The following is a 71742-nucleotide window of genomic DNA, read 5'->3' on the forward strand; positions in this document are numbered from 1 at the left end:
AGTGGTTTAGATAGCAGCATCTGTTAAGTCAGATTTTATATATAAATTTACCACCCACTTTATTATGAACACCTGTACACCTACACATTCATGCACTTATCTAATCAGCCAATGGAGCAGGCAATGTTAAAATCGTGCAAATATGATTATTAGAAAACAGAGATTAGAAAAAAAATCATCTGGTCTTTTTCCAGTCTTCACTGGTCCAGTTTCCACGCTAGCCTCAGATTCCTGTTCTAGGCAGACAGGAGTGAAATCCAATGTGGTCTTGTACTGTTGTATCTCATCCACCTCCAAGTTTGATGTGTTGTGTGTTCTGAGATGCTTTTCTGTTCACCACGGTTGTAAAGAGTGCTTATTTGAGTTACTATAGACTTCCTGTCAGCTCAGACCAGCTCTGGTCATTCTCCTCTTATCTCTCTCATTAACAAAGCATTTCAGCCTGCAGCCCCTCTGCACACAGGATGAAAATCCCAGATCAGCAGTTTCTGAAATACTCCAACCAGCGCATTTGGCACCAACAACCGTGCCATGGTTAAAGTTACAGAGATCACACTTTTCCTTCATCCAGGTGTCTGATATGAACATTAACTGAAGCTCTTAACCTGTATTTGCATGATTTTATGCATTGTGCTGCTGCCACATGATCGGCTGATTAGATAACTGCATGAATGTGCAGTTGTAAAGGTGTTCTTAATAAAGTGGATGGTGAGTGTACACACACACACATACAATGTCCTCCACTAATAATGGCATCCTTGGTAAATATGAACATAGAAGGCTGTGAAATGTTGTCTTTATTGTTTATCCTTTTGATCTTTTGTACAAAAAAAAATCACAAAAATACTCTGCTCTCATGGATATCAAACAATTGCAAACACAACACAGGTTTATCAAAAAATATATATCTTTGTTAAATATAGGTGTGCAGCAATTATTGGCACCCTTTTAGTCAATACTTTGTGCTACCTCCTTTCGCCAAGATAACAGCTTCTCCTATAATGCCTGATGAGTTTGGAGAATACATGGTTGAACAATTTCCTATTCCTAGGTACTCCGGTTTACTCCCCAGTCCAAAGACATGCATGGTAGGCTGATTGGCATGTCCAAAGTGTCTGTAGTGTATGAATGGGTGTGTGAATGTGTATGTGATTGTGCCCTGTGATGGATTGGCATCCTGTCCAGGGTGTACCCCGCCTTGTGCCCGATGCTCCCTGGGATAGGCTCCAGGTTTCCCCATGACCCTGAAAAGGATAAAGCGGTATAGAAGATGGATAGATGGAGATATATATATATATATATATATATATATATATATATATATATATATATATATATATATATATATTCCCATATATTCCCATTTCGCTACTTTTGTCACAGAACTGCAAACTCTTGTTATAACACATATGTAATATGATGTCATACATCACCAGAAATTCAGCTGTGCCTCCTCACCTCTGTACATCTGGACCTCAGTTTTTAAAAAATAATAAGACAAGGTGATTTGATTGACTAACCACTAACCTCTTGATAATGTATTAGTTCGCCAAGTTACAGTCCACTCTGATGGTCATAAAAATACCAAGAATATATAATGCTGCAACCTTTTTCTGATTGCATCTTTATCATAAAACACAATTAACCCATCAACTACATATCCACTACTCAGAGACAAGAGGCAAGTGAGACCATCAATATTCATTTATAGCTTTGTGTATATGATCTGATAGCTGAGTGACCTCAGGTTGTAGCTCACTACATCCATCATGCATCCCAAATAGACCTCCAGTGCATTAAAGTGGTCATGTGACCATAGGGTCAGATTACTCATGCCTGAGGTCATTTTAGAGCTGCTAATCGTAATAGACATTTACAAGCAAAAGTGTGGATTTGTTAGATAAAATAATTTTGCTAGTCTTCCTTAAAACATAGCTATGTAGAAATAATGCAATTTTATTTGATTTTATTCTTACTTTATTATTCCATGTATATTTTGAAATATATATATATATATATATATATATATATATATATATATATATATATATATATAAATTGTGTATACTTTATAAACATGTGTCTGTATTAATTAGTCAATGAACACAAATGTCCCTTTCTCCTTTCTCTGTTTTCTTATAGCCATCGATTAGACGATGAACTTTCACCCCAGGAGGAAAATTCTACACCAAAATCACCTCATAGCTGTCAGGGGTGATTAGCTCAGCTGATCTGAAAAGACTGGATCATGTTCTGTCGATACCAATTAGCAACTTCAGCATATATTTGTGCTGCAATAAGCCAGCCATTGCAATTAATTGGCCTCTTACTTCATTATGGATGCAACATATGGCAGTCAACATTGTTTTGTTTACCTGGAGCTTCTGTGATTGAGATCCAGGCAGTATTAAGTGCTAGGAAATAATGAGAGGCAATGAGAGGTAATATTGTAAGTGGTGATATATTAGTATCAGATTAATCAAATTCCTCATGAGTGACTTGGTATTTATGTTGCCATCTGTGTTAGAGCAAGAAAAGCAGAGAAAGAATTCAGTTTTATTTGTATAGCGCTTTTAACAATGGACATTGTCACAAAGCAGCTTTACAGAAATATATACATTTTGTATGTAAATTTTAAATTGATCAATTTATCCCTAATGCGCAAGACAGAAGCGACGGTGGCAAGGAAAAACTCCCTGAGATGATATGAGGAAGAAACCTTGAGAGGAACCAGACTCAAATGGGAACCCATCCTCATCTGGGTGACACCGGATAGTGTGATTATAAATAATTCCCTTCAGTAACTGTGTGCTACATGATAAAACAAAAAGTGCAGTTGTGTAATCAGGAAATTCATTATAGTTTTAACATGAAGTATATTTTGTTGAAGTTATGAACTGTTTACTGATGGAGACTTGAGTGCAAAGTCTGTTTGTGCAATTGTTTGTGGCAATTGCAGTCCTAAAACGTCGTACCAAAACTGTTCGTATCAATTGCAGTCCAATGCCATCTTTATGGTTTCTACGTGTGTCTTTAGGCTGTCCATATGGGGCCATCCTCGGCAACAGCGAGTCGTTTCCAAGTGATGAGAACTACAACCAGAAGCAGGGCATGAGGATGGATCAGGCTGGTCCAGAGAGTAGAACAGGTCAGGTTTGTTAAGAGGGTACCTTTAAATGTTCTACAATACAGCATCAGAATATTTCCCTATCAGAAAGGGTTCAGAGTAGAGTAATGCTTAGACACTAAGAACACTTAATTAACACTAAAACACTTAATGAACCCTTAAAAATCCCACAAAATAACCTATTTTTAAGGTGTGTAGTGTGTCATGCCATTAATCTGTCATAGTATTGCGGGGGGGGTGGGGGGGGTCATGGTGGCTTGGTGGTTAGCACATTTGCCTCACACCTCCAGGGATGGGGGTTCAAATCTCCACCCTATGTGTGCAGAGCTTGCTCTCCTCATGCTTAAGGGGTTTGGGGTTTTCTCCAGGCACTGTGGTTTCCTCCCCCAGTCCAAGACATGCAGTGTAGGCTGATTTGGCATTTTGTCTGTAGTTTGTGAATGTGTGTTGGATTGTGCGTTGGGTTGGCACACCATCCAGGGTGTCTCAAAGTTCCCTGGGATAGGCTCCAGTCTCCCCTGTGAACCTGTGTAGTATACTCAGTATGGAAAAGAGATGGAAATAGTATTGCTTTAGTCAACATATGTATCATATTTCATTATTTGTTTTATTTAATCTAAGCCATTATCTAAGTCATTATTATTTATATACTATGCTGAGAGTTTATTTATATACTATGCAGAGAGTGTAAATACCAGTGAAAATACCAGTACTCATCAATCCTCATTAAAGAATATTAGTTGATGACACGAGAAGAAACCTATGTCCCATTTTCCAAAATGAAAATTGTCAGAAAATTACCTTTGTCTGTTACATTATGTTGCCTCTAAAATTCTCAGGAAGTTGTGAAGAATGTCTAGGCATTTAAATATTCTTCACACATGATTTGTGTCTGTAAAGTAGAGTTGAACAAAGAGGAAAAACGTGCCAGTGTCACCTGATGGGCCTAAACAAATTAGTCTGTGGACCACACACACATTTCTTTTATATCCTAAACTTTTGTTCGCATGTCTACCATATACTGTAAAAAAAAAAAAAAAAAAAAATTTCCTAAGAAAAGGTTAGAAGTAAGCCAGCCTGAATCATGTCGCTGTTATGTGCCATTGGCCCTGCCTTGGGCACACGGTCAGATGAAGTCACCAATGAGATTTATTGCGATGGCAAAAGGAAGCAGCACTTCAAAGGCAACCTGAGAGCACAATTCATCATGCTCTATACACTAAATTCTTTAGTTTACTACATTTACCATTTAAAGGGAAAAGACATAAGGGTATTTTTGGCTTGTAAATGTTTTTTTTCTTTTTATGGGTTAGCTAAAATGAGGCAGTTGGTTGTAAAATTGATGTACAAGAATGTACTAAGCACTTGCATTTTTAAGATGATAGAAAGTTGAAGTAAGTTTTTGGGGGTTTTTTTAATCTCTAATATATCCGTTGCTGTATAACCTTGTCCCTGGGGTACGTGCCCCATCCTATAATGGCAACAAAAATCTATAAGCTAGATCGTTAACAAGTCTCTTTTCTTTATTAATTGAAAAATCATTTCATCTCTTTAACTATGGTGTTTAGTTCTGGACAATATAATGATTCTTTTCACGTTTATTAATAGGTACAGTATATTGACAAGCCGCCCTGCGGTACTACTATTGACCACTAGATGTCTGCGGCTCACAGATTGAAAACCACTAAACCTACACTTTTTACATTTAATTCTAGGTGCTTTATCTGTACATTATTTGTACATTTATATATGTATATATGCATGTTATTTGTATACGTGTATGTATGTTGCATATTAGTTGATGAGTATACTGTATATAAGTGTAAAGACCATGTTTTTGGCCTGTATTCAGATATACTGACATTTGTCATTTGTCAAGGAAAATATATATGTTTAAAAAAAAATGTAAATATGGGGGGCAAATGCTTCCACAAGGACAGGAATATATGACAGTTTTGACATTTTTTGCAGGACAGCTTTTGTTTGAAAAAGTCTCAGAGTTTTTTTTGTTTGTTTGTTTTTGGGGTTTTTTTGTTTTTGTTTTTGTTTTTTTGCAAAAGAGCTTCTGTGTGGTTTTCTTTTGATTACTGAGGTCAGGGTCGGTCAATCCATTAGGCACCACCTCACCGAATCCGATTAACAGTACCGAGCCACAATTAATGTTCCTCATGTCTTTCATTGCCTCAGAAAAGTTTGTTTGGTCAAATTGGTTTGTGGGCGCCCCCTAGTGCCGATGTAAATAAGCGGCAGTGTGTGCAAAGTTGTGTAAGTGCAACAGGACACTAATCACAGGTCGGTTTTTTTTTTTTTCTTTTTTATAAAATTGAACAGTACGTCATACTTACCAGTCATCACCGTTGGCGTGTCTGTGTGACTGTGAAGTGTATGTGAGTGTCAGTGATGATAATGATTTAGTTTTTTTACGGCATTATTGAGGATCATGATCATGGCATAATTTTTATGCTAATGCTGCTGACGTATTACCAACAGTAAAAATCAAGATTGTTAGTTGATATGACAAATGAAGCGACAAAAACCACCGGGAGCTCAACCATGTGACAGGAGCATCTCAGTGGTCTGGCTGTGATTGCCATTAACCATGACATTGCTGGTCAAATCTCATATGATGTCATTATTACTGATTTTACAGCAAGGAAGAGCAGGAAGGTAAAGCTCTAAAAGCACACATTACTTGGAACGAATGCAGGTACAGCACAGTGTTTAAATTACAGTAAATTACAGTATATACTAGATTGTTATTGTTGTATTGTTATTTAGGTTTATTGTTTATTTATTTATTTATTTTATTTACAAAATCTTAGCACTCGTTTTGTATTGAGCATATAATAAGGTAATTTTGTGTTTATATTCTTTTTTTGTGGTTATGCCTATCCACAGTTGTTATTTTTATTTTTTATTTATTTTATAATTTTTTTATTGAAGTAAATAAAATATTATTGAGTACAAGAAATGAATGTTGTGTAAAGTCTTTCAGCACCCACTGTCTGCTATTTCTACAAGCCTATAAACATGTTGAATAAAGTGACTCTATTTCTAAGTCCTTTTTAGTCCTTTTAAAATAAAGAAAGAAAAAATAGAAATTAAAATTCATTGTGTGAAAGCCATGTGAAATGTGTATAGCCACTGGACATTTTTGTAGATACACCAATGCCACTTTTTCCCTGTTTGATATGATACTGATATCAGATTCTGGGTTTCAGCTGATTCGATACTGAGCTGATATATCGGCAATACTGACATCCTTACATTGACCAATCTGACTAATCCTCAAAATGGCAACATGCTTTAAGTGTGTGTTCTGTTTTCATGTGCATGATGTATTGTCACAGTTAACACACTGAACAACAAAGCAGAAATAAGTCATACATATACAGATATATATTTTATCGGATTGACAGACCCAAACAAGCACTGATGACATGCACCTCATCCATTTGCCCTGTTGGCACTGAGCATGAAAGATGTCTGAGTGGAGAAGGGGGAAGAGATGAGTGTTCCTATTATTAACTTGAAGTTACAGTGACGTGAGGGAATTACTTTCTTCTCTAGGTCACAGTCTGTGAATTGACTTCTCAAATTAGTGTATTTGTTATATCATGTATGGACAATGAATAATCTCTAGGATCTTCTTTATGATGGATCAGAGTAATGGTTGTAATTGCTTGGGAGGCGGCTGTTCTGGGAAACATGAAATTTCAACATTATCAGAAATTAGCAACTTGTCGCTTCTGATATTACAATTCATGAAGAAAGAAAAAAAATCTTTTGATTTGTACAGTTTGTGCACCAGACTCCAGACTCAATGTTCCAATGTCTAATGTTCCTCGGTTTATGTGCTTATCATGTGTTATTAGGTTTATTGATCATTTAACCCCACTGGCAGGTCCAATATTACACACCTCATTCTCATAATTACCTACCTTTCCTATAGTTTCACTGTATTACTCAATAATTAATACTAGTATGTATATATACACTATAGGGAATTTGGCCTATGTGTTACTTCATTCCTGTGAAACAAGAAGTCATGGTTAAACAATTTCCTGTTCCTAGTCACCCAGGTGTACTAAAAAATATAAATAAATATAATGTAAAATATATATATAAATAAATAAATGGAAATATACTTCAAATATATTTTTCTCATATGAATTCATAGGGGTGCCAATAATAGTTGCACACCTATATTTAACAAAGATGTTTTTGATAAACCTGTGCTGTGTTTGCAACTGTTTGATATCCATAAGAGCAGAATATTTTTGTGAATTTTTTAACAAAAGATCAATATATAAACTTTTGATTTTAATATATTTATATATATATGTGTGTGTGTGTGTGTGTGTGTGTGTGTGTGTGTGCGTGTGTGTGTTTTAATATGTGCATAATAAGCTTTCTTCTTTTGTTTTGTTTTTTTTCTTTACTCCATCACCATGATCATTTTCGATTGCTATGGTGACAAATACCATAGTAACAGAATATGTAGTCAAAGCCATTGATTTCTTCAGATTCACTACAAATTGTCTGTTGTTTCTTCATCGACCATTCATGAATCAGATTTAACTCACTATAAGGGCTTCTGTCAGTATGGAATGTTAATAGTTAAGTCTTTTTACATGTGTTCTGCTAAAAGCTTACAATGATCTGCGTGTATGTTATGTAAAATAAAATGTTGCGTGTGAACATGTCGGAAAGTACTTGTCATTATAACCAAAAATAAATCCCCCAATAATAAGCTGACAACTATCTATCAATTTGAAGCACTGATAAAATCAGCAAACCATTCACAATGTACTTTTTGAAGTCAGTGTACTTTTCCAGACCAGGCATCCAAAACTCAGTCTAGGTCAGTACTTGCTATTGTATGGATGGCATGAAAAATTTAAAATGCAAATACACCAAAGCACACAAAGTCAGACCATAGGTACGAAGCTATAGGTGATGAATGCATTGGTTCAAACATGCTGACATCCTAACAAACACAGCTGCCCCCATGTTAAGCTCTGTTTTGCCTTACAAATAGAGGCCCATGTTCATGGACACTGCTTTTCCACATCACAAAGGGATGTGGTTCCACCACATAATACTGTTTGATCAGCAACCTACAGTCCACTTCTAACTATTCACAGTGCAGCAACATGCTAAGACTCAACAACTTGAAAATATTAAAACATACAGTATGTAAGGTAGTGTGGTCTCATACAAAAGACCTTTATAGTAGGTACTGCAAAAAAAACCACACATAATAAAAGACTAATTGCTGATATTATCTCAGTAATATTTATAGTATAGTTCTAATATTAGAGTACATAAACAGCGGAAATGTTAGTATTAACCTACATAACATTTACTTTGATACTCTGTTACTTACATTTTGAAACAAAGGGTTTAGGAGGTAGAAGTAAATATTCGAATATGAAAACAAATAAGTTTAACAGAAAAACTGTTTAGTCAATCAAAGTAAAAGTCAACTGTATCTGTCATTAATTTAATTAGTGACTATGATAATGCACTTCAGTCCAAACTCTCAATCTGTCAACACTACAGTAACAATAAGTGAACTTTGTGAACGAAAGCACCACAAAATCACCACTAACACTGTTGTTGTTGCTACGGAACTAAAATGCCTGATGCAACAACCACCATATTTGACTTTGTGTTCGATTTTATGTTCGAATAACAATGCCAGCAGAGACAGGTAGTTGACAGGCAGAGTCCCGGCAGAGTTAGCACTAAGCGGCCTAACAAGCCACTTTAAGGCCATGGGTTTCTATACACTCATTCCTGAGCTTAGCAGCAGCAGCTTTGATTCTAACAATAATTGGAGTCTTGTTTCTGTCAAAGTGCTGCCAATAACAGGAGTCAAGGTTAATAAAGGCAAAGCCTCAGGTGTGTCTGTTTCTTTAGCAGATATTTCAGGTAGGAAAGGTTGTGTAATTAGATGCCACTGGCACTTTGGCCAGGCTGTGGACTTAAATGGCTATACTGGGTGCCCTTATCAATCATTGTGCCATAACTTGAAAAAAAAAAAAGGAGACAGAAAAACAGGGCAGTTTTTAAACTTTCAGACACTTCACTTTTAGTCACTTACTGTCAGATCTGAAAATCTGAGTGCACTGCAAAGAGATTTCATCATTAAAAAGGACATTCAGGTGTACAGTGCCCTCCACTAATATTGGCACCCTTGGTAAATATGAGCAAAGAAGGCTGTGAAAAACTGTCTTTATTGTTTAACCTTTTGATCTTTTGTTCAGTAAACTCACAAAAATTCTCTGCTCTCATGGATATCAAACAATTGCAAACAAAACACAAGGTTATCAAAAGCAATATTGTTAAATATTGGTGTGCAACAATTATTGGCACCCTTTTAGTCAATACTTTATGCTACCTCCCTTTGCCAAGGTAACAGCTCTGAGTCTTCTCCTATAATACCTGATGAGGTTGGAGAATACATGGTGAGGGATCTGAGATCATTCCTCCATACAGAATCTCTGCAGAGCCTTCAAATTTCAAGGTCCACACTGGTGGACACTCCTCTTCAGTTCACCCTACAGATTTTCTATGGGTTTCAAGTCAGGGGATCGGGATGGCCAGTTGACTGAAATTATTGCCCTGATGGTGGAAATGGGCATTTTTGTGAAGTTCAACAACCTTTTGCTGCACATCACAGCTATATTTCTTGGTCTTATCCATTATTCTGAATACCAAAACCTCTCTAAGATAGAGGTTTTATCCCATTGGCAAAAACCAGAAAAGAAAGTGTGAATTTAAAATATAAATAAAAAAATAACACATACATACATACATACATACATGTGTGTGTATATGTATGTATGTATGTATGTATGTATGTGTGTGTGTGTGTCTACAATAATGCAATACAATACAATAGACTGACACTTTATATCTTTAAAATGCTTACAGATATTTATGAGAAAGCACACTGGCACTGTTTAATGGGTAGAGCAGCACCCACTAACCTGCATGGTAGTGTTTCCAAGCACCATTACACACAATATACTTTCCATTGCACTGTGATCTGGGATTTGTTTCTGTCATGAGCATCAACACTAGCTTTTGAACGTTAATAGGATCTGCAATCTTTCACATCTGTGGTTTTCTCCATAAAGAAATGCCACAAATCACTATATTGCTTTTGGGCCTTGTAATTGTTGCTTGCATTAGGAGGCACTTGAGTTCCATGAGTTCATAAAGTTCATAAACCTGAAACTCTTCAGAAATTAACCCATTCATTTCTGTTTGTTTGTTTTTCTCAACAAAACATCAGTAAAAGAATGTGCTTCACCTTAATATTTCTAAGCTCAGGCTGCCAATTCAAATGCAGTATGACCTGGTTTATTCAACATGGATTGGACTTTTTGAAGCCAAAACTTGGGACATGAATACTATTTAAAAGCTTCTCTGAAGTGAATTCAGTAACATGACAATAACATGACTTACTGAATTCATTATTTTAAGATAATTTTATTGAATAATGACTTCAAAAATGTAAAATAGTATAAAAATGAATAATTAAAATGATTAATACAACAATGAACACATTAAAGAATACAATGTAGAGTAAAATGGATTGGATAACCGAACTGAAACCTGGGTGAAGGGTTTGTAAAGTAGTAATCTTGTTAAACAGATATTGTTTATTAAATGTATGCAAAAAAGAAGACAGACATGTTATTATAAATAAATTTAAAGAGAGATTCAAAAATTTGTTTTTGCCCTACAACTATCTTTCACTGTTGTTGCATAGTAAATATTAATTTTCCAAAGAGTAAACTTGCTTGTTAGTTGTCTTTTTCTAGCAATAAAGAATGGAAATAGTACTTATTTGTCTTTTAGGCTTTATGCATTACAGTGGGTCCTCATGTTGTAATGTCTGTGTAACCGGACTGTGCAACATCCTGTACGTCATGTTATATGAAATGGAGAAATATTTTGGTAACATGACGTTAATACAAGAATATATTTTATACAGTTCATATAGTTCAGTGCCAATGAAGTGGGACAGATTAAAGTTATCATTTTAAGATAGGGTCCAGGCATTTTTATTGTTTGATCATTAAAATATACTCTTAGGAACTATATTTTAGGTATAATTTCCACAAATAATCTAATCCAATAGTAATTGTTTCTATTGTAAATGTACTTAAATGGAATTCCTTCCAAGCTGAACTCTCTTTCTAGTAAGCTGTGCAGTAGCTGGAGATCTTGTTTCTAACACCACCAGCAAAACTCTCAAGTTCATTGTACAAAGATGGATGAGGGATTTTGCCCTTTGACCACTACAGTGCTGATAAATAGACAGAGGTTATGAACCAAGGGAGAGTTCTGGATTGATAAACATACAAGAAAGTGGGAAAAACAAAAGCCCAGTTCTTGAGTAACCATTAATGTCCATTAGGGTAGGAGCAAAGGTTTTGTCTTATAGGGGGTGTTGCATATGCAAGAAATGTTCAGGGCCCTCTTATTATTAATATCTTGTTGTATAATAAATAAATAAAATTAGTGGTAGTAAATGCAACCTCAAACATGAACGGACACACATGTATAAATTCAACAGTCTGGATCGGCGTTCAGCAACGATTTAGTAAAGGCGTTCAGCAACGATTAAGTAAAGGCGTTCAGCAACGATTAGGCCTACATTAGACCAAAACACAACAGTGCAGAATTACCAACTACAAAACATACAGATAACTTAAAAATCCACTGACCACTCCAACCTGTTATGTTATCCGACCTAAACAATCAGACAGTCTGATTAAGAAAAACAAGCAACTGAACGAACTCATTAAACACGTTCAAACGGTACAGTATTACTGAACCAGGCTATAGGCTACAGAACAAATGCCTTTCAGGCTATTTAAAGCTTGACCTTCCTTGCCTTTAGGTTGGCAAATCTGGCAACTACCTTGTCCCTGTCAAGGTGAATGTCAATGTCCCTTTCAGTGCAGAGGAGTGCTAAATTTGACAGCCGCAACTAACACATGCTTGACCGCAAGTAACTTTTGGTGAGTTTCAGACAGCTAAAAGTCCTCTCTGCCTATTACTGTTCTAAAGGAAAAATTACACATATGTAAACTAAATGCAACACACAATTTAGTAGTCTGCGATGTAATGATTTTTTAAAACAGATTTTGTAATAAAATGTTTTGGAATGGACATATGATCCATGTTTTGTTACTAAAAAAGAAAAATTGACCAAAAAAATCTTCGTTATCAGTAGGGCCCCCCCTAGAAGGTGGGCCCAGGGTTGTTCGCAGCTCCGCCCCAACAACCCCACTCCACCCCACCCCACCAACTCTGCCAATGATGGACATGTAATGTTAAAACTGCCTTTTAATAATGGTTTTATTTCTTGTTTAAATATTGAGAAGCAGTTGGTTTATACAAGTTCTGAGGTATCACTATTCCTTTCCTTAAAGATGTAGACCTATGAATTCTTTTAAATTGGCTAGTGGGGAAAACATAGGGTTGTTGTTGGTTTTGTTTTTTTACATATAAAAATGTATTTTGCTTGTACTGGCTTTACATCAAGGAAAGCTAATTTGAATGTCTAAGCAGAAGTAGAGAAGCTTGTGGGTCTCACACACTTTCTTATACTTCCCTCTGCTGGACAAATGAAGTGTTTGCAAAGAATCCTGACAGGCATTATATGTTGGAATGGGATATCTTTTAAAAATCAACTGTCAATTCATTTAAATGTGTATTTAGTTTATGGTATCAAAATGATATTATCTAATTGTTTTCTGAAAAAGGTTGCTTTGTATATTCTCTCATACATACACATACACACATACACATATATACACACACACACATATATATATATATATATATACACACACACACACACACACACATATACATACATATATATATATATATATATATATATATATATATATATATATATATATATATATATATATATATATATATATATATATATATACACATATATACACACACACACATTTATTTATTTATTTATTTATTTATTTTAAACAGCTGTAAAGTAATCTGACATTCGAACATATCATTGATGTTTTGTGACTACTTTGTGGCTACTCTGCCAAGAGGTTACAACTTGTCCAAAGAGAGACACAGAAATGGTTGCAGGAACACCAAGGTTTTGTTATGACCATCTTATGAGCTGGATTTGAACACCATTAGAAACCTGTAGTCAACTGATTATAGGGTTTTAAAGGACGAATTCACCCATACTGACTTGCATATTAATATTTAGGAACAATATTTTCACTTGTGCAAAAGATTTTCATCAACAAGCTGGTGTGTTTTCTGTTTGGCTTTTCACTGTGGTTTCTTTGCTGTTCCTTCTCATAGAGAGAATTCATCTCTGCCTAAGGACACTAGTCCTTTATTCTGTCCAGTTGTCTCACCTCCTCATCTGTACACTATGTGCAAGCCAATCAGCTTCCAAAGTTTCACGCCATCAACGCCATCAACGCCATCAACGCCATCAACGCCATCAACGCCATCGTACTTGCCATCTCATAGATCAGTGCTTCTCAAACCTGTCCTGTCCTGCACTGCACATTTTGTACGTCTCCCTCATCTAACACACCTGATTCAACTCATCAGCTCATTAGTACAGACTGCAAGACCTGAATTGGGTGTGTCAGATAAGGGAGACATACAAAATGTGCAGTGCTGGGGGTCCTCCAGGATAGGTTTGAGAAACCCTGTCATAGATCACTAGCCAAGTTGAGCATTTGTGCTGTTTTTTTTTTTTTTTTCTGGAAGTTTACTTGCTCCACTACTTCTATGTTGGATTTCTCATTCCTATGGTGTTAAACATTGCTTTAAAAGATGTGAAGCAACTAAGAGTATAGTCAGATTGTAATCACTTATATTTCTCACTGAAAATTTTCCATCCAGCTGTCCTTTTTCTGTACCACTTATCCTATGCAGGGTCACTTGGAGGCTATCCCAGGGAACTCTGGGCACAAGGTGAGAAACACTCCGGACAGGGTGCCAACCCATCGCAGGGCACAATCGCCCACACACTTGGACAACTTGAAAATGCATTTACAACACATGTCTTTGGACTGGGGGAGGAAACCAGAGGCACATGGAGAACATGTAAACTCCAGGCACACAGGGTGGAGGCAGGATTTGAACCCCCAACCCCAGAGGTGCAAGGAAAACGTGCTAACCACTAAGCCACCATGACCCCCACTGAATTTTGTTTTTCTCCAAACGTAACCGCTAGCGTTGCTCACCCTGTGACGTCAGCGCAACACACGACCTCTAGCTTCTCACAGGAATAATGAAAATACATCATCAACCACCAAATTAGCAACACTATGTACACATCACAAAAACAATTCAACATGTACACAGTTTATTTGTTTCAGGGTGGACTTTTCCTTTAAAGGTGGAGTGGAGGTAGCCTATGATGTAAGGTGTAGAAGTCATTACTGTAGTGCACTTGTATAAGTCACGAGCGGTTTGTGACTTGGCCCTGAGCTCAGCCTTGACCAGGTCACGTGGGTCAGCATCTCGCTTGGCCAGGATGAACACAGCCAGAAAATGGCGGATATTGGGGAGTTACGGGTAGGCGAAAGTGTTATGATAGCTGGTCGCTGCTTTGCACTTGTCGGAGTTTAAAAAAAGTTTTTTTTTTGCTAGGCTTTAGATGTTATCGTTTTATTTCTTAACAACACCTCTAAACAGTCGGTTCTTATCGTTTTGTAGTCCAAACAGCGTCGATATGTTTTTCCCCAGTCGTAGGCCAGAGAGTCGACACTCTGAAGCCCGGACCTGTTCTAAACTGCTAGCACTAGCCATCTAGCCTGCTAGCTTCCAGCTGCTTCGCTAGCTATCAAGGTGCTTGGGCTTCAGCTACATGTCTTTTATCAGTCTGCGTTTGGGATGTTAGTGCTCAGTTCTCATTATGCATTGAGCGGGAAGGATGTCAGTTAATGTTAAATAGATTTTAGCATTCTGGAAAAGCTGTAAAAACTTACTCTGTGTACACGAATGTTGTGGTTAATCTGTTGTTATTGTCTGTTAGCATTGTCATTTAGCTCGGTAGCTAACTAACAGTGTTTCTTCAGAGATGTGTAACTATCTCTCGCAAGCTTTATATAGTAATTTATCTAGGGTTTTTTGTTGTTGTTTTTTTTTTAAATGCCTGTTACTCGTGAAGTAAATACGAGACTATAACAAAGACAGACATTGGCTGTAGCTAGCTAACTTGTGCAGTGTCTAGCTAGCAGTGATTATTATTATTATTATTATTATTATTATTATTACTATTATTACTACTACTATTGTTGTTATTATCATCAAGGTTAGCTTGCCTGTTTATACCCCTTATGTTTTCCTTCCTAAATGCAGTTCTATGTCTAATATCACATTAGAAGGAACTTCCTAATGCTTAGACTGGATAAATGTTGAAAGACGTCTTCTGTAATTCACTTAACGTGTTAAAGTTATCTGACAAAAAGATTGCTTTTGGTATTGTTTCAAACCTTTTTTTTTATTATTATTTATTTAAATCTACTACTCACTAATATTTATGTAAATCAGTAAGCTCATTCTGGCTTTTTCTCACTAGCATGCTTCCAGTTAGGTTTTAAAATAATACCCATGTGTGGTGTTTAGTGTTTCAGTGGTTTTTCCATTGGTCTTGGAATTATTCTTAACATTTTAGATGCGAGACATATTGTAAGGATTTTTATTTTATTTTTTTTATGATGAAGGATAAGCAAATGAAGCATGGGTGATGTATATACTGAAGGGCCAATTCAGCCTGTTTACTTGAGAAATTGCTAGAATTGTGTTGGAGAAACACGGGTTAAGCTTGAACCTGGATTTAATTAAAGTTTGTCTCTTATATTTCTAGTTTTCAGTCAGAAAGAATCGTTTTTGCGTACTTGTTTAGGCTGGTAAAGTTAGAATGAATCTAGGTTGCTGTTTTAATCAGAGGTTAAGATTTATTCACTGATTTATGGGCGACATGCTTTGATTTAACATAAAAATTAGAACAATGAATATTTTAATAGCACTAAACTGTAAATTAACCTGTGTTGTACTCGTATAAGCTGATATTGAATGTCCAGTGTCTATTTCGCTGTCCACAGATGTTATAGGAACTGACATTTCCCCCTCTCTTTTTTTTTTTTTTTTTAACCATCTGGCTTTGTTGCATTGATTTGCATGTTCTTTGTGTTTTGTATTCCCAGAATATGATATCAAGTTTCCGCGTCTCGGAGCTCCAGGTACTGCTAGGTTTTGCCGGAAGGAACAAGAGTGGTCGCAAGGATGAACTGCTGCTGAGGGCTTTGCATTTGCTCAAAAGTGACTGTAGCCCTGCCGTGCAGCTCAAAATCAAGGACCTGTATCGCCGGAGATACCCGAGGACACTAGACAGTCTCGCAGAATTGTCTGCTCTAAAGTCCAGCATAAATTTGTATCTACAGTCTGAAGAAAGCCCTACAGTTGGGAGTCTTGACCTTTCTCTTGGTGCTAGTCTGTCAGACTCGGCTCATCAGCAGGTGGTGCCCATTAAATCGTCCGTGTTTCATGACTCAGAGCCCAGGATGAACATGCAGCAGCCGACACAGCTCATGCCTCCCGTCCACCCGGACGTCCAGATGAAGGCCCTTCCATTTTACGACGTGTTGGATGTTTTGATCAAACCGTCGAGTTTAGGTAGTTGAGGTTGGCTTGTTTTATTTTGAGAACTGGGGCAGATTTTGAATAGCTCATTTGCTCTTGCAAATGATTGATTGGATTGCAAATACCTGGATTTCCAACTGGATAAGATGATATAAGTTTAGATTATTTCTTTTATTTTTTTTATACATACACTGCATTCATTACTTATATAAAAGACAGATAGTTTTACATACAGTGGTAAAAAAATAAAGATTATCTCAGGTTAATTCCTGGAGTAATTTAAAAACAAAACACATTTATTGTATGCAAGATGTATTGGATTTCATAAAATGTTCTTTTTCTTATCTTTTGCATGCAGGGGCCAGTACTGTTCAGAGATTTCATCAAGAAAAATACTTTATTTTTGCCTTGACCCCACAACAAGTGCGAGAAGTTTGCATTTCACGGTAAGGACCTGATTTGAATAAATTATTTGTCCTGGTTTGTTATACAGCATGTGTTTCTCATTCTCTTTTATTCAATGTTGAAAGGGATTTTCTTCCTGGTGGCAGAAGAGATTATATGGTTCAAATACAACTCCGGTAAGATGTCGGTTGTAATGTTACTTGGTACTAGTTCTGAATACGTTTGAAAAGTAACAATGGAATAACTTTGTGTTTGTTGTTAGGTTCTGCCTTTCAGAGACTAGCTGCCCTCAAGAGGACAACTATCCCAATAGTCTTTGCATCAAAGTCAATGGGAAGCTCTTTCCTCTCCCAGTGAGTAATTAATTACATGGGTGTGATTTTCCACATACTGTTGGAATGTAGGATATTTTAGTATGCAAATAGTTTTGTACTGTAATGTTTATTGATATGTTATTACTTATTACATGTACAAGTGTTTATAAGATGCTTATTTTGTACCAGGGCTATGCGCCACCTCCTAAGAATGGAGTAGAGCAGAAGAGACCAGGCAGACCCTTGAACATCACTTCTCTCGTCAGATTATCATCTGCAGTCCCCAATCAGATATCGGTCACATGGGCACCTGAAATTGGAAAGGTAAGTTTCCCCTCAGCTTTAGAACTATTCTCATCATGTCACTGACATTCTTCCCGTTCCTCTGACACACCTGCTATTATTTTCCAGACATACTCTATGTCTGTGTATTTGGTACGGCAGCTGACATCACCGTTGTTACTACAGAGATTAAGAATGAAGGGAATCAGAAACCCTGACCACTCAAGAGCACTCAGTGAGATCTGCTTCTCCTATTTGAAATCTTCAGAAGTCTTTGTTTTAAAAAATAAATAAATTCATAATAATAAAAACTAGTTTGGATCTGTCATCATGTATAAACATTGTTCTCTTACAGCTGCATGATTATTGATTAAAAGGATTTATTATTATTCATTACATTATATATTTTCCTTCTCTGTATCAGTAAAAGAAAAGCTCACAGCAGACCCCGACAGTGAAATAGCCACAACCAGCTTGCGAGTCTCACTCATGTGCCCAGTAAGTCCTGAAAACGTATTATTTATAGTATGTTTAATAGTGTCTTGCCACATGTGTTCTTTACCCAGGTCAATTATTTTCTAAATCTATTCCGCTTTCATTCAGCTTGGAAAAATGCGGCTAACGGTGCCCTGTCGAGCAGTGACCTGCTCTCATCTCCAGTGTTTCGACGCTGCATTATACCTGCAGATGAACGAGAAGAAGCCCACCTGGATCTGCCCTGTGTGTGACAAGAAAGCTGCATACGAGAGTCTGATCATAGATGGGTAATTAATTCTCCGTTACGCCTGCTCTAGCGATTTAATGTTTACAGCTCACTTGAGATCGCTTCAGCTTACTATGTGACTTATGCGCTCTTTGTTAGGCTCTTTATGGAAATATTAAATGACTGCACAGATGTGGACGAAATCAAGTTCCAAGAGGACGGGACCTGGTGCCCAATGAGACCAAAGAAGGAGACGTTGAAATTGTCATCTCCATGTTTACCCAAAATTGAGTGTAAGTTCTTTCAGAAATTAGCTTCTAATACACCTGTTTTCACAAGTTTTATGTAGCCAGATGGTTTAAAACACCAGTTCTTCAGTGCTTTTTGTATACTGAGGAAATAGCAATTATACGTAATGTCAGTGGTGTAAAGTCATTTTGGTAATTTAAAGGCAGAAATTTTTGTAAAAAATCTAGTTTCTAGTTAATCTTGTGTTCTGGCTAGCACTGAAAATCGGCAACCAGAAAATTCAGAAACAACATAAAAGTTTATGAAAGCATTTTAAATCTATTTATAGCTGACTCCTATATTAAGTCGAGCAGGATTTCTTTTGCAAGAGTTAATAATCATGATCTTGTCTTTCATTTACTTTTGTGTTTTGTTTTATGGTTGGCTGTTACAGATTTATGCTGTGAGAGGAGAAAGGAAAAAAAAGCAAGTAGGCGAAGAGAAAATAAGAAAAGGGAAAGGCAAGAAACAGTGTTAGCAGTTGGGCCAAATAGTACAAATGAATTGCTAAATAAATCAAGAGCACACAGTATTGTAGTCTGATTTAAACTGCCATGTGTGCTCTTGCATAATCTTTGATCACCAGGTTAACCTGTACCTATATTTATTCTCCAGGCACTACCCCTGTCCGTCCCAGCGCTGTTGTTCCTCACTCTGAACCCGGCAGTACGAAAAAAGCTGATGTGATCGACCTGACACTCGAAAGCTCGTCAGATGAAGAAGCAGAGCCGGACCCTCCCCTAAAAAAGCGCTGTGTCTACATGTCTAAATCCGAGGAGGTGCATAGCAGCAAAGGGTCAGTGGTAGCGTTCATCCTTCTTAAATGTAAAACGGAGACGTTTTTATTTATTGTTGTTGTCAGTCCAAAAAAAAAATCTGCTAACCCCATTGTGAATGTCCAAAAAAGCTAACAAATATCGAATGGGAACAGAATACCCATTATATAATTCAGCAGGGATTCTATATTAAACACCTGTGATTTTTGCATAGCAGTTTGGTCAATATCTGTAAGATGTTTCATTCTTTGGAGTTTCATTTCCATGCTTTCTCTCTGTAAGGGGATTAAAATATAGTGATGATTATAAATATCCATGACCATTTGCATATGGTCAAATAGTTTATTAGAGCAACAAAATAAACTCAAATAAGAGTGAAAAGCATTTATTAAAGCATTGCCAGTTATAATGATAATTCCAGGAGTACGGAGTGCAAACGCCTTCCATTTAAATGCATGCAGAGTGAGTCAATAAAATGAATTCCCAAGAGCACAAGCTGTGTTATACAGAACAGCCAAAGCGTTTGCTGCTGTTACTTTTTTGTTGCGGGCATAAACAACAAAATTTGTGTTTAAGACGTGATCGGCTCCTGGGAGTTAGGAATTTCTCCGTTTCAGTATTTTGAGCTAAGAAAATAACTAAAATGTTCATCATAGGGTTGGGCGATTAAACGGTTTCGGTATTCATCGACAGTACACTTTTATCGGTAATGATAGAAAACATGTTCGGTATAACGCTCGATAAAATGTAAACAGACATGAAGTTCGGTTGCATGAATAACCCTCAAGCGTGTGCCGTCCCTGGATCATACACAGCCCATCATATGCCTTGATAAAGGGGTGTGCTACGAGTGACAAGCAAACAGCCAATAACAAGTTGCGTATCTTTTGGGGTTCGGTTGTGCCATCGCCATGTGACATCAGAACACACAAACACATGCGAAAATGAGTTCAGAGCCTGCCAAGGAAATAGCGAATAAAAAAAGGACATCTTGGCTCACCAATGTGGCAGTTTTTTTCATCCGACCAACATCAGAACACAGTTGTGTGTAAGCTTTGCAAAAAAAAAAAAACCTGTCTCGGCCACGTACGGAGAATCGAGCTGCGAGAGACTTGTAGTGTGCGTGCGCAGTGCTCCGCACATGTACAGTGCGTGTGACTCTGAACAGTGGGCAAAGGATGTGACATTGTACAGCTTTTTGTGTTTTCTGTTAAAATGTCGGCTCTGGGGAGGACAGTGAGTGTCCTCAGAGCAGGAGCTCGACTCGTCAGACTCGGACCTCAGCACAGTGTTCTCCAGAATTAAGTGTTAAAGTGGAAGTTTTATACAAGGCTAGGCTAACTATGCTAACAGGCTGAGCACAAACCAGAGCACCAGGACTCCCATTCTGCGCTATAATGTGATGTTGATCTTCCTTAAAGTTTGCCTTTTACATTGCACAAATTTTGTAACATTTTATTTATTAAGTTCAAGAGTTTCTTTACCACTTGTTTAATCTTCATGTAAGATATAAGAGAAGATATTTGTTTAAATGATATTTTGTTTTTGACTGTTAAAACTAAAAAATGTTGTTTGCCTTAAAGTGGGTAAATTAAAAATACAGTGATTAAATTCAAACCTTTTTTCTACTGATCTTTGTTTAAAAAAAGATTTTTAATAATTATCGATACCGAATGATGTGAAATATTATATCATGATGATTTTTTTAGCTGTACCGCCCAGCCCTAATTCATCACATCTAACAATATGGTGCGTCTCACTCTGATGTATTCACCAGTGAGTCCAGTGGCCGGTACCGCAAATGGTTGTTGCTCTTTAAACAGATTTTTCAAGCACCTAATATTTTATTTGTATGATGAAACTAAATATCATTTTGCATAATAAGAAGAAGAAGAGGCTGCAGGAAGAGGATGTCGATCACTTCTTCCTCTTTTCTCAGGGTTTTGACTTATCAGCCATCTACGGTTCGAGTGCCGAATGTCCAGTCGCTGGACGCTTCGTACTTGACTTCCTCCATAGCAGACTATGCAGTTCCATTCCACCATTCAACACTGTCCACGATTCCCACCGATATGCAAGGTATACCATTGTCGCTGTGATCCAGTCAGATATATTTCCAAATGTAGTCGCTTGTTGGAAACTGTTAGCTCACTACAATTATTTTTTCTCATACAGGTATTGACTTATTTTCATTACTTCAAGCAGATTCTCAGGTATGTGTTTCAAATGTCTTTGAATCCGCAAGTCCGCTAGTAAGAACTGTTCTTATTTAATGGGTTAAATAGTTTAGTTGCCAAATTGTATTATTTTTTTCATTATTATTATTATTATTATTATTATTATTATTCCTTTTAATAGGAATTGTGATCTGGTTGTTAAACAGAAACACTAGTTCTAACATTCTTGCTGTTGTCTTTTAGCATTACCGGACCCCTGTGTTCCTGGAGAATTTGTCCACCAGCATTCAGAGTGGCACCAGCAGCTCCAGTCTCATGACCTCATCTGTCCAATACGATTCAACTTCACATCGAGGAAGCTCCAGCCATGAAACAGGTGTCATCACAGGAGGATCCTCAACTCTTTCAGACATTATCTCACTAGATTGAGTCATGGTTTCAGTCTCCCCAATCATCAAACAAACTGCCACGGACCGTGAGTCGGAAAAAAATTTAAAAACCCTCATATATCTGACTTTAATTGCAGTTTAATAATATTTACTAATATGGTAGCTGATATGCACACGGGAGACAAGGTTGGTTGCGTCTAATGGTTTCAGAAACCCAGCAATGTGTGTCTCCATTTCTGAGGAATTCATTTTAACAGTGACTGATACCCATTGCCTTCATGCCCGGGAGAACTCAACAAACAAAACAGTGAGCACAGAAATTGGGAACTTTGGACACATTGGGAATAGTTTGTGGACCTGTGTGTATTTGTATGTGAACCGTTTCCTCTTTATACTATTTAAACCACGTTTTTGAATAATCACCTCAAAACCTCAACGATGACCTTTTTATATTTTAAAAAAAAATCAGGAGTGTACATAATTTGTTTTGTATTGAGTGGTATAGCATACAAATCAGTATCTGTCTGAATGAACCCGTTTTATTGCATAATGTATTGGTCACAGTTTTGTGCTGCAGTTTGTAGCTGCGTTCAGATTAATTGATTTTGGGCTTTTCGGGTTGGTGGAGACACAATCAAGCCATGATGCAATGACATCTTTTATGTTTTTTTTTTTTGTTTTTTTTGGTTGTTGTTTGTTTGTTTTTTTGTCAAGTCCTGAGTTTTGTGAAACTTCAGTACAGTTTTGTATCACTTTAACATTTGTATTTTTTTAAGGTGCTGCAGATGTTGGTTTCACAGCAATGTTTAGACCTGAAAGTCAGAATAGTCAAAACATGCTAATAGCCCAAGGGAAACAGTGTGAAACAGCCTTCCTGGTTGGGTTAAACTCTGACATGCCACCAAACTGCTAATTGTTATCCGCCTTCGTGCTGTTGGTCTATGTTTTCTGAAGTCAGTTTTTGTTAAGATGACATTTTTGGGCTAGTTCTGAGGTGTACCCCAACAACAGGTCTCAATTAACACAGCAATTTCTGGCACCAGCTCCAATGTAATAGCTAGTTGTAATTTCACTTAGATTTACTTTATATAAAGGCTACATGCTGTCATTCTCGTAGTGAATAACAACAATGTTGACGGATCCCTTGTTTTCTAACAGATTCAATTATGTATGCTTTCAAATATGTAATAAAGCACATGATCACTTTTTTAGGGCACTGCATTGTGGCTTGACCAAAATGCTGAACTTGAGTCAATCAAGCGATTGTGTGCCAATCTGAATACTAAGTAAGGGGCAGAATTTTTCACAATGCATCTGTTATATGGAAGTTCTTTTACATGATGATTTTAAATGATTAGCTCACTTAGGTGTAGCTTGGGAAAAAAAAAAAAACTGAAGCACACTGAGATTTGCTTGTATGTGCTGTAGATATAGATGTCCACCAAAATATCAGCAGTAACATTTCACTGCCTTTAGACAGTGGGGATCTTCCTCCCTTTAAAGTAAAGTGATTTGTGAAAGTTACAAAAAAGAAAGTTGTCACCAGTGAATAACCCGACTGTACAACTTTATAGAAACTGTTCAACTAGCACAACTGTAGCAAGTTATTTGCCTACTTGTTCATGTATGTATAAGATTCTCCCCATTCAAATGCCAAGAAGTTCATAAGTACAAAGCAGTTCCATCTTTGCTATGTAAACCTTGTAACCTGCTTTTCCAACATAATCCTAAATGTCTAAGATTTTGAATCTAAGCCAGAGTGTATTATTAGTGGGTAGAAAACAGTTGTGCTTCTAGAAAAGGAAGGAAGAAATTGTGCCACCTGTTCAAGTCTGAACAAAAAATCTGGTTTTAGAAGTTAAGATGGCACAATGATTGGAAAGCATTAAATACCTTTTGTTTTGAAAATGTTCAGGATTTTCTTTTAATAGAAATTCATAGCTGTCTGAATTAATCTCATTCTAAAGTATATTATGTCCAGAACTGACTAAATTTTACCCTGTGAGTCATATATTATATTAGTATTTCATTTGACACATTTGAGAGTTTAGCTCTGCTATCCACAGGCTTCAACCCCCTTTTATGTAACAACATTTTTATACCTAGTTCACTTTTTGTTCCATTTTTACAAAATTTGCGCCTTTGTAACTATTTCAATGACTGCTTTACATGGTTGTTGTATTAGGGATTATAGTAACTGAAGTCTTGTGAGTCTTGGGTGGTGTGGATGAAGAGCACAGATGGGTGCAAATCCATAGTTATTTATGATGATATGTACAGATTTACACTGATTGTACTCCAAATGCTTATTTTTGACCTAAATTGTGCCATTTAAACACATGCAGTGAAAGGCAGTAAATGATGTCTATGATGTCTATCTATCTGAATACCTACATGCTGTTGTGTGATATTTATTTATTTTATTTTTTAAATGTTTTAAAAATGTAAAACAAAATTCAGCCTCAACCTTCAGACACTTTACACAGCATTAAGGTGCTCGGTTTTTATTTGCTATGAACATCGACAGTGTGGAAATCTCAAGTAAGGCTCTTATTAATTTTAATGTACATGTATATTTCCATATACTTAGGCTTGTAGATATGCAACAAAGAAAGAATGAAGGCTATCAAATCACTAAATGCTCTTTTAGCCTTTAGTCTGAGAGAAATTACAGTTTGTCCAGGAAGTTGTCTAAAGGCGGGATGCCCTCCTTCAGGCCTTTGCGCTTGCGGGTCTCAGCTACGACCTGCGAGGGCCTGCTGTTGGCATCGTATGGGTCTCCTGGAAGGATTTGCCAGTGGTCAAACATGCACTGAGGGAAGGCCTGGCCACCGGTGTTGGACCTCAGATCTGCTGTGAAACCTGCAAAGGAATCAAGCATGATATTTTAGATAAAGCGTTTGAAAGAGAAGTACTTTACTAACCCATTTAAAATCTATTGGATATTACATGTAGAACATTTTAATAGTAGATGTATATATTTTGAAGATAAACATACCAAATGATTCATTTACAGGAAGATATGCCTTCACGACAAATATAGGTGTTCCTGCCACTTGAGACTCCTCAAACACGTGGCCTCTTTTCCTGTTCAGGACACCGTAGATACCACCGACAGCTTGCTCTGGACACTAAAGGGAACATAGGTGAGCAAATGTTTAAGTAATAATTTCACCTGTTTTCATTTCACCTTTGTCAAAATTCAAAAGAACCTTACTAATTGTCTGTATTGTGTGTGAAGCGGGTGAGCTGTTTTAGCGTTGTCTCATGAGTACCGGTAATTTCCACCAAGTGAATTCTTTAAAGCATGACGGGGAACAAACCATTTTTACAGACATGCTCGGTATTACCTGAAAATTTAGCATAATATTGCTGTACTTATATAGGATTTGAATGTTAAAATATATTGTTACTGATAGTTTTGTTTATTTGTTAATTACAAATTTTAATTGATCATTTTAAACTAATCCTATAGAAAAATGGGGTTGGGCTTTGTGCATACAGCTAATTAAATCTGTGTATTATACTTTATTCATGATATGTGACTACTCATTCTTACAGATATTTTTATAGCAATATACTGTACATAATAATAATATGAGGCTATTTTAGCACCTCTGTAAGAATTAATCAGGGAAATGGCATGTTTCAATACTACTGGCAACCCTAAAAGACCTGGCAACCCTACCTTTAACATCATGCACCACGATAGAAGGTATGATGGTATTAAAATGTTGATAATCTAACTGGGGTTTTTTTCCCCTTAATACCAAAATAATTAACTATTGTTAAGAGAAAGTGCTACCCTTTCAAGGATGTGATTTCATAACAATTATTAAGTGTTAAAATTATTATTAATAGTTAAATAAGAGTTCTTTTTAACAGCCATTATTACCCTTATTAAATATTATCACAAAAACGTTGAATTCACCTGAATCTCCACCAGGTAAATGGGCTCCATTAGTCGTGGTTGAGCGGTCAGCACAGAGGCGTACAGGACTCTGCGTGCTGTAGGGATGATCTGACCACCTCCTCTGTGTATCGCATCAGCATGCAGGGTGACATCATGGATGTCAAATCGCACTCCCCTCATGTTCTCCTCGCAAAGTGCCCCCTAAAGAAATACAAGGAAATGCAAATTATCCTAATATTGTACTAATTGCACTAATACTGTTACTAAGTGGCCTGAAATATAAAGTATTATCTGATTGTATACTATATAAATGGCACTGCCACCATTTGTATGCTGTAAATCCATCTCCATATCATCTGCAGTTGTTGCTTCTGGGCTTTACTCACCTCCTTGGTTGCCCACTGGAAACCAGCCACCACGCTATCCTTGATTTCATTCAGATATTGTACTCCCTTCGTTATGTCCACAAGAATGTTGGGTCCGCTACCATCTGGTCCAAAGCACCATATCTTACGAGCCTCTGTGACTTCCCATTCATACTTTTCAGCCAGGTAGCGAGCTCTCTGTTTAAGTTCTTGTCTAGCTGTCACGTCTCCCTTATCAACATCCTCAGCCAAGCCATCTGGGAAAGGACGAGCCTTCATGTACAGACGGTTGTGCTTGTTAGGAGATTTGGACAAGCATACTTGGTCAGAATCGTCGCTCACTGTTTCACGATATGACACCACTGGATCTGATTTCTGGAAGGAAAGCAACCGAACAGTCAATTATCATTATCTGATGATATGAAAGTATGTTGGTGCTACAGATAGATTTAATGGTGGTGATCTAATGGTGGTAATGAGCAATATTACCTCAGATGAGGTACAGACTGTATGTCTGTTTATTTGTATGTTATTTGTATTCTTGTTACATTACCTTCAGTGGGATACAGGCATGATCTTCCTCAAGGTCTTTTAAGCAAATTTCCAGATGTAACTCTCCTGCGCCAGCCACGATGTGCTCACCAGACTCTTCAATGATACACTGGAGGACAAGAAACATAAGTTATAGAACTGCCACAGTTTCTGTTTCGAGAATGGACATACTAGGGCAGATAATTTGTTTTGGTCAGCTAATTTTAAGGGCTAGTTCTCATCAACTGTATAACATCTACCTCTCCAAGAGGGTATAGACTAACATATTTCTTCATTTTTTTGAACCTCCGCTAATGCAACATCATAGGACAGTTAAATGTGGTTAAAAGAGACCTATTGTCACTGTGATCAACAGGGGAAAAGACTGCAATCCACCCTATCTAAAGACCAGGGCTAATTATGATCTCAGACTCTGTATTCTCAATACTCACCTGAACCATAGGGTCAGACTTGGCCAGGCGTTTAAGACCTTCTACCAACTTTGGAAGGTCAGCTGGGTTCTTGGCCTCCACGGCCACTCTCACTACAGGACTAACGCTGAACTTCATCACTCGCATGTTGTGAGCTTGCTCATAGGTAGTAATGGTACCAGTCTTCACCAAAAACTGATCAACTCCAACCAGTCCAACAATGTTCCCACATGGCACATCTTCAATTGGTTCAACATATCGGCCCATCATCAGGATGGTTCTGCAGTCAAAAAAGATCAGATAAAAGATCACTATTTTTGGGGGGGGGGGGTTTCACCCTATCTTCTCCTTGTCATCTGCCAGCTCTCACCCACCAGCCAGCTCTCCACATCACAAGGCAGCTATCAACTGGGGAGGCTAAAATGTGCTACCTCTGAAACACATAAAGCCAGCCACCATGTTTCTTTTTTCAAACTGCTGCTCATGCTACATCACAGGTCAGTGTAACACCTTCAGAGGAAAGTGCTATCTGCCCTCTTCCATATACCTGAGCTCACAGATGCCTGCAGTTGCTTAGTGTCAATTAGTGAGAGTATGCCATCTCTCCCATCCAGAGAGCATGGCCATTTTTAGACCATATACTCCCAGCCATGGAGCATGGGGATTCAAACTTACAATTTCTCACCCATAGGCCAAACGTTGATATACAACCTGGAAACAAACCTTTGAATGGGTTTCAAGTACAAGTCCTCCTTCTTTCCTGGGGTATAGTTTGGGCCCATGATGCGTACCTTTTGCCCAGTGGCAACAACACCAGAGAAAACACGACCAAAAGCATAGAATCTGCCCTTGTCGGTAGTCGGTACCATTTTGGAGACGTACATCATCAGTGGAGCTTTAGGATCACAGTTCTTGATACCTAAGAAGTTCATGGCAGAATTAAATGGTTACCAGTTGCTCCAAATTTGGTTGTCGGTTATCATCATGAGTTTATAACATTGCATTTGTCAACATAGTGATTTTTCCTACTTACCCATGGCTGATTCATCATCTCCTGGGCCTTCATACAGCAGCTCACAGCGATATCTCTGGGCAGTGACTGGTGAAGGTAGATGGATGGTAATCATCTGGAGCAAAGCATCACCTGCAGGCAACCAGCGGCGCATCACAGCCTGTACATGGCAGAAAAGCACACTGAAAACATACCTATACAGGTGCAGAATATTCAAATTAATATGTAAGTGTTCATAAATGATCTCACCTTAAGCAGTGGTTTTCCTTCTTTCTCCTTGTCGTCAGCATCAAGCTTAATGTTCAGTTTTTCAATCAATTTCTGGGCCTCCTCCTTCTTAAAGTTCATGATGGCATCAAACACCTTTCCAAACAATATTTAAAACACTTTTATTAGATTTTAAAGTGAACTTTAGGTATCTTTTGTGGCACTGTTTATTCCCAGTCAGCAAGATAAAACCATGGGAATATTTGTCTGTCTATATAAACTACTATCTTGTTTTATATTTTCTAACCTGCATTGTATATAGATATTGCAGTACTTTAAATATCAGTTGGTCTTAGAAAGACAGCTGAAGCTTTCCCCCCCCATGCAGTAAGGCAGTGGCCAGAAAAGGGAGTCCTCACTGTAAGGCTGTAAGTACATTTCAAGGCTGAGTTTGCCAAAAACATCGGTGTCCAATGCCAGATGTCTTTACTGCTATCTACAAGTAATCATTATTTTTATTATTATTAATTGCTGAACTGATCAGTTTGAAGCTATTTTATGATATAATTGTGCGATTGTTCCTTTAATGTGCACCTTAAAAATTGGATCCAGCACAAGTTGGCAGAAAGTACGTGGAAGTTTTTTCCCCTCTGCATTGGTTGCTGTTTTGCTGAATTTCCCACAGGAAGGATCAAAATACCTGAGGAATCAAAAACAATATCCTAGAATATATTTAAAATGCCCAACCCTGACACCCTGGATATTAAACGTTTCTACATTTTATTTTATACATTTGTTTACAGAATATTACTAGTAAATCTTACAACTCAATTTACAACTGTTCTTTTTGAATAATATCACCCTTGGAACCCTTTCTACTATCTAAATATTAAATAGAACAGAACAGATAAGTTTGCTTCTCTTACTTGTCTCCCCAGAGCTTCTTCATCATGTCCTCCACCTTTTTGCAGTGCTCTTCAGGTGAGACATCTCCTTTTTTCTTTTCACCTTTGGCAGCAAACTTGGCTACGTACATCTCCGCAAACTGCTTCAGGGTAAAGGCCCAGCCGTGGAGGCCCGAACCGAATCCAACTGTACCCACAACAGGGTCCACCTGGATTTAGTTGAAAAACAAGATATGTTAAACTTATTTATTCAGGTTATTTTTTTACATAAGAATAATTTATTAATGTATAAACGTCACTCCAAATCCCAAGGATTTTTTTACAAAGACTAGTAGCTGCAAAACAAGACATGGAAAACCAAATCTACCAAATGCAAAATAGTAAAATAAAAAAACTGACAGCTTATGAAAATAAGGAAAGCTTAAATCCAGATTAAACTGGCTTTTTACCATAATGTTGCCCATTGGTCCATGTTCCCCTTCGCCATAAGTGGAAATGATGACATTAACATTCTCTATAATGCGCTGGAAAGTCTGGAAAAGCTCATCCGGACCCAGCTGCAGCTCAAGCAAGGCACGGTCCATCTTGTTCATCATCAAGACTGGTTTGATGCGTTCGGCAATAGCCTGCCTCAAAACGGTCTCGGTCTGCACACACACACCTGGAGAATACACATAATTACAATTAAAATGTGAAGAAATAACATTCCAGAAGGACAATATGTAATGGCTTTAATCGTTTTGTTGCTTTCCCATTCAAAATATGTTCCATAGAAGCTACCAAGCACTTACAGCATTTACATTTGGAGGAAATGCTATTTAGAATTTTGGAGAGTTTTTAGACCTTACATTACGAGACTGTTGTTTTTTTTTATTTATTGCAAAAATAATACTGATATTCCAGCAATTTCTACTTGACTGCAGATAATCTTTCTTATAGTATATTTAAAAAAAAAAACAGTCAGTGAGCCAGATGTTGTTGGAATATTTTCAGGGGATTTTGGGAGTCTAAACTGTGAATGACCCTTTCAATTTGACCTGCTGAAATCCACACCATCATACCTGATACACAGTCTACTACTACGAGAGCCCCATCAGTAACTCTGAGAGCTGCCGTCACCTCGGACGAGAAGTCCACGTGACCCGGAGAGTCGATCAGGTTTATGAGAAAACCAGATCCGTCCTTGCATTGCTTGATGAAGGCCAAGTCAGCGTTGCTGAGTTCGTAGTACAGAGAGATAGCTCTGTATTGAAGATAATGCACAATACCTTTTAAAATGTATAGACTTGTGCTACTTTTGTTTAATGACCTGGATGTTAAATATTGCATGGAAGCTGTTAATGAACCATTTATCAGCTGCCAATACATGATTGTTTCTGAAGAAGTAGGAATAGTAGATGTTTATGACATTTGGAAGAAAATGCAGTTTAGAATTCTTTTGCCAGTTTTGTACACATTGTGAGTGACTTTTTTTTATAGCGTCAATAGATAACCTTGAGATGTGGTAAATTCAATGGATCCTGTGAATTTTTAAGCCACTATGAATACCTACGTTGACTTGATGGTGATGCACCTCTCCTGTTCATCCTTCCTTGTGTCCGTGAACCTGGTCTCACCAGCCCGTGCAGAGGCAATGATACCTGCCTTGCACACTAGAGAGTCAGTGAGAGTGGATTTGCCATGGTCCACATGGGCAATCACGGACATGTTCCTAATGTTGGACTTTTTGTCCATGATCTCACGGATCTGGTCTACTGTGAAGTTCACCTGACAGAAAGAGAGCACATCGACTTTTAGGAATATTACAAGATAATTGCTTTTCGTGTGAGTGTTGGAGAGTTCATAATGACAGGAACTCATCATGATTACCAATTCTACTATCTAAGTTTGCATAACCTTAAATGTAATATCTAAACAAAATGTTCCTTCATTATCACAAATATTTTTTTAAGAAATCATCAGTTAGCATATCTTAAGACATTAAATAGTAAATCAACAAATCGTTAAATCACAATATCTGTTCAAGCTCGCTATCCCCTTTTCTGAATGTAAAACGTAATATTCTCTCATTCCTAACAACTCTTACCGTTCTAACTGCCTCCAACCTTATTGAGATCATAGTAGATTTCGAAATTGCTGCAGTAATTTGTTTAAGGTTGAAATGATTAGGAATGTGTTTCAGAGAGACCATGTGAACTTAAACTGGTCATGTAAACTGTTTAATTACTCTTTTTGTATTAAACTGTGTTTAATTTTAATATTCCTTAGGGCATGTTTAGTATTAATTTATCCATATTTCATGGTGAACAATGTGATCTCATAAATCATAAAGGTTTCGGAAACATTTACAGTAGATGTTGCAATGTGTGTTCTTTCTTCCCACACACACACACCTAAACCCACACAGATACACACAGGCACCATCTGGTCTGCATGGGAGACCTATTGTCTTTGTCCCCACCAACTCATTCTCAGGAACTTAAATAACACAAACCCATTCATTACTTTCTCAAAATACACGGTAACAAAGTATGTTGCATTAAAAGTGCATGACTTTATTCATATGGCTATTAGAAATAGTTTCCTAAGCTAAAGTTGTAGTACGCTAGACATGTTTGAAAGCGACCTCTGACAAGCTAATATAAAAGGCTAATACTTGCAAGTTTAAATTAAACCTCTGACAAGTAAATAGGAAAGGCCTAGGCTTGCACGTTGATATAAACCTCTGAGCTAACAAAATAAGTTTATTATAGGCTATATAAAAGCCTCGGATGTAGAAGCGTCATTTTATAATTAAAGCTTAGCATGAAACAGTTTAGATTAAATAATCAGAACACTGAGATATTATACTTCTAGCACTAACTACAAGATTATATTTTGGAGTCAGATAAATAAATTAACAGTTATTATTAATTGGAGACAGATAATTCATTCAATGTATTGGAGTCAGATAATTGGCACCCTGTCCAGGGTGTACCCCGACTTGTGCCCGATGCTCCCTGGGATAGGCTCCAGGTTCCCCGTGCCCCTGATAAGGATAAGCGGTATAGAAGGTGGATGGATGGAGTCAGATATTTAAATCATAAAGCTAAAACACGTATTTAACCTTTGGTTACACCTATCTCTGTCTGTGGTTATAAGAGAGCAGTGGGCTAATTAACCCTTTATACTTTAGCCCTACAGTTTGATGTCTGTTTTTATATTTTTCAGAACTTGCCCCTACATTTTTGCTGACATCTAATTCAGGAATGTTTTTCATTTATTTCATTACAGTGACCACTTTATCACACCCTAAATGGGACACCAGTTTATCACAGGGCACCATACAGACACACACCAGAGACCCTGTGGGATGGCAATGCTATAAGGTGCTAGAGCTAGTACATGTTAAACTGAATCAGCTGCTGGGCACAGACTCCAGAATGTTGAAGGTTGCCCTACTTGTTGGGATTTGTTACCAAAATCCTAACATATTGTGCAAATTAACACATTGTAACTGTACACATTTGAGGGCCTGAAGGGTGTGTATCCAGCACAATTTAGTTAAACCACAGGCTATTTACTACATCATGCACTATTTTGCCAATCCGACATTTTGTGCCATGTTATCTTCCCTTGACACCCTCTTACCACTTTTTGCCAACTACTTGCTTGTCTGATAAGAACACTGTCAGCCCTGAAGCAAAATACACAAGCAACCAACATATAAACACACTTCATTACTGTCGCGCTATACCAAACATAACCTCCATGAGATGCCCAGGTACTGATGGACATTAAGACTAACAGCTGTGATTTGATATTCCCAAACTCTTAATTTAAGTAAATCTAGTTTTTAAATTTAAGTTTCTTTTTTTTTTTTACATTTTAGTGTGCAGGCTAGGTCCAGTATTCTTAAATGCTTTGCAGCACAGATAGTATATTTTATGAAAAAAAAAAAAACAACTATTCAAATACTTGACATATTAGGGCCAATACAATGGATATAAAAATTCTACACATCCTTGTTAACATGGCTTAAATGAAAGTTTTTCTGATGTAAAAAATGAAAGCAAGATAAATCATGTCAGAACTTTTTCCACCTTTAACATGATATGGCAACCAACAAAATTCAAGTGAAAAATAAGAAAAAGAAAACACTTACAATAACCTGGTTGCATAAGCGTGTACGCCCTCTTATAAAATGGGGGTATGTGACTGTGCTTCAGAATGAACCAATCACATTTAAACTCATATTCAAACATAATGTTTATACACCTGTCACCAATGGAAATAAAGTTAGGCTGTTTCTGTAAGAATTCTGTAAGAAAACCATGAAGGTCTACAAAGAGCTTACAAAACATGTACGGGATCCCACTGTTGAAAAGTATACATTAAAAGAGGGGTAAAAAAAAACAAAAAAAAAAAACAACGAATTTCCAAAACATCAGACATTATGTGTACTATGGAACAACATGAAGTCCATCATTAACAGGTGAAGAAAATGGGGCACCACAGATACATTACCAAAAAGAGGGCATCCCTCCAAAATTGATATAAAGACAATAAGAAAAGATATCAAGGAGGCTGAGAGCTACAGCAATATTAAAGGGGCTGCAGGAATACCTGGCAAGTGTTGGTTAATCTATGCATGCATGTGACAACAATTTCTCATATTCTTCACATGTCTGGGATATAAGCAAGTGTGGTTATATAGAAACACTTTCTCACGAGAATGTTTTGCCAAACCATAATGCACAATATATTATGGTCTGTTGAGACCAATGTAGTACATTCTGGGCATAACTCTAAAAGATATTTGGTTCAAAAACAAGACTGCTTATCACCCAAAGAACACCGTACGCCCACGTTGTTAAGCTTCACAAAATGGATATTGGCCATAACATTATTTTTTAAATGGGGTGGGGACTTTCTGTGTCCATCAAGGACACAGAAACGGGGGGTACTGAGGGTACTAAACCAGAATTTCAGGTCTGCTGCTAAAGTAATAATATAGCCTATAGACATCACGTGTGCTGCTTAAAATTCCAGCACTCCCAATATGTACATCCTTCTTCCTGTGTCCCTAGGGTACCCTAACTCTACGTCAAGAGACGCTGTTCTACAGTATTCTGGACCCCTCAAATTTACGCCAGGTTTTGTTAATCTTCAAAAAGATCTGCTCTTGGCCATAGCATTATAGAAATGTTTTTAATAATTAATTAATTAATTAATTAATTAAAATACTAACTATACTGCACTGATCCTTGGGGATCCCTGACCAACACTCACCTACTCCCCCCACTGAGTTTTGAAGCTCAGCGTTCTGTTCTTCCTGCTTAAGAATCGATTCATTTAAAAGAGTCGTTCAGAAAAAAAGAATCGTTTGCGAGCTGTCCATCATTTATCCCTCGCTGGCTCTGTGCCAGTGAAACTCGAACGCGCGCGCCGCAGTGAGCCGTGGGCGTGACTGCGTTATTTATAACGTTATTTATAAGTAAGGTGGGTAAAAGGCCATATCACAAAAATAACAGCGCAATCAATCCGAAAGGAGCCATTCAGCTGGGATAACAGTCGTCCTATCGCGGCCCTATTTACCATGAATCAACACATATAAATAAACGCGTTTATAGAAAACTCCAGAAAGATATATCTGCGTCACAGGACTCGGTGTGATGCCAATTAAATTCAGCACCGACTGAAATAAGATAATCATAATAAATAAATAAATAAATCTCCCTAGCAGGTTGTCACTGCGTCACTGGAATAAATAAAATAATAAATAGACCAGACATTAGGACAAGTGGATCAGAGCATGACCCAGCTAAACAGCACGCATTTCTATATCAGTTCTGTATAAAGTCTATTCCCCGGTTCCGTTTACCGCAGTAAAATGACCGTACCATTTTGGCGAAGGGCTGCCCGGTGTGAGACGGCCTCGGCTGTGGATCCTCCGCTTCTGCACTCGAGGGGGAAAAGAGGGAGAAGATGACGTTGGATGGGAGTTTATGCTGCGGCACACACACACACACACCCGGTCATGTGGAGAGAGACTGGAATAAAGTTGGTTGGACCTTCGATATTCGCAGATATGCAGAAATTAAGGGACCGTCTCTAAAGTTACATACTACATTTTTAAACACGTTTCTAACTTCAATAGCATTTGAAGGGAATGACTTACAGTCATATAACCAACTGTAAAGTCTTCATCTACGTGTCAGCTATAATGCACACCTCTTAGATTTTTGATATTTATCAAAATAAACTATTAAATCATATATAAATATTGTCATGTATTTTATTACTGCATGGGCCCTTACACAAAATATAAAAAGTGTTTCTCATACCTGACACTTTACAGTTGGTTTTGTGACTGTACGTCATTCCCTTCAAATGCTATTGAGCTTTAAATTATGGTATATTTTGTGTATGGGAACATGCATTAATAAAATGGGTTCCCAACCCATCACAGGGCACAATCATACACACTTTAAAACACTGTGGACAGCTTGGAAATGTCAACCAGGCTACAACGCATATCTTTGGACTGGGGGAGGAAACCCCCAAAGCACAGGGAGAACATGTAAACTCCATGCAACCAGGACAGAGGTCGAATTCGAACCCCCAACCCAGGAGGTGCGAGGAGAAATCTTTCAGAGAACAGAGAACAAATTTTAATACTCTTCCAAGAGAATTAGAGGGATTATTTGTTGAGAAGGCAAAAGGCGCATTCATAAGATCCTGAGCCAAATGGATTGCGCTAGGTGAGAAAAAAAACCCAATCACACACTAATCACAAGATTAGTAAGGAAAACTCTTTGCCAAAATGCCATTATATTTGTTCAATATATAAGTAGCAGCCAATAATGGAACAAGATATCCCTCATTTAACATTATGTATTATCTGAAATAGTACTGCTTACTATTGATTGATTGATTGATTGATTGATTGATTTAACCTTATTGTCCACCAATGTGGAAATTCTTCTTTGGCTTTACAAACACACACAAAAAAAATCCCACAATTATACACATACACAATGCACAAGTTATACACATACACAATACATCTATTACCTTTTGATACTATGTATTATTTATCAGTAAGTATAATTTATGGTTAATCATTATTATAAGGCCCTTTGCTAATTATTATAATAGTGTTAGTAATATTAATGATACTTATTATTATTGTTGTTAATGTATTTATTGCTGTGTTATTCTATTTTAAAGTTGTAAATTGTACACTTTAGTAATCAAAGTGTTAATGGTTTTTAATGCTAATGCATAACCTGATTAAATAAAAAGGGGTGTGTGGATCGAGATCATATATATGAGTATATACAGTCATTGATTGAGATCAGGACCAATGATACAGTTCATTGCTCAGGAACCAGCTGAACAGGTTCTTCTTCTTTGGTTTAAAGGCAGTTTATTCTTTATGAGCATTACAGCCACACACTGGAGGAATTTTGCATGACTGGCATCTAATCCTAAATTTATGGGCCATGTATAGATCAGTCCCTCCAGGATATCTGTTGTAGTTTGCAATTTTTCAAAATGACCAGGGATTTTCTGCAGATTTGGGCCAAGACGCGTCATCACCTCGTGCATTCAGACAAAGCCCTCTTCAATTCACGTGTGTTGAACTTGAATACAGCTAAAAGGTCTCATTTACCAATAAGCATCACTGCATAATTTTGCCAATTCAAGTACTTTTACGTAAAAAAACACAAAAAAATGTTAATTGCATTGCAAATTTAGAAAAAATCCACAGTGAAATCAAGCATTTTTGGCCGCAACAATCACAAAAAAACTCTGCAAAATCCTGTACGTGCTTTCAGTTTAAAAAGAAATAATTATTCTAGGCATCAGTTGGTGGTGTATGTTCACAATTCCCTGAAAACCCAGTTTCAGGTCACAGAAGCACAAATGCACTTCAGTAAAACTTGCAGCTTAGGATTGTATCCTCACTCCCTCACTTTTAGTAAGTTCTTTATCCTGGTCAGGGCTGTGGTGGATCCCAGGAACACTCGGTGTGAGGCAGGAATACACCCGGAATGGGACTCCAGTCCATCACAAATCACTATGCAAACACACGTTTATTTAGTGTAGCTACTAGCCAGTTCACCTAATGGCACATTTTTGGAAAGCGGGAGAAAACCAATATGTGTGTGCATTTGCTGAAGTATTACATACTGTAGATGCTGAACTCTTTGGGAACATTGCTGATGTCTGCTTCAGCTCTTTGGGCAGACGTTCCAGGATCACATGAGCGATGCACATATGATGTGCAAGAGTGATGGTGGCAGAACCCTTATCAATATTGAATGCCTGAGGAAACTTACTGAGGAGAGAGAAAAGAAGAAATAAGGAAGGGAAAATATTTTTTTAAAAAAACTTTAAAGACCCTCACTGTTTTTAAAGGGTTTGTATCGCAAAAAAAATCCCTACACGTATCTAAATTATTGAAAGTGTCTCTTGAAAATTGACCCTTTGTGGGGTTTTTTTGTTTGTTTGTTGTCTAGTTTTTAAATTTGTACATTTGATGTAGCCTATTTATTTAGTATTTATGTATCTATTTAGTATTTAATTACTCATGGTCGATTTATTGTCTTTATTTTGCTACTATTATTATTATTTAATTATTTATGTTTATTGCTGCACAGTTTTCTCGTTATCATAAAGGGGAAATAGTTAAGTGTAAGGCCTATTATGTTGTTGTTCATTAAAATCCAGAGTTATAGATAAAAATTCACTTAATCAATTATTTGTAAATGTATTTTTCAAGTAAGCAAAAAGGGAGGGCGTTTAGACCACCATACTCGATCTTACTCATAGTAATAGACTTGTAAACAGTATGCATTTTACGTTTCGATAAAAGTTCACACTGCAGTGTTTACATCGGTATGTTATAACCGCGTGACGAATTTGCGCATGCGTAGATCGGATTGCCTCGCGTCGTAACCCGTTAACGCATGCGTAGTAGCTCACGCAGAGGACGCTTACACAAGGAGTGGAGGGAAAGTTCAAATAGGGAGCTAAAATGATTTCAGTCACTCTCGCATTTTAACATAACAGTCTAAGGTTGAATTATGTTAATTCTGCTAAGATATGCCTTCGAATCTGGTTGACAGATGGGCCGAGGAGAATAACAACGTCGCCAAAAAGTGGAAGGTATCATTAGCTCTTTCAGCTAACAGCACTGGGGTGGATGTCAAATTGCTCCTGACTCCCTACATCAGCGCACTACAGTGGTCATAAAACAATGGCTTCTCCACCCTATGTAGTGCATATGTTGTCTATTAGGGAGCCATTTTGGATTCCGCCGTTGAACATATACGTTTTGCTAGTTAAGAGCCTTAATTAATTTTATAAGGAGCTCTATTACATTGTTTTATTTCAGGATTATGAAACTCGCCGGAAGCCTCTTCAGGACATAAGGAAACACTGTTACACTGAGTGTCTGAAACTGCAGCAAAAAGTTCAAGGTGCGAGTTATTTTATATGTTATATTCTTTCAGTGTTGTGTAAGTGAAAATGGCCAACATGCTGTCTAGTAGTTCGATATACTATACTATACTATACTATACTATACTATACTACACTACCAGGGGTATGTAAATTTAATATGGGGTGGCAAAGATTGTATTTACAGAATGTCTGACTTGTTTCCTGGTCAGTGCAGTGTTAATATAGTGTTAACATAATAGTCACCTAATGACAATAAACTGATAATAAATTGACAATGAGTCCATGCAATGATTTCCATTACAGAATCAGTGCCTCCCGAGGGCAGAAGATCACGGGCATGCAATATTGATTTTCATCCTTGTCTATCTGTACATGATGGGATATTCATAGTCTCCGTTCGCAATATTACATTGAGGAACATTATTCTGAAATTGTTCCACAAATTGTAGATGCAGTTTTTCGCAGATTGGTGAACCTCTGCTCATCTTTACGTCTGAAAGACTTTGCCTCTCTAAGATACTCTTTTTATACCCAATCATGTTACTGATCTGTTCGCAGTTAACCTCCAGCTGTTTCTTTGTAGTAACACTTAATTGTCCAGCCTTTTGTTGCCCCGTCCCAACTTTTTTGAGATGTGTTGCGGCCATCAAATTCAAAATTAGCTTATTTTTTTCTTAAAATAGTAAGTTTACTCAGTTTAAACATTTGATGTGTTTCTATGTTCTATTGTGAATAACATATGGGTTTATGATATTTGCATATCATTGCATTCTGTTTTTATTTAAATTTATTTTCATTTTGCATTGTGTCCCAACTTTTTTGGATTTGGGTTGTAGATGGCTGTAATGGCAAACAGCACACACTGATGCTCCTTCATCATGTAGGATATGATGCATATATATACCCTGGTGAATTGTAAAGTCCATGTTTAATTTTAGCGGCAAGAAAACTGTTTTGTTTTTGGTTTTTTTTGTTAAAAGTGGAATGTTAGTTGCACCACCCACTGATAAATGTTACTATGGCAACCAACCAGTAGTAGGAACACCTACTGGGACTTCATAGTACAGCAACTGTCGACTTGCAGCGATAAAATTGCTGTATGTGTGAATGTACCTTTAGGCTGCCAAACCTTATTTCAAAGGTGGCAGCTGCCCTCTTTGCCACACTCCTGCACACTAACTACCCGACGTATTGTTTTGTTCCTCCAACAGGTGTTCCAGCCCAAATAGGACACCTTAAGCTTGAGATCACCGTTACATACAACACTTTGCTATTTTCACTGAGTTGTGGCACACCAAACGAGACAAAGGATTGCATCACCAATATCCTAATAAGAGGTAAAGCCTCATATTTATTGTAGTAGGAGAATAATGTGTAAATGGGTATTATATTTCTGAATACTATGTTGTGTTCTCTCCTGTTGTTTTTAGCATTAGAGGCTGTACGTAAGCAGGTGCCCAGTTATGATTTGGTTCCCTTATGGCAAGTTGTGCTGAAGACTTTCGGTGGTACGGTACATGAGACGTGGATCCACAAACTTCTGTTGATTCAGTGGGCAGTCTGGCTCTCAGAATGCTACTATGAAGGAATCCTGCATTTGCTTCTGCAGGTTAATCACAGAGTATGTTATATGTTAAACGTAACCATCTTACGGCATTAGAGCAAGACAGAAAGACATTGTCATTCACATGGCAAATTAAGGACAGTGCTAAAAGTTCAGTGTTTAATAAGGTTGTATGCCCATTAGCCATTGTAAAATATACATCTCTTTATTCATCTATAACATCTAGGATACTTCAGACAATAGCCTGCAAATTGATTTATAACTTTATTGTCCATTTTTGAAAAATATGTGGCTGGATTTACATAGACCACTTACGTACACCAACGAACATGGGGCTCACTACACATGTTGATGACTCAATTTCCAGCGACATGAATACATACTTGCGTTGTAAAAAGTTACCACTGGCATTTATCAACAGGACCGATATATTTCTGACATTATATGTCCAATAGGTTTGTAAACTTAAATGTGTTTCTGTCATGGTACTTCAAACAGGATCATAGGCTAGCTAGTGGATTTTTCAAAATCATTAAACACTTAAAAGTCGTTAGACTCAAACAAGCCGTCAAAAATCGCTACTGTAAGTAATCATTTCAGAGCTACAACAACGATAACAAGCTTCTTACATTTGTAGGCAAAGTTGGTTAAGAGTTTGGCCGCCATTTTTTTTCGCACTAAGAGGCTTCAGAATATATGTCGTCATTTCCAGTAAGGGAACATAGTGAGCATCCATGCTCCCTGGTTTTTCGTGGTGCATTGTGGGATATTTTAGGGCGCGATCATTCCAGTGCACTGGAAGTTTTTCCGACTGAGACAGCCCTTAAAATGGCCGACTCGTTGGTCAGTGCCTGACTACTGAACTAGGGAACTGATTGAGATGCACCCATAGAGACACGATTCAGTAGACCGAACATAAAACATGAGACATAATAAACATTAAGGAGTTTCAATCTCTTATTAGGTGCAGTGAGCTATTAGGTGTAAATAAATACATTTTTAAAAAATCTGACTTGACAATGCATCAAATCAACAGCTTGTGGAATAAAAGCATTTCTAAAAATATTCTTTAGCTATAGGTATCCTATATCGTATCCCAGAGGGAAGTTTGTCAAATTCATTGAAAAGACAATGAGAAGGCTCTCTGAAGTCCTGCTGAGCTTTCCGTGTTTTAGAAACTACATTAATCTCCGATACTTGACTCTGTGGTTTCTCTATCATTTTCTCTGCCATGTTAACAAAACTGGACAGTTTTTTTTTTCCTATTCTTTAGAGAGGAAAAATGTCTAGTGATCTAAATAGTAGGTGGACCTAATAGAATTACCAATGAATGTAGCTGCATGGGGCTAAATTTGTCAAGAACCCTTAAATATCCTGCCACTGTGTTTCACACATGATGATTAGTTTACATTTCATCATTTTAAATTAGGGATAAAATAACAAAAATCCTGTCTCTGTCTAGTTATGTATGGACTAGACTGTATTTCTTTTTATTGATTAGCTTTACCTAGAATCGAGATTTTTTTGAATATATTGTAAGTTTAGTTGGGTTTGTTTTTTTTTTTTTCTTCAATATTTTAACCATCTTGCTTCTTCATCCAGAAACAGAGCACTCCATCAGGGGATCTGCTTGCAGAAACCCGAAACCTTACCTTCTCTATCGAAGATGACACCTCTCTGCTCGATGCTTTAGCAACTAAGGACCTCAAAGAGCTTTTGCATGTGTGCACGTTTATTTCTAATGGTATGTTGATTAAGTAATGTGTGGCCATATGGAAAATCTGAGAAGATATTGTAATCTGTTCATATGGGCATATAATAATGTACAGTTGCAATTAAAATGATTCAACCCTCATTGCAAATCAGGTTTATTGTCAAAATGTCCAGACTTTCAGCTGTTTGCAATGAACAAATCAAACAAAAGCGATTTAAATAGATGAACACAACGAATGAAAGTGGTTTCTACAAATTCAACTGAAATGCAACTTATGATTTCTCCAGTTTCAAAATAATTCAACCCCTTCATGGCAAGCATCTTTAGTACTTAGTAGAGCACCCTTTTGCTGTTATGACCTGCTGCAAAGAGATGTGTAGCTTCTGGCAGCGTTGCTGAGGAATCTTAGCCCATTTCTCATGAGCAACGGCCTCCAGTTCAGTAATATTCTCGGGTTTGCGTGCTGTAACCGCCTTCTTCAAGTCCCACTAGAGATTTTCTATAATTTTTCTAAGTTTGGTACTGGATAAATCATTGTAAGTTGCATTTTCAGTTGAATTTGGGGAAACCACTTGAAGCATTCTTTGTGTTGAACTATTTCAATTGCTTTTGTTTCATTTGTTCATTACAAACAGTTTAAAATAAACCTGATTTGCAATGGGGGTTGAATCATTTTGATTGCAACTGTGCATGTGTCTTAGGAGTGGAGCAGATGAAGAAGGAGAAATGTACAGAAGCTCTCGTGACTTTGCAGGAAGCCAGCACTCAGCCCTCACCCAGAGCTCTCTTGGCACATGTTCACATGCTCACAGGCTTTTGCTATTCCAAGCTGGTAAGAAGTTACTGCACTGCCAAATCTGCACATTTTTCTCCACACTCCTCTGTTATTTCTTTATGAATATTTTCTAAAAGTGTTTACAGTCTGCCCTGGAGGGATGTTCTCTAGTTTCTGATTACACCAGTGGGGGATTTTATTTGGTGAATAAATGATACAGTACAGTGCTGATTAGTACATCAAAAAAAAAGTGTTGTCTATGATTTATTTTAGCAAGCATGGTTGGTTAGCTGGTTAAGGATTTATGTCCGCCACAAATATCTGGTTACCATGACAACTGGACACTTCTTTTGAATTGTACTTTGACGATATAATTTTGTCGTGTCTATTCAGAATATTGTAATTATAAATGAACATCTTTGTTTTCCAGATTTTCATAGACTTGCTTAACATTGTGAAATATTTATGTTTTCAGGAACAGCCCCAGAGTGCCCTTCACTGTTACAGAAAAGCCTTGGAAGTGGACTTTAATTGCCACAGGGCCCTTTATCAGAGCTCACTAGTATACAGACAGCTGGGTAACACTAATGCAGAAATAGAGGCCTTGCATCTCCTGCACTCTGTAAGTGTTCTTACTTCAGACAAATTACAGGGTGTCCCAAAAGTCTCCATACACAGGAGAATATGTTTGCCAGCACCACGTCGGTTGTGTCTTCGTCAGTGGACGTTCGTGGACGTCCACTTCTCGGTTTGGTCCCCAACACTTCCAGACATTTTGAATTTGTTAATAAGTTTGCCAACAGTGGTGTGTGTGTGTGTGTGTATGTGTGTGATATGCTGGTCCAACTGATTTAACAGCTCCCTGTTAAAGTCCACTGCAACCTTGTGACAGCTTCCTGTTCCAGCCATGAGAATGGTATCAACACGTTCTTCTTATGTCAGAAGCATTCTTAAAGGCTATCTGAAAAAAATCATATAAACTAAGAAATTGTAATTTCCTTTATGTATGGAGACACCATATTATGTATTGGGACACCCTGTATAATCCGTACAAGTGACTTATTTTGATTATTTTTGAATATATTCCTTGCTATATTTCCGAATTCAGTATGAAAATAAAACTGTGGTTTGTGTTTATTTATTTACGCTGTTTACAGGCTATAATGTTGCGTGCTGAGAGCGATCCATCAAGTACATCAGTGCCATTGATATCTCCCGATATACTGCTTGGTAGTAAACAAATCGACTTCATCTGCCAAATTCCATCTCCTCTTCATATATTACACACACTGGGGCATAGATGTGTGCTCAGTGATAGGCAAGTGCACTAACATTAAGACCAGAGAGTAGGAAGGAATCCTTCTTTAAATTTCTTAGAAATTAGTATTTTGTTTTTCTCAAATATGTATGTATAATTTTTTTCATCAGGACTTCAGAAGGAGCTGAATATTATCTCGACCTCTTGGCTTCTTTACAGTCAGACTCAAAACAGGTACGTTCATGATTTCATTTCTGATTTTCTGAATATGATACACTAGATGTGTAATGAGTTGTAAATCTGATACAATGCAGATGCCTGTGGATGACGGCTTCTCATTTCCAAGAATTCCAGTGATCTACCTTGAAGCGGCCTTTGCCCTGTTAAAAGCCAAACGGGTTTGGGATGCCCTTGCCATTTGTGATGAAGTCATTGCTAAAACTGTAGACCTCGTCCCAGAGAGACTGTCGATTACGCCATCCACAGCAGTTTCCAGAGAACTCATACCTCTGACGCTGGAAGCTGATGCTCCAGAGGAGAAGCTGGAGTGTGTGCTCTGGTCTGGAGCTGCGTACTTCCTCCAAGGGCAGGCGCATTTACAGCTGAAAGATACAAAAGAGGCGTTGAGCAATTTTACTAGGTAAAGCATATCTTCAAGCTGTTTGAATGGGATGAGTTTTCATGTGATTTATTTCGGTTCTCTTACTCATGATGTGTTTTGTGTATTCACTTTGCAGAGCTATCAATCAGTTGGTGAAAGTGTGCATTAAACACAAAGGTAAGAGGCTTATTTCCTTCTCTTACAGTATGCCGTGAAATCTCGCTTTTTCTGAGTGCTCAGTAAATATTGATCTAAATCTCTTGTTTCTTGTAATGTGTATTCCGTGTGTATAATATGTATATAAGATTTGTAATATGTGATTGACAAATCTGTTTCCTGGGATTCATTCTTTTCTTTTTTCTCCCCCCCATGGAGCTATGGGAATTATGTTGTGATTAAAAAATCCAAAATAAGTCAAAATAATTTAGTATATTTTGGCATCTTCAAAGTAGACACACTTTTTTCCTAGAATTTCCAGAAATGTATTCTTGGCATTTTCTCAACCAATTTCTTGAGGAATCATGAAGATACTTTTTAAACAGTATTAAAGTAGTTCCCACCTACACTGGACACTTATTGGCTGCTTTTCTGAATATTTTGCTCCAAGTCATCCATTTAAAAAAAATATTTTTTTGTAAATAAAATGTGAGCATTCTAATGAAAGAAATGAAAATGCTGGCACAGTTATATTTTTGTCTACAACACCGATTTCAAACATTTAACCATCATTAACTAAGATCATGAGAAACATTTCAGTCGAGTGTCCCCAAACTTTTGACGGGTAGTGTGTATATACATGTTTCTTGCAGTGAAAGATCCAGGAGCTGAGAGAGGAGCTGTTGCTCACACAGTGATGATCCTAGAAGCTCTGAAAGGAAAATTGCTTGCAGTTAGAGCTGTGTGTTTTGTAGAGAGAGGCCAGTTGAAAGAGGCTTTAAGGGACTTTCAGCTCAGTCTTCAGGCCATGCCAGGTGAGCAAAAACGATTTCTTCCACCACTCAAACACCTGTCATTTCATTGATGTTACATTCGGTTTCATTTTGTGATAAGCAGGTTATGCAACATTACTGGCTATACATGAATCATCATCATTTTATTACATAAAATATTCGTGGCTTAACATTCTCCTTTGTCCAATATAAAAGTGCAGATTTTTTTATTGAATAATCCTCCTTTTTGATCTATCATTGATCTAAGTCAACTATTCTGCTTTTGAATTACTGTACATCATCACTAGGAATAATATTCTCAACCAAAATATGCCTTGGTTCTTATTTGACCAGGATGCAGGAACACTGAAATGTGGCTGGTAGAGATGATGTGGAGGCTGGAACGCAAGCAGGAGGCAGCAGCAATGTGGACACAGATCCTTAATTCCACACAAACATCAACACCAGTGTAAGCTAATGAATCTGTCTTTTCTTTTGCACGTATATATTGTATGTACGTGCGAAATAATTAAGCACTGATGGTAACTGGTTCTTTGTTGATACTTTTGTGTTGGGCAATGCATTACTAATTTCTGATTGTTTTTCAGAGATCTGCCCTTGTATCTGCAAACATGGCACGAGGATCCTACGTCCTTTGACCTGAGCAACCTGAAGAGGAAAATGGAGGAATTTATACAGAATAGTTTTGTAACAGCATAGTCACATTGCATTATTCTACACAATCTAAACATTTACTTAATGACCTTTGCTTGATTATCATTCATCCTGGTCATCCATCACACACACAGCTGAGCCACCAAGCAGCAATATTTTTGGTAGCTGGAAGGAAACTGGTGAACATAAATGTAATCTGTGCGTCTGTGGGAATAACATGCGAAACCACAAACTGACTCATGCTCAGGATCAAACCCTGGATTCGGGCACTACAAGGCATCAGCACTATGTGCTGCACTGCCTGCTGCCCTTCTTTTTCTTGACATGTGGAATTGTATAGAATGTATACCTAAGGAATAAACATTTTTCTGACAAGTTAATTTTTGTACATACAATTTTGAAATACATGCTTTTGGGGTTAGAATACAGGGCACATGGCATATCGTCATAAGGGTCTATATACTGGGTTACTAAGTGGACAGGAATTGAGATTTGGGCATCACCTGATACCAAGAACTCTTAGCAGCATTGTATCAAAAATGGAAAAAGTAGAATCTCTGCATGCCTTGTTCTCTGTTTAAAGATTATTTATTGTTACTATTTATCGTATATACATACTTTTTATTATGAAATAACTTCAGTAGCAGGTGTAAGTTTGGTAAAGGGAGCCACTTAATATTCCGCTGTAGTTATTATTAAACTGAATGCACTTGCTAGTGAGTTATACATATACACGTTATGTCCAAAAGTATGTGGACACCTGTATGTGCATTTTGAACATCCCATTCCAGATTTAATCCCCCTTTACTGTTATAATAACCTCTGGTCTTTTGGGATGGCTTTCCACTAGATTTTGCAGTGTGGCTGTGGGGATTAGTGTTCTTTCAGCTACAAGAGCATTAGTGAGGTCAGGGTTCCGTGGTTGAGGTAAGGGTTCTGTGGAGGACACTCAAGTTCTTCCACTCCAACCTTCTCAAACCATGTCTTCATAGAGCTCGCTTTGTGCACAGGGGCATTGTCATGCTGGAGCAGGTTTGGGTCTCTTAATTCCAGTGAAGGGAAACTATTGCAACAGTTTGGGTAAGAACCACATATGAGTGTGATGTTCAGGTGTCCACACATTTTTGGCTTTCTGTGAAGAAACGACGTGTACAAACGGACAGCTTCAAAAAGTTCAACCGCAATATTTTTATTTTATTTGCATGAGTGATGGAGAGCTAAAGACGACGGATTAGCTCAAATTTTCGTGCTAGGTCCTTTGTGTTACAGCGGTGGTGATGTTGACATCTTTAAAACCCTGACCTGAAGCCGTCAGCCTTCCATTAAAATTGTTACTCTAGCTTACTCTTGACTTGACCCAGTGATTGCTCAGCGCTGTTATCGGCGCCCTCTGATTGGCTGATTTTCCCACTTGACTCGTGTCTCTGATTAGTTCATCAATCGGTGGGCGTGCAAATTACTTTACGTAGATGATGTTAGCAAGCTAAGCTGACGTTTTGAAATCCAGTGCAGAGGTAAACTGGCATAAAGTTGGTTTGACGTTGGACCTTCGATATTCGCAGATATGCGGAAATTAAGGGACCGTCTGTAAAGTTACATACGACATTATTATACACATTTCTAACTTCAATAGCATTTGAAGGGAATGACTTCAATCACACATCCATCTTCTATACCGCTTATCCTCTTCAGGGTCATGGGGAAACCTGGAGCCTATCCCTGGGAGCATGGGGCAGAAGGCGGGGTACACCCTGGACAGGGTGCCAATCCATCGCAGGGCAATCACATACACATTCATACACATACACATTCACATTCATATACTACCGACACTTTGGACATGCCAATCAGCCTATCATGCATGTATTTGGACTGGGGGAGGAAACCCCCTCAGGGAGAACATGCAAACTCCTCCCACAGTAAGAATCAAACCCCCAACCCTGGAGGTGTGAGGCGAACATGCTAACCACTAAGCCACCGTGTGCCCCTACAGTCACACAACCAACTGTAAAGTGTTCATCTAGGTGTCAGGTATGATGCACACCTTTTAGATTTTTGATATTTATTAAAATAAGCTATTAAATATCGAACGTCCGATATTTAAAATATCAATAAAATAAAAACGTTCCATATAAAATATGACTGTCCAACATCAAACCAACTTTATTCCAGACTGGAATAAAGTTGGTTTGACGTTGGACGTTCGATATTCAGATATGCTGAAATTAAGGGACCATCTCTAAAGTTACATACGACATTGTTAAACACGTTTCTAACTACAATAGCATTACAATAGCATACATGGCAATATTCACATATGATTTAATAGTTTATTTAGTTAAATATCATAAATCTAAAAGGTGTGCGTCATACCTGACACCTAGATGAACACTTTACAGTTGGTTGTGGCTAGTTTGTGTATGAGCTCATTCGGTAGTGAAATACATGGCAATATTTACATATGATTTAATAGCTTATTTTGTTAAATATCAAAAATCTAAGAGGTGTGCATTATAACTGACACCTAGATGAACACTTTACAATTGGTTGTGTGACTGTAAGTCATTCCCTTCAAATGCTATTGAAGTTAGAAACGTGTTTAACAATGTCGTATGTAACTTTATTGACGGTCCCTTAATTTCCGCATATCCGTGAATATCGAACGTCCAACGTCAAACCAACTTTATTCCAGTCAGAGGTGAAGTGCTGTGCGGCCGGTTGGAAGTTAACGCTTTAAGAAAGCTACTTTTTCTACATATTATTTATAGCGGCTTACGTGGAGGATGGCTTCGGGTGGAGAGTAAGTAAAACGAACAGTGTGTTGCTGTGTGTGTATATTTAACTGTTATTTAGCAAGTTCGTTAGCAACCGTCGCAGTTTAGCCTCTAGCCCAGAGCTAGCTAGCGGAGCTGGTGATGGCGAGGACTGATCAGTTAAAACAGCCAGCTCATCTAAAAAATAATGCAGCATGTAATATAGCTTTATATGTAGATAATAAAATGTTTTCATTTTTCATACTTGTGACCCTGCGTTCTTTTGTAAACCTAGCTTGCTAGCTCTGGGCCGTTAACGCGCTAGCTTGATTAGCTTTTTTTTTTTTAAGCTAACAGACCATACTGAGTCATTCTCTGGGTAAGGCTTCGGCCTACCGGCATTAAGCATGTTTGTCAACCGAGAAGTCATTGTTTAACTGTCTCTCAAAATGTGCGAACAACAGAACATACATTTATATTACTTCTGATAAATATATTTTTACATACACCAACCAGCTGTGTTTTTGTACGTTCACTAGCTCTCTCGCGTTAACCCCGCTTGTGGTGTTTTAATTCAACAAACCAACCGGTCGCTAATTTGACCAGATCCATATTAAAAGCGTCAAGTTTATTGCGCTAAATTATTCTGTTCGCCAAAACAGTTTAACCGGCTCCATTTTCAAACTAAACCTGGCTGTTTTTCTACCTCAGTGTGGGTATTGTTAGCTGCTGTAGCTCGCGTTAGGTTCAAGTAGAAGCATTTGCTGTGTCATTCGGACAGCGGACATGGCTAGTGTACTAATATAGCTCGTAGATGGAAAGTAGCTCATAATAGTTCAGTATAGTTGGCCTTCTTGCAGTTGGATTTACACGTTCATGTCGCGTTAATATCACGTTATTTATTACTAATTCATGCGTTCTGAATAGGCTCGTTAACGCTATAGCTAATGCTAACACTTGCTAGCTGTTGACACTGTTGTTCACACAAGACGGCCTCGCTACCTCTAGGTCTGTTACTGAATTTCTATAGTTAATTAAGCCCGGGTGTGTAGTATAGCACAGTCTAACGTGTTTTTGTACGTGTTACAGATTTATTTATTTATTTATTAGCCAGACCAATAACCAGTCTGTTGGTGATTATTGCGGTGATTAGCCGGTGTATAGGTTTGCTGCGCAATTCAGCCCGGTGTGTAGGAGACGGGCTACTTTACAAACGATTCGTGTGTCTTTCACTTACGAGCAGACTCTCAACTGTCACTCAGAAGAATCGACTCGCTCCGGAACGATATATCAGAAGCCGATCTCCTGAAGCTCTTTTTGTTTCCGGATGTGTAATTTTTTTTGTCCAGTGTAATTTAATCAGTAATTACCTCAACAGATGAGCTGTTGAGATGTTACTGTGAATGGATAGATGTACGTTTTGAATTCCTGCTGTGTAAATGAGACAGCATGAGGAACAAAGAGGATCATATTGCTGCATGTTAATCGATATTACTTTTTTTTAATGAAGTACAGACAGAGCTGAAAGCAGTTACAGTGGTGATATTTAATTAATTACATCGTATGGAAAGAAATATGACCAAAGAACATCAGCAATAATTAGGGAAAGAATAACAATCAGCTGTCAATGCCGCAAACTTTTTTTTTTTTTTTCCGGGGGAAGATGGTCATTATTCGTTTGGAAATCGGTTTTAAATCGCTGAACCGAGTCAAAGGATCTGATTCACCGAAAAGATCGGGAGCTCGCGAGTAGAAAAGTCTAGAGTCGAGCACGATCTAGATAAAACAGCTGTGCTTGTGCCACATGTGTATTTTACACAGCGGTTTTTGTTTTAAATGAAAAACCTAAGCTTGTGCATTTTAATGAATTGACGACTGAAAATTCAACAGCTTTTTTTGTTTGTTTAAATAGTCGTGACTTTCATTTTTGGTTTTAATGAAATACGTTTATATAATTGTATTTGTTTATTTATATAATTGTTTGTTGGCTAGTATGTGAGAAATATTGATTCTATACCCTTTTGCACTCCACAGATCTAAAAATGATGATCTTTCTACTGCCATTCTAAAACAAAAGAACAGACCCAACAGGTTGATCGTTGATGAATCCATCAATGAAGATAACAGTGTGGTCTCGCTCTCTCAGGTATGCCCTTAAAGTTTTCTGGCTTTAAGTATGATTGTTAGTCTTAAGATCTATAAGTGAGTGTGATCCAAAACGATGACACAATTTGCACTTAGAAGATATATGCATTCAAAATTTACAGTCTTTCTCTACCACAAATACGGATCAGCGTTTTTGGTGACATCATTCTGCACTTCAATTTCTCATCAAATTTTCTCTCCAATCAAATGCTCTGTAGAATCTGACGCATCCCGTCCCCACCGTTATAAATATCACCTTGCCAACGTTGCTGTTGTTGAGCGAGAGAAATCATATCAGCAAGAGTGGGTCGTAAACGTGTCTTGCTGTCCGAACGTGCGCGTTTTATAGCTAAGTTGGTTAAGAAGGAAATGGCTTGAGTTCATTCACTTTGAAGAAGGAGATATTTGTGCTAGCTCACGACTTTGTGACAGACATTTTTCCATGGTACTAATTGTCAAGTACAGCTTAGCCTGGGCTGTGGGGTAAGCTAAATGCTATTGGCTATTTAAAATGGAGAGGAGCCAATCGATGTCCCGCCCTGACTTACTGTTTCAGTGGAAATTACGTCAGCACATCTAATATTACTGTGCTTTTAAAGGCACTTCACGGGACTTTAACACCCGTCTTAGGTGATCCAATCGCAAGTGGACCGCGCTAAGTGCATGTGCGTCAGATGTTTCTTGGGGATGTACAGTGATCTGATCAGGGACTCGTATGGCAGCAAAACATTACTGCTAGTGCATCCTGATGCATCCAAAAAAACTTTCCCCACTAAAACTGCTTCTTGTCCATTAAAAGGACCAATAAACCACAGGGATACAATCATTTTAATTCTTAAATTGATATTGGTATATTGCCTGTTCATAGTTTTCATACTAGTGAAGTAGCACTACTGCTTATGTTTGCTTTGTCTGCCAAGAAAATAAAATAAAAAAGTGCCAAAAAAGATTAATTAATACTCATATTAAACACTAAATATTTTAATTCTAACATAGTAGTTTGTTTTTTTGCCCATGGTAATCTGTTAGCTTCGTGCAGGAATATTTGTTAAGCACCTCAACACCTAGTTAGGCAATCCCAAAATGGCTTTAAATTTCACTCAATAATATAAGCTCACTCAGTATGTTATGATATGATGATGTTGCAGAACCTGGGTTATATGCCCATTAGACACACCATTTAGGTTTCAGCCACGGAGCAAAAATGTATCATATATGAATGTAATGAAGTAAAAGTGCATTTTGCCTTTTTACAAATTTATTTAAGCAAGAGTAAAAAAAAAAATCTCTCCCCATTAAATCCACACTTGCAAAAACGATTTATTTCAAAATTTGCTTAAATTACTACACATCCTTACAGACAAACTAAAGGAGTGCTTAGTCATGAAATCTGATCACAGTCACTGGAGACTGGATGAAAGCGCAGAACGTAAACAGCAAGCTTTTTCCACTTGTGATCAGATCACCTTAGGTGCATGTTCATACCAAGTGTTAACCGGGCCTCTGATTTTTTCATGTAATGTGTCACATTTGCAGGCCAAGATGGACGAGCTTCAGCTTTTCAGGGGGGACACTGTGCTGCTGAAGGGCAAGAAAAGGAGGGAGACGGTTTGCATCGTACTGTCTGACGATAGCTGCTCTGATGAGAAAGTGCGCATGAACAGGGTGGTGCGCAATAACCTCAGGGTTCGTCTCGGAGATGTCATCAGGTAACACTGTTGTCTATTAATAAATAATCTTCAGTAAGTTTTAGGGTATTACAATACTACAGTTGAAAACCTTAATCCAGAGACTGAGATAGATGTGTAAAAATATCCTTTGTGCATAAACTCCCTAGGTTTTTAAAATTTTTAACACCTTTATTCATTAGCATTCAGCCATGCCCAGATGTGAAGTATGGGAAACGCATCCATGTTCTGCCCATTGATGACACAGTGGAGGGAATCACTGGCAACTTATTTGAGGTGTACCTGAAGCCTTACTTCCTAGAGGCTTACCGGCCAATCCGTAAAGGTAAAAATTTTGTTTTTATTTTATGCATTTAAAGGAATGAATTTTGTTGACTTCTCTTTACACACAATTGCATGTTTTGTAGTGGTGTAATTTTGATGTTTCCTTTTTTTTTTATCCCCCAATAGGTGATATCTTCCTTGTAAGAGGAGGCATGCGTGCTGTTGAGTTTAAAGTGGTGGAGACTGATCCTAGCCCTTACTGTATAGTGGCTCCAGACACTGTCATTCACTGTGAAGGAGAACCTATTAAGCGTGAGGTAAGGGTAGTGTACAAGTTCAGGATCTACATCTCCACACCATATTAAAGCATAAATTCTTGACCATAGTTTAGGATATTTACCCCCCCTGAATATTAGAGCTGCGTGTACTAGAACCTAAGCCCATGTTCTCTAGGAAAGATGCAGGGAACCCACATAACATTTTAGTAGTAGAGAGTTGTGAGAAGTGAAGAGTAAGAAAGAACCAAAGGCATTTGATAGGTTCTTGTTGTTGTTCTTACCAGTAACGGATAGGCAGGTTGGTAAACATTGTGTAATATTACACAATTAATTTATTTTTTCTTTAAATTTTTATTTTGTTTTATCTTTTTACTTATTCTGTGACAACACTGGTCAGTTTCAGTTGTTGTATGGGCATTCTCATGCTTGAAGACTGCTGTAATGCTGACACTGCTATAATTTTTAGACTGCACCCCAGGTATTTGACTGTCTAGAACATTTTGCATTGAATGGAAACAACAGATTATCTCTAATGGCATTGTGCTCTGCAGGAACATCCTTTTTTTGGGGGGACTGTTGCAGTATGTTATCAGGGTATTAATACTATCCTAGATTTCGTAGATCTGTGAGAACACATGAATTGTCCTAAAAATATAAAGTAAGTAATAGTATTTTAACCACAGTAGTCTGGGGCCAGCCAGTCAAAATCTCTAACCAATACCCATCTTAAACACAAATTAGTGTTTTTTTTTGTTTTGTTTTGTTTTTTCTTCACTATTTAACATCATAATTCAGAAAGCAGCCTTGAGGATTAAGGCTTTTGTTCCAAGCACCTCGTTATGCACCTACTACCAGATCATAAATCTTTGTAGGCAACGGATCAAAGGTTTGCGCACGAGCAATTTTTTATTTTTTTTTTACATTTTTAAAGCAGGCAAACAACGATTACAGGTGAACCCGGACAGTCAGTGTGTTTTTGAGGTCCATCTTTTCATGTCTGTTTTACTGCTACTTTACGAAGCAAGATAAAATCTTTATTGATCCCACACTGGGGAAATTCCCTGGGTGTAAAATAAAAATGTCAACCAAAAGCAAAACAAATCTGGCATCATTTTTCAAACCTCTGGATTTCTCAGGCCTCCTCGTTGCTAAGACGCCACACTGCTAGGACCTGCTCCTTGTTGAGCGCTTTCTTTTCTGCGGCAAGCTTTGCTTTTTTGTAGGGTGTTGTGTATTGTAAGGTGTTTGTCAGCAATAGTGGAATACGATCTTATGTATTTGAGCTGATATTTGTAAATGTAAGAGCAGCATTAAACACAAATGGGATGTGTGTCGACAGGACGAAGAAGAATCTCTGAATGAAGTCGGCTACGATGACATTGGAGGTGTGAGGAAGCAGCTGGCTCAGATCAAAGAAATGGTGGAGCTGCCACTCAGGCACCCAGCACTCTTCAAGGCCATTGGCGTGAAAGTAAGGAATTGTGCATTGCAAGACACAGGTTCGATCTCGGATTCGAGCGATTTTCTTAACTGATTTATTCCATGATTCAGCCTCCCCGTGGTATTCTTCTGTACGGACCCCCCGGAACTGGAAAAACTCTGATTGCTCGCGCTGTCGCAAACGAAACTGGAGCATTCTTCTTCCTGATCAACGGTAATACGACCGTTAGGAACCTTGAATTCTAATTTAAAGGGGATTAATCTTGTAGATATTGCCATGTCATTATGTTCTCACCTCCATAGGCCCTGAAATTATGAGTAAACTGGCTGGTGAGTCTGAGAGCAACCTGCGTAAAGCTTTTGAAGAAGCCGAGAAAAACGCTCCTGCCATCATCTTCATTGATGAACTGGATGCTATTGCACCTAAGAGAGAGAAGGTGAGAAACTGTAATGTTGGGCAAACTATTGCCTTCACTGGTGACGAAATACATTCCTAGACTACTATTTGTCTTTCTCAGTGTCGAAAACGCTGAAAAAGGCTTTGAGTTTCAATGGAGGGCTGGGTTTTGTGGTCCTGTATTGAGCAGTGGGAGGTTTGTGGTGCAGAAATCTGATCCCTCTGTCTCCTCAGACTCACGGTGAGGTAGAGAGGCGCATCGTGTCTCAGCTGCTCACCCTGATGGATGGACTGAAGCAGCGGGCTCACGTGATCGTCATGGCTGCCACCAACAGACCCAACAGCATTGACCCAGCTCTCAGGCGATTCGGTGAGCTCACTGGAAGACTTTTTAAAGATCTTTTGTTCATCTTTTCATCAACTTGTGTGCCATCCAAATAATTTCTGCTTAATACTGGCCTTATGGTGGTACCTTTTGCACTGATTTGCTACGATGTAATATTGTACATTATAACAGATGGGCTACAGGCAGTAATTTACAAAGATAAATGTTGGATGTGATTTGTTGATGGTTTTTAAAATTTATTGTGGTTTGTTTTTGATCTCAAGGCCTGGATATCTTCTATGAAAAGTGTCTAAAGGAAATGACTATCCTTTTAATCTGTAGACTGGTAAAGGAAGTTCTGAGTAACTTCATGAAATTCCCCTCATGCCTTTGTGTATTTTCTTTCTCTCTGTGTTCAAATTAATTGAGTGTGTTTTTAAAGGAATGAAGTTACATGTGACTAAAGTTAGAAGCCTGATGTGTTCCAATGATTTCAAGCTCGAATAGCCTTGTTTATTTAAAATACTACAATTTTATTAAAGGACGTCAATGATTTATTCTCTCCTCTTACAGGCCGCTTTGACAGAGAGGTGGACATTGGTATTCCTGATGCCACAGGAAGACTGGAAATCCTGCAGATCCACACTAAGAACATGAAGCTGGCTGATGATGTTGATCTGGAACAGGTTTGTGTCTTGTCCTGTCTTGTCCACTCCGAGTGAATATATTGGGAAGCCATTTGCATTTACAGAGAATTCCATTTTTAATATGACTGATGCACAAAAATACCTTTTTAAAGGAGTTTATTTAAGCCAGGATCTTTGTCATTTTTATGGTGAATGAAAATTGAGCTTGGTTGTTCCAAGCTATTTTTTTTATTGTCAATTTGTATCTATTTTATTGTTTTTCTTTTTTTTTAAATGGGCAAACTGGGCTGCTCTGTTTGTCCACAACTAAAGTACATTTCTGTCTTTACACTTGTCTCAGTATCACTATTAGCAGAGCTCTTGGCAGTCGGCTATGGACTTGTTAATTGTACGCTTTTCATTTACTTGTGGTTGTATTTGTGTATAAACAGTTGAATCGTACCAAACACACCAGCCAGTTGTGTAACTTCTAGTTCTGTGTTATGAGTAATCGGTGATTTCACTGCTAATCGATGATGTGTGGTATTCAGGTTGCCAACGAGACCCATGGTCATGTGGGTGCTGATTTGGCTGCCCTGTGCTCAGAGGCTGCACTGCAGGCCATCCGCAAGAAGATGGACCTCATTGACCTGGAGGACGAGACGATTGACGCAGAGGTCATGAACTCCCTGGCTGTCACCATGGATGACTTCAGGGTATGAACACACCTATTATTTATTTTTTTTTTCTTCTTCTTCTTTTTTTTTCTTTTTTGCACAATTGAGTGTGTACTGTAATCTGTACTATGTTCAAGAAATGACCTATCCATTTAAAAAATGGGTTAAATAATATATATGTACACTCAAATTAAGTATTTGGTATTGCTTTTCAGTGGGCCCTGAGCCAGAGCAACCCATCGGCTCTGCGCGAGACTGTTGTGGAAGTGCCCAACATCAGCTGGGAGGACATTGGTGGACTGGATGATGTCAAGAGAGAACTGCAGGAACTGGTGCAGGTAATCCAGTTTACCTCCAGCTTGTATCAAACTCCATACAGGTTCTTGGGACTCAAAACTAATAACTTTTTTGTCTGGGAGTGTAATCTTTCTCTTATTCCTTTCAGTACCCAGTGGAGCATCCAGACAAATTCCTGAAGTTTGGTATGACTCCATCCAAGGGTGTGTTGTTCTATGGTCCGCCAGGTTGTGGTAAAACCCTCTTGGCCAAGGCCATTGCCAATGAGTGCCAGGCCAACTTCATTTCCATCAAAGGCCCTGAACTGCTAACCATGTGGTTTGGAGAGTCTGAGGCTAATGTTCGTGAGATCTTCGATAAGGTGAGAGAAACTTAAAAAGCATCTAGAGGGTGAAGGTGTGTAGTAAAGCTGTAAAGCCTACTCAAAATTATTCTAGCTCATAAGTGTGTTAACTTGTGCATTAATTTAAGACTAGCACTGCATCCTAGTACGTTTATTAAAATAAAGTTTACCTCGATTCCTTTATCCTTAGTGACTGGTGGAGTGACTTTTAGCTTGTATAAAATGTATCCTATATTATGTCTTCGGCAGGCTCGTCAAGCTGCCCCATGCGTGCTCTTCTTTGATGAGCTGGACTCCATTGCTAAAGCCCGTGGTGGAAGCGCGGGTGACGGCGGTGGAGCGGCCGACCGCGTCATAAACCAGATCCTGACTGAGATGGACGGCATGTCCAGCAAGAAGAACGTCTTCATCATTGGCGCCACCAACAGACCGGATATAATTGACCCTGCCATCCTCAGGCCTGGCCGTCTGGACCAGCTTATCTACATCCCTCTGCCCGATGAGAAATCCCGCATGGCCATTCTTAAAGCTAACCTCAGGAAGTCTCCAATCGCCAAGGTTCATAAAATGACCATTATTCAGGGCTTTATTCATCATGCATGGTTTAAATGATACCAAAGATTAAAATATGTTGTGCTGAAGCAAGGTTGTGAGTCTTCGCAAGTATATTTTTGTAACATTTTACGTTCTTTCACTCCAGGATGTAGACCTGGACTTCCTGGCCAAGATGACCAATGGCTTCTCTGGTGCTGACTTGACAGAGGTTTGCCAGCGAGCCTGCAAACTGGCTATTCGTGAGTCCATCGAGAACGAGATCAGGAGGGAACGTGAGAGGCAGACGAACCCATCAGCCATGGTAGGTTATGTTTTCTTTTTTTTATATATTGTGATTAATTCTGTGTTCTTTTTGGGCTTTTAGCAGTTATGCACATTCTTCTGCCTTTGTTTCTATTCAGGAAGTGGAGGAGGATGACCCAGTGCCCGAGATCAGGAAGGACCACTTTGAGGAGGCCATGCGTTTCGCCCGTCGCTCCGTCAGTGACAACGACATCCGCAAATACGAGATGTTTGCACAGACCCTGCAGCAAAGCAGAGGCTTCGGCAGTTTCAGGTAAAACCCTTTCCTAGAGCGGCTTGTCACTGCATTGGAGAAAGTCTTTCATTTCATAGTAGGAGTCATAAGTCAAGAAAGTAATTAGTATAGGAACAAGTAATAAAATGTAGTGCTTTTTAATTCTTCCTTTGAAATATTCAACTGCAGTCTGATTAATATGTCGCTCTTCTAGTTAATTAGCAGTTTCAGTAGATTAATGACCACGTTTCATCCTCGTTTAGATTCCCTTCCAGTAATCAGGGAGGAGGTGGACCAAGCCAAGGTTCTGCAGGTGGCACTGGAGGGAATGTCTTCAATGAGGACAACGACGATGACCTTTACGGATAATTCGAATAAATGTGACCACATGGCTGATCTCTTCGGTACAGGCCACCATGTACAAAAAATGAAACCTGATAAATTCTACATTTTTAGGACTCTGTGCTTCTTTGATGTTTTTTCCTTTTTTTTATATATATATTATCCTCCTCCTCCTCTTCCCTCCTCTCCCTGTTGGAAAAAAAAAATCATGTAGCTGCTTGTATTTTGCTCTGGTTTGTGAAGGGATTATTACTGCAGAACCTTGATCCTGACGTACTGTTGGTGGGGGCCTGTTGAAACGAATAAATACATCTGGTAGAACTGCTTCGTTCATTTCGTTCTTAATTTCAATCTTTACAAGCAGCTTTAGCAACAGGATTTAATGCTATCCTGTTGAAAGATTACAAAATGGGCGGGGGGAAAGTAATTGCTAATTAATTTTTTTTTTTTTATGAATGTAGCATATGTATTACAAGTTTGAAAATGTTAAAAAAAAATAATAATAAAGTTCACAAAATGGCCCCAATGTCAAATGTCTAGAGTATGTGTATATTGTGTTCTACCACAACTTAAACATTGTATTTTTAATTTGTTTAAATGGTTATTAAATTAATGATAAAATCCTGAGGGCTGAATTACAACTCAGTGATCCAAAGGTGATTTTAGTCCATCATATTTTCCCATCCTTGATCTCCCACCCAAGATCCTCAAGCATGATCATAGTTAATGAAACTTTTTCTATGCCATCACTAATTTATGTTTAAAACAGACAAGTTCAGCCGAGAGTGTAAATTTAAAAAAAAAAAAAAAAATAGACAATTGAATAAACTTGTAGCAGTGGAATGTATGATCTCTCATGTTTCATAATGCATGTTAGTATATGTATGTACAATACAAGTTCATTCTGTGCATGTTTTAAAATAGATTTACTTGTGGCCACTAGGAATTGGAGAGGGCTATGCCTAGGAAATTTGGAGAGGGACCTAAAACAAGCCAATCTGTTCGAATTATGTGGCAGGATTGCTGTTAATTATTTAAGTGCTTCCTGTTTTAGCATAATAAATGAGACTAGTGCATGCCAGTTAAACCAGGTGAACACACTCTTTGTGCTGAGGCCATCATTCATCTGCTTTTTGTCGGAAAGGTAAGGTGGAGCGAAATTTTATGTCCTACATCGTGTGTATTATTTAGGTGGTAGTTTTACACACTCATCCTGTCTTAAAGGATTATGCAGTCCTCTGTGTAGACGTGTGTGTTTCATGGTGGGCCAGGAAAATCAATATTCCTCAACGGGTTGAATGACAAAATGTACCTGATGTGAACGAAACCTGCCTGCAGGGGGCGCTCAGCTGCACCGGAACAATTACTACAACCACAATTCCGAAAAGGTTGGGACAGTGGAAAATGCAAAAAGTCATTTGAAAATTCAATTCACCCTGTATTATATTGCAAACACATTATTAGCACATTATTTGATGTTTTATTTTGTGAATTTAATGTATTTTTGAAAATATACACTCGTATACATTCAAATCTGATGATTGTAACACACTCCAAAAAATTGGGAGAGTCGACTATTTACCAGTGTGTAACATCAGCTTTTCTTTTTATAACGTTTATTAAGCGTTTGGGTGCTGAGTTAACACACCAGTTGGTTAAATTTAGCAAGCGGAACTTTCCCCCATTCATCCATTATGCGTTTCTTCAGCTGTGCAACTGTACAGGGTCTTCGTTGCATTATATTCCACTTCATAATGCTCCACACATTCTCAATTGGAGACAAGTCAGGACTGCAGCAGGCCATGCTAGCACCCGCACTCTGCTTACACAACCATGTGCTTGTAATCCGGTCAGAATGTGGTTTGGTGTTGTCCTGCTCTGGATGGCAGCATATGTTGCTCCAAAATGTGTACATATCTTTCTGCATAAATGATGCCCTCACAGATGTGCAAGTTACCCATGCCATGGGCACTGACACACCCCCATACCATGACAGATGCTGGCTTTTGGACCTGACGCTGATAACATCTCGGATGGTCCTTTTCCTCTTTGGCCCGGAGAACACGACAGCTGTTTTGTCCAAAAACTATTTGAAATGTCGACTCGTCAGACCACAAAACACAATTCCACTGTGCTACTGTCCATCTCAGATGAAATCAAGCCCAGAGAAGTCTGCGGCGTTTCTGGAGAGTGTTGATATATGGCTTCTGCTTTGCATAGTAAAGCCTTAACTTGCATCTGTGGATGCAGCGGCGAATGGTGTTGACTGACAATGGATTACCAAAGTATTCCCGAGCCCATGTCAGGATATCCATTACAGACTCATGACGGGTTTTAAGACAGTGATGTCTGAGGGATTGGAGATTAGGCACATTCAGAAGTGGTTTTTGGCCTTGCCCTTTACGCATCGAGATTTGACCGGATTCTTCATAGAATCTTTTAAATATATTGTGCACTGTAGAAGGTGAAATGCCCAAAATCCTACCGATTTGTCTTTGGGGAATGTTGTTCTCAAAGTGTTGGATTATTCACTGACGCATCTGTTGGCAGATTGCCAAGCCTCGACCCATCCTTGCTCTTGAAGGACTAGGCCTTTATAGAGGCTCCTTATATACGATGATTAGACGATTGCCTCACCTGTTTCACATCACCTTCTTATTTCAATTTGTCTCATCATTATTAGTCCTAAATTGCCCCTGTCCCAACTTTTTTGGAACATGTTGCATGTATCATCCATCCATTTTCTGTACTGCTTATCCTTACTAGGTCGCAGGGAACCTGGAGCCTATCCCAGGGAGCATGGGGCACAAGCCAGGGGACACCCTGGACGGGGTGCCAATCCATCGCAGGACAAATCACATACACATTCACACACCCATTCATACACTCTGAACAATTTAGACATGCCAATCAGCCTACCATGCATGTCTTTGGACTGGGGGAGGAAACCGGAGTACCGGAGGAAACCCCCGCAGCACGGGAAGAACATGCAAACTCCGCACACACAGGGCGGTGGCAGGACCTTGGATGTGTGAGGCGAACCTGCTAACCACTAAGCCACCGTGCACAACCCCTTAAAAAGAAATCAACTTCATATAAAAAGGAAGTGTAAGTCATTTCTTTAGTCTTTTAAATTGAAAATTTGGATTGTTTATTTAATACAATGTACCTTACTCATGAAGGGTGCCAATATTTCTGAAGTCAACAGGTCACTGTTTCATAAGCACTGGCAACCTGTCAGGTCACTAAAATGAACTGTAGTCTAAGTCACTAGTCATGAATTCAAAAAGGTCTGTTTGTTTTGCTTGAAAGGCACAAAAGATCCATTTTAACAGTCTCTTGATTCTTGATCACACAGCCATATTTAGAACATAATGCTGCACATCACAACAGAGGCAAATGTACAATCCCACAGCTCTTGTTCTCTTCATCCAAACACAGAGATACAGTGTCGTTCTCATCACTACAACAAGAGAGGTGTGACACAGCAGCTTACAGAGGCCCACTTACCTTATGTGGTCAGGCAACTCATTGCCTTAGTCATCCATCCCACACGAGGGGAAAATCTCTGCTGGAACATTCGAGAGCACTGTTTAAGTTTACATGTCAGGTAAAAGATCGTATTTATTACGCACTGCATCTATAAATATCCTGCTGTATGACCAGGAACAGCTTTTACCAAGAGTGGTTATTAATTAACAAGCATTGTTTACTGGTATTAGTATTTAACCCCTTAAACTCCCAGGACTCCTATTCTTCACACTCGTATCTACATACAGGTGCATGCAAAAGTTTGGGCACCCCTGGTCAAAATTTCTATTACTGTGAATAGCTCAGCAAATAAAATATGACAGAATTTCCAAAACGCATAAAGTTAATGTGTACCCCGCCTTGTGCCCAATGCTTCCTGGGATAGGCTCCAGGTTCCCCGTGACCCTGAAAAGGAGTAAGCGGTAGAAGATGGATGGATGGATGAAGTTTCAAAAAAAGAAGAAGGGCCTGAAGTAGAAGTTTAGGCACTCTGCATGGTCAATACTTACTTGGTAAAGGGGGTGTTACTACTGTATCACAGCATGTAAACACCTTTTGCTTTTCAGTTCTTGTTTGGGGGATTTTCGCCCATTCTGCCGTGTGAAAGACTTCTACTCCTGTGAGATTCTTGGGCCATCTTGAACGCACTGCTCTTTTGAGGTCTATCTACAGAGTTTCAATGATGTGTAGGTCAGGGGACTGTGAGGGCCATGCCAAAGCCTTAGCTTACACATGTTGATGTAATCCATTGTGGATTTTGAGGTGTGTTTAGGAGGTGTACATGCCACTGCACACTTCCTATGCATTTGACATTATATGCTCTAATATGAGTAACTGACTATATTCCATTTAAATAATTCAAATGAGTTTATAAATAATTGATTTAAATAGATTTTAAATCAGGGTATTCGTTCCTTCTTCTGTTTAAACGATTCTCGATCAAAAGTTGGGAAAGAAACGATCACAGGTGCACTTGAAATACATTGTATGGCCAAAAGTATGTATACTTTGTATGGCCAAAAGTACATGACCATCACACCCATCATATATACTTTTTGAACATCCCATTATAGATTTAGTCCCCCTTTTAATGTTTTAATAACCTCAGCATTCCAATTTATCCCCAAGGTTGAGGCTCTGTGCAGGCTGCTTGAGGTCTTCCACATCAACCTTGCCAAACCATATCTTCATGGACCTCCAGGGTCCACATTTTGGTTGAATGTAACCTAAGAAAACCTTGCGATACACTTTATATCCACTTGCAAACCTTGCATCATTGAGGTTTCTATATCACCCTACATGTCTTTTTGTTTTTTAATATGTTCACAACATATTGATTTATGAACTTTTTTTTTAATCTGGCTACTAGCTAGTACTGACATGAAGAGCAGGACATGTGCACTAATGTTCAGCTTGCAGATTGTTCAGCATTCAGATTGCAATAGCTAGAATTAATATGATTTAATTACAAGTTGACATGTGAACACTTCTATAACAGACATGTCAAATAATTCAGTGAAATTGCAGTCCCAAATCTCGTTTTGCATTGAAGCCCTGGCAATACTGTGCCCTCGGCTGCATAACGATGCGATACTGCAAACTGTCATCCAATTTTAAATAAGCTGCCTGTTCACCAATGGATTCAAGCACTGCTCGTTCACTGCGGGGTATGAATTTTCTCGAGTCCTGACAGTCATAGCATGAACAACCTTGAATAATTGGACTATATCAAGAAAAGTGCTGGGGGTCTCAAAATCCAAGGATTTCTGCCACTACAGTATTGGTCAAAGTTATTGGAATTGTTCCATATATTCTATTTTAAAACCACATCAGAAAGTGTTCAAGATCTATTTGTTTTCATACGACCCTGAAAATGAGGTTAGAAAGAATTTCTTTAAGGAATTTAATACAATATAGCTGTTTTGCTCTTAACAACTGAACTTTTAATCTTTCATTGTAGTCTGTTGCAGATTTTAAAGGTGTACAGTACATTTTTATGACAGTGTCAGATATAGAGGAGCTAATTAATGCAATGACACTGCTAATTTCTCAGCTCTCCCAATATGTCTAATGGAGGGAAACAAAGCATTTATGTGAATTTGTCACATTCTTCTCACACTGTGACTGAGATCTAACTGGATTTGACGGAGGATGCTATGGGTTCCACCTACTGTGAGATTTCTGCATATTATTCTATTATCTTCTTCTTCTCCTCCATCTTCTCTATAAAAGCTCAATATTTTCAGATGTAGCTCATGTGGTGAGTGTTTTCTCAATCTAATTTCAACAGGCATGCAGGGGTTTCTGAAGATGTAACATCCCTGAGCTTCTCCAACGAGAAACGGGGGGGGGGGATGACGAGTAATTGGACTATCAGGAGGCCATTAACCTTGGAGTTGTAAGATCTCAGTTCCTGAATCATCAATTTCCATTGAGCCATGTCTTATTAGTTAATTTGCTTAGAAAGCGAGTCAGATTGCGCTCTGGGCCTCAGGATGTAGGCGTTTGTAATTCATGAGCTGTTTAGGCTGTGGAGTTTGGGTATAAATATGCCGGGCGTGAATGCATATGAAGCGAGAAGAAGAAAGAGAATGTTGGCTGTCTGAGAGTTATTGCAAACACTGTGTCCTAAATTACTTTGTGATTTTGTTGGAAAGTTTCAGCAAGAAGGTATCCAGGTGATTCCCACTATCCCTGGAGGTTAGGAGGGTTGAAGCACAAGCGCTACGGTAAAATAATTACTTTAATTGGTAAATATGTTTTTCTTGGGATGGGATTTTCTCATATTTAAATAATGAAAACAGTGAATATATTCTGTGTTGGAAATGTAAGTACATGTGAAAAACTAATATTAAAAATATAAGGCGCTCCATATTTCTATCTCTGAATATAATTTTTGATTTACCCTTCAGGTGAAAATGAATGAGTATACATTGTTTCAATTGTTATTACCTATTTATATTTTGATGTAATTATGAGGATGAGTCAAATGAAAACATTTTGCATTGGTTATTACAAATAGATGTCACAAAAGTATCTCAGGTTTAAGGGAACAGTGGAAGGGGCTATTGAGAACAATGGGCCATTAGTACATTTTGACTTTTGCAGCCCCAAATTTAATGTACTGTTGCCATACTTAAGCTTTTCATTTGACTCCCATGTAGTTTCTGCAGAAATCTCTATGCATTTAAAATCTACTGATAATCATGTATCAGACTTGCAATTACTTACCTATTAAATACTAGGTACTTACTGTACTATAAAATGGTGATAAAAATATGTAAAAAGGAAAAAAGGCCATAAAGTCATGGTTTGTGTTTTATTTCTTGCCTTTTAAAACAATATCCCTTAACAACAAAAAGGTACATAATTTAGCCTTACTACTAAAGAAAAAAATAAAACCCAACACATTCAGAACAAGCTTCAGCCCCGCCAAAGCATCAGTCCAAAAGGCCTCAACACTGTTTAAAATCACAGTACAATACACACTATTTGTACTGAGTATCACTTGCTAAGCCCTTTTACCATCCCAGTTAGCAAGCTGGATTTACTGTAATATAGAATAAAGACAGCGGCCAAATGTTCAATGCAACATCATTATATTAAAGAACACATAAATAGCATAGGTGTAAAAATGACCTAAAATAAAACATATCAAGCAAGAATCCTAGTGTCAGACATAAAACTCGTGCCAGGAGCATTGTGTGGTGACTGTGCGTTCTTTGGCAGGCCCAAATTTCTTGGCACGTTTCGAATGTTTCATGTTGTTTGAGAATAAATTGACATTCTGTAAGAGAGAGATGTGGGTTCACACATGATTGTCCATAGGAAAAAACAAACAAACCTCTCACTGAAATGTTGGCTATATTGCAAAAAGGCAATACATCATAAATTCCTTTCGAGGGATACAAATGTATAGAAATCTTTGTTGTACCAAGAGAAAACTGTAGCTATAAAGTGTGCACATCTAAAACAGTAACGCGTCAACAGTCATACTAAAACTTCAAAATATCTCCATCCACGTTATCATGTGCATATACTTAATTGCAACGAATACTTTGTCTTTTTAACCACAGTTGTGTGCACTGAACAGTATACATACAGTGTGTGATACATGTTTACAGCCTACCTTAACCTTAAACATCATCTTCTGACTTCACAGTTTTCTGAAAGTGCTCTTGTGAGTTTCAGGGAAGCTTTTATATACAGCTACAATGAATCCTTAACAAGTTCATTTCCACTACGTGTTCACTTTGTACACTGCTTAATGTTCACTTTCAAATCTTTCTTTATCCTACCACGAAAGACTTATGATTGTCTAGTAAAGTCTGTCAGGGATATATTTTAAAGAAAAGTGTGGTATGAGTTATAGTAATAAAGCCTTTCAAAATGCGTATAAGAGAATCCTGAAATAATCTGTAAATAGTGTAACACAATCAACAGAATATCAAGGTCGAAATTTCCCAATCATAGTACATGAAATCAACACATGAGCAAATAAAAACAGGGCTCTAAAGCACTGCCCGATCAGGCTAATCTTGCAATGACATAATAATAATAATAATTTCTTATTCAGTAGAGTATACAGTACCATAATAGGACTTGGTTGAGGTGAAAACACTGGTCTTTTCATTACATCACCTGACTTTGAAATCTAGATAATTGGAGCAGTATTAAGGCACTCAAGATTCTGGGATCACACCATTAAAGACTTGCAATGAGTGACAGCACCTAATAATCTGGTCACAGAGAAGAAAGCACCTTTAGACTGCTGGGTTGGTTCTGAGAGTAAAAATGTATCAAATGGTTTCTATCGAACTTGCTGGTGCTAAGATCAGCCCATCACTCTAAAGGACCTAAAGGGTTATCTTAAATTCCGCTTTATCCAAAAATTTTGATTTAAACTAGACTAAAGAAGGGACAAGAAGTGAGAGGTAAAACAAATAAGCAGTACTGTCTGCAAAACAAGCATAGCATCCAACATCCACATTAAGCTTTCTTTAAATATAGTAGGAATTTATTCTTTCCTTTTTGCCTCAAAGTAATGAGTGAAAAAAATAGAGTAGAATATGAAAAAGGTCATGGATAAAAGGTCATAGTCTTCAAGGTAACAAACTGCTTACAAAATCTTCTTTTTTTTCTCCAAGAAAGTTATTTTTTCCACCTGCTCTCAAAAGGGCAAAATATGATAAAAAGGGTAACAAAATATGAAGTTGACTTCCGGTCCTTTTTTTTTTTTGCACATTTTCCATTCCTCTGGATCGTATTTAATGTTTGTGAAAGGTAATGTTTATCTTAAAATAGAAATGATGATAAATCCAATAAAATGGCTTTAAGACTGGGGTAAGTGCTGTTTGATGATTTCTTTGGACTGAGGAGGTATCCTGTCCGGAAAGCGCACCTGGAATTCCACTATCATGTCCCCGCGCTGGGATGGACTCTTAGGTAAAGGCAAACCCTCGCCCCGCAGTCTTTTTATGATTCCTGGTTTAATGATGTCGTTGCAGGGCAGCGTAATAACCTTGTTGTCAAGGGTAGGAATGTTGACCGTGCAACCACACAGGGCCTGGCAATGGAAAATGAAGAGGGAATTGTGTTAGACAAAATATGTTATAACATTAGCAAAAAAATTATCCAAATAATAATAATACCACCCTCAGTCGTCATTAGGTACAAATTCATACATTTAAAATCCTGAATTGATATATTTCTGTAAAGCTGCTTTGGGACAGTGTCCATTGTTAAAAGTGCTATACAAATAATACGGAACTGAATTAAACTTTTTAACATTTTTAACATTTGTCAGTATTTTGTAACAGTCAGAAAGTTTTCTGCTATAGTAGAGTTTTCAGAATGGGGCACTTTGCTTTGGCACCACCAATAATCATACTGTAAGAAAAACACACAGAATGGCATGAAGAATCGAGGCTGGGGCTGATTTCTTTCTATCCCAGACTGTAGACTCATGCAGCCAGTCATGTCACATGATTACACGAGTGAAAAGGCCCCCAGATTTGATCTCCATTTGAACTGATATTTTTCCAGCCTGCTTTGCTGACATATTCAAAACATGTTATCAGTATTGATTGAGGATGAGGTGGATTACTTACTTTTATTTCCCCCAAAATGCCTTTGGAGGAGAACCTAAAAGTAATAGCCTAATCAAAGTACAAATGCCACAAAAGGACGATAGACAAGAGAACCGTAAATTTTGTGTTTTTTGGTTTGAATTAAATGGTTACAACTTTTAGGTTTACTGTTTTTGGTATTTTGAGGAATAATAGCATGACCCCAGTAGGGCATTATGGAGATGAAACACTAAATAAGATATCATTCATGTATGCCTTTAAGTGTATGTAATACTGTAGTTTGTCCCACATAGTGCCATCACTGAGACCTTGTGATATAATGCATTGCTTACCCCCCTAATAGTTTCATTCTCAAGCTACTGATAGATTTTAGGCTCCCTTATAATATCACGACCAGCTGTCACTGGTAATGAACACATGTTCAATTGATGTCTGGAACTGATTTATGAACAGCTTCGTTTGCTTTGTAGATTATCCCTTCTATGTCCTCGTCTGCCCTCAACCATTTATGTCCTCAGAATTTGTCCCCAAGTCTGTGAAAGCAGGGTCATAAAAAATATGTTCTGAGTGTCTGAAATCCCAGAAATCAGAGACTATGCTTTATGATGACTCATTTGTAAAGAATGTATTGTATTAATCTTTGAAACATTAGACGTTTGCACAAATGTGAATTATTGAGAGTCTGGTATCTGAGTGAGTGTACTGGATGCTCCAGTAGAGGGGGGGGGTCAGTGGTGCAAAGTTAATTTTAGCTGCTGTTCTCATTTTGCAGCCCTAATGGAGCAACTGAAGAATCAGTTGAGGTTGTAAATACTTGGCAAGTTTGTCAGAGAGGTCAAATCGTTCCATGACTACAAAGAATCTTCTAGAGTTGGGCACCAGCCATTTCTACTAATCGTTGATAGGCATATACAAAATAAACTTTTGTAGGCATATACAAAATGGCTTGTTCTTAGATTTTCAGCTACAGTTTAAATCCAAGACCCAGCACATCTGATCAAACCTCAAACCTCTCCATTACCTTTCTAATGCAGGTTCTGAAGGGTACATTTGGAAACCTACATTTTCAGGAATGGACATTCTTTAAATATTACTCATCTCAGATTATAGAGGAGCAACACAACCTGAAAGAACTACAGAGCAGCTGCCCCAAGAGATGAGGAGATTTGTTAGCAATGACATCAGCTCTTTCCTTCAGGGCAGCAGCAAAGGGGAATTCATGTGAAACAGGCCATGGCTGAAGCTCACACAAACATTTGGCCTTGCCAGCATGCCTTGCATTTTCATGACTGGCCTAATGTGGAACAATGTCCGAGGAGTTACGCTTTGACATAAAGGGCCAAACAGCAACTATGGGATGGCTCCCTAAAATGAATCAAAATAAATGCTGTTTAATTAAGATGAAGCCATTTTTAATACGTTAGGAGTCTTTATGTGTGTTCAGTAAGGATCACGTTCAGCCTAAACTTATCTTGGTGATACATGGTCATTCGTGCCAAGTTACCAAGGAGGCTCTGAAGTTTACTCAAAACAGAGCTCTAGAGTACACTCAATACGCTCCTTAAATGTAGGCGGAATTTCTGGAAAGATTTTAACCCCTAAAACCACACAATCTGTCGATGGGGTTACTTTCCTAACTCCAAACCCTTCTTATTAGTTTCAATGTATTTACTGAATCATTCACAGTAGCTACTGAATGATATGCTGAATAATTAGCTGGGACTCTGAGGGGTAGACTCGTCTCTTTATCTTTATCTGCAAACGTGATTAACATAAACGGGCTGACAAAGATTTATGGGCAAGTTGGCACGCCTATGAGACACCATGAGACAGATGGCAGACCAAATTATTGCCTCTGTGATATTAGAGCTATGTCAACTTCTCATCAAGTTTCAATGTGGGCTTCTAATTAGTAGGATGAGGAGCAGTGGCATATATAATGCCATCCTCCGGAAAGATATTAAACGTTGTCCTACATTAGAGGATCCACAAAGTGAAGACGTTTTATGGCAACCAGGCTAAGTAATGGACATTTGAAATGTTCAAGACAAGAGACTAAACTATATGCAGTCTGGTCTAGTTTGAGAAAAGTAGGCTATGTTCTTATAGGCTTACAGGCCCTGGAGACATTTCCTTGAAATTAGCTTGAACTCACTGGCACGAGAAACCTGCTTTCATGAGTGAAGCAGAGACGTAATTGTATTTCCCTTCCTTGACTGCTGAAATGATTAAGCTTTCAGACAGCCAGGTGAGGAAAAACACCCACTTCTTTTAGCATTACAAGTGATTACGGTGATGCTCTGAAACACTCTGTGGTGACTCAAGCACTCCATTAAAGCTATTTTGAAATAATTAAGTGAGAGGCTGAAAGTGTTAGTGATGAGTTAGACGACCTATTTTTAGTAAGAACATATTACTCATTTTCTTGTTCTTTTTCACCAATATTTGATTATTATTTAAGAGTTGGTGAAAAGCTTTAGCTAAGACTTAAACAGACTAAAGGTATGTCTACATTGCACTAAAAAAAGAATAGCTTCCCTGAGTCACATTACAGGGAATATCAAAGGTTCCTTTCAACGAAGGAGCCAAGCAGAACCTCTTCATCAAGCTAAGAATATTTAACTATCCAAAAACCCCATTTGCATCTACCCGATACATTTGCTCTCTACAAATGTCTTACACCGACTTATTTTCTTTCAAAGTAGCCAAACCTGCAATTAAACCAGCTACCAAAAATACACAATGCACGACTGTTACACATTTGCATGACAATTATATCCGCTTGGTTTGCTGGCTAGACCTTTTCAGAGCGAGGACAGTATGCTGTGGCGCATGACACTGCAACATGACATTCTTCTGGGCTCACACTTTAGTGGGAAAGGATAAACCAAGTAAGGGTCCTGACCAGGCAGAAAAGCTGACTCCATTTAGCACCAGTCTAAAGCATGGAGTTTTCAAGCCCTCATACATCAAGTTTTATCTGAAGCACCACAGCACA

The 71742-nt window shown here is 38.1% G+C and overlaps 5 protein-coding genes across 11 annotated transcripts in view; 3 read left to right on the forward strand and 2 right to left on the reverse strand.

Annotated features, from left to right (window-relative positions):
* Positions 1-14617: 14617 nt before the first annotated feature.
* pias2 (protein inhibitor of activated STAT, 2) lies at positions 14618-24629 on the forward strand. Its single transcript, XM_053654122.1, has 14 exons — positions 14618-14740; positions 16375-16843; positions 17169-17256; positions 17341-17391; positions 17478-17568; positions 17719-17853; positions 17941-18046; positions 18236-18309; positions 18415-18575; positions 18674-18807; positions 19418-19598; positions 21518-21657; positions 21754-21791; positions 21999-24629. Exons 1-14 carry the CDS (start codon positions 14717-14719, stop codon positions 22182-22184), a joined length of 1878 nt encoding a protein of 625 aa, XP_053510097.1. The 5' UTR covers positions 14618-14716; the 3' UTR covers positions 22185-24629.
* eef2l2 (eukaryotic translation elongation factor 2, like 2) lies at positions 24619-35547 on the reverse strand. 2 transcript variants are annotated; one of them, XM_053654118.1, is made up of 15 exons: positions 35391-35547; positions 31061-31275; positions 30570-30751; positions 29958-30169; positions 29530-29717; positions 29198-29303; positions 28646-28759; positions 28418-28556; positions 28108-28303; positions 27406-27664; positions 26976-27083; positions 26444-26797; positions 26076-26258; positions 25143-25275; positions 24619-25006 (listed from the first exon to the last, which is right to left on the reverse strand). In XM_053654118.1, the coding sequence occupies exons 1-15, from the start codon at positions 35391-35393 to the stop codon at positions 24813-24815; spliced, it is 2586 nt and encodes an 861-aa protein (XP_053510093.1). In that variant the 5' UTR covers positions 35394-35547; the 3' UTR covers positions 24619-24812. The 2 variants fall into 2 exon arrangements, with proteins under 2 accessions (XP_053510093.1, XP_053510094.1); XM_053654119.1 differs by lacking the exons at positions 30570-30751; positions 35391-35547 and having other exon boundaries at positions 31061-31225.
* A 2766-nt stretch (positions 35548-38313) lies between these two features.
* fancg (FA complementation group G) lies at positions 38314-46889 on the forward strand. Of its 2 annotated transcripts, none has more exons than XM_053610707.1 (14): positions 38314-38664; positions 38894-38978; positions 40173-40298; positions 40392-40570; positions 42128-42269; positions 42941-43071; positions 43490-43636; positions 44172-44332; positions 44443-44506; positions 44587-44912; positions 45010-45050; positions 45683-45844; positions 46157-46271; positions 46411-46889. In XM_053610707.1, exons 1-14 carry the CDS (start codon positions 38602-38604, stop codon positions 46520-46522), a joined length of 1854 nt encoding a protein of 617 aa, XP_053466682.1. In that variant the 5' UTR covers positions 38314-38601; the 3' UTR covers positions 46523-46889. The 2 variants fall into 2 exon arrangements, with proteins under 2 accessions (XP_053466682.1, XP_053466681.1); XM_053610706.1 differs by having other exon boundaries at positions 38315-38664; positions 40392-40582.
* Positions 46890-49125: 2236 nt separating this feature from the next.
* Positions 49126-59645, forward strand: vcp (valosin containing protein). The gene is made up of 17 exons (XM_053610301.1): positions 49126-49277; positions 51265-51376; positions 52912-53084; positions 53246-53388; positions 53514-53644; positions 54945-55076; positions 55157-55259; positions 55349-55482; positions 55677-55812; positions 56341-56453; positions 56945-57109; positions 57286-57408; positions 57516-57728; positions 57960-58268; positions 58411-58566; positions 58667-58821; positions 59046-59645. The coding sequence occupies exons 1-17, from the start codon at positions 49261-49263 to the stop codon at positions 59149-59151; spliced, it is 2421 nt and encodes an 806-aa protein (XP_053466276.1). The 5' UTR covers positions 49126-49260; the 3' UTR covers positions 59152-59645.
* A 6313-nt stretch (positions 59646-65958) lies between these two features.
* dnajb5 (DnaJ heat shock protein family (Hsp40) member B5) overlaps positions 65959-71742 on the reverse strand; it is a 13847-nt gene continuing 8063 nt past the window's right edge. For all 5 annotated transcript variants that reach the window (XM_053610393.1, XM_053610391.1, XM_053610395.1 and 2 more), the window contains exon 4: positions 65959-68221. In XM_053610393.1, the coding sequence (XP_053466368.1) occupies positions 67988-68221 (234 nt within the window). In that variant the 3' untranslated portion in view covers positions 65959-67987. The remainder of the gene's footprint in view (positions 68222-71742) is intronic.

This window comes from Ictalurus furcatus, chromosome 22 (genome assembly GCF_023375685.1).
Source record: "Ictalurus furcatus strain D&B chromosome 22, Billie_1.0, whole genome shotgun sequence".
In the NCBI taxonomy this organism is placed as follows: Eukaryota; Metazoa; Chordata; class Actinopteri; order Siluriformes; family Ictaluridae; genus Ictalurus; species Ictalurus furcatus.

What these genes read in the sequence shown, in the direction of transcription:
- pias2 (XM_053654122.1), top strand. Translation starts at nt 14,717, where the DNA reads ATGGCGGATATTGGGGAGTTACGG. An exon ending in GGAAGCTCTTTCCTCTCCCA is followed by an intron (nt 17,569 to 17,718) that starts GTGAGTAATTAA and finishes ATTTTGTACCAG; the next exon opens with GGCTATGCGCCACCTCCTAA. An exon ending in GGGCACCTGAAATTGGAAAG is followed by an intron (nt 17,854 to 17,940) that starts GTAAGTTTCCCC and finishes ATTATTTTCCAG; the next exon opens with ACATACTCTATGTCTGTGTA.
- fancg (XM_053610706.1), top strand. Translation starts at nt 38,602, where the DNA reads ATGCCTTCGAATCTGGTTGACAGATGGGCCGAGGAGAATAACAACGTC. An exon ending in TTCTGCAGGTTAATCACAGA is followed by an intron (nt 40,583 to 42,127) that starts GTATGTTATATG and finishes TTCTTCATCCAG; the next exon opens with AAACAGAGCACTCCATCAGG. An exon ending in AGTGTGCATTAAACACAAAG is followed by an intron (nt 45,051 to 45,682) that starts GTAAGAGGCTTA and finishes TGTTTCTTGCAG; the next exon opens with TGAAAGATCCAGGAGCTGAG.
- vcp (XM_053610301.1), top strand. An exon ending in TTACCGGCCAATCCGTAAAG is followed by an intron (nt 53,389 to 53,513) that starts GTAAAAATTTTG and finishes ATCCCCCAATAG; the next exon opens with GTGATATCTTCCTTGTAAGA. An exon ending in TCAAGGCCATTGGCGTGAAA is followed by an intron (nt 55,077 to 55,156) that starts GTAAGGAATTGT and finishes TCCATGATTCAG; the next exon opens with CCTCCCCGTGGTATTCTTCT.
- eef2l2 (XM_053654118.1), bottom strand. An exon ending in TGCATCACCATCAAGTCAAC is followed by an intron (nt 30,752 to 31,060) that starts GTAGGTATTCAT and finishes TCTTCAATACAG; the next exon opens with AGCTATCTCTCTGTACTACG. An exon ending in GACCAATGGGCAACATTATG is followed by an intron (nt 29,718 to 29,957) that starts GTAAAAAGCCAG and finishes AACTAAATCCAG; the next exon opens with GTGGACCCTGTTGTGGGTAC.